At 36.6% G+C, this 72,089-nt stretch overlaps 2 protein-coding genes across 2 annotated transcripts in view; both read left to right on the top strand.

The window, feature by feature from the left end:
- Positions 1-25,753: 25,753 nt before the first annotated feature.
- Positions 25,754-57,920, top strand: LOC149944394 (venom allergen 5-like). Its single transcript, XM_090175672.1, has 6 exons — positions 25,754-25,828; positions 26,292-26,552; positions 28,266-28,341; positions 50,496-50,668; positions 52,722-52,834; positions 57,769-57,920. Exons 2-6 carry the CDS (start codon positions 26,292-26,294, stop codon positions 57,824-57,826), a joined length of 681 nt encoding a protein of 226 aa, XP_090031798.1. The 5' UTR covers positions 25,754-25,828; the 3' UTR covers positions 57,827-57,920.
- Positions 57,921-71,109: 13,189 nt separating this feature from the next.
- Positions 71,110-72,089, top strand: part of LOC149944393 (protein obstructor-E-like) — a 10,447-nt gene continuing 9,467 nt past the window's right edge. The window contains exon 1 of the mRNA XM_090175539.1: positions 71,110-71,335. Coding sequence (XP_090031665.1) covers positions 71,287-71,335 — 49 coding nt within the window. The 5' untranslated portion in view covers positions 71,110-71,286. The remainder of the gene's footprint in view (positions 71,336-72,089) is intronic.

Below are 72,089 nucleotides of genomic sequence, written 5' to 3'. Positions count from 1 at the left end.
TCTCCTAAAATGGTTCCTAAGCTTATTGGTGGCGGAAATTTCGAGAGAGGCTAACTAACTAGGCTGAGAGCGATTCGCTGCTGTGGCGGTCGCTATGAAGCTCTGCTTTTCTTCTTGGACAAGAGATTTCGCTAAGGACAGTGATAGACCGAGAAAGTTGGTAAAGCCTACAGGGTAGGGTAGTTCAAAAACCAATTCTCAGAGCAGCCAGGGCTCCCTCTATTTTTTTTTACAATTTTGAACATATTAATTGTATGAAAATGTCAGCTTCCTGGGTGTAAGGTAAGAGGTTGCTCAACGAACCTTAAGCTTTCGCCAGAGTTATAATTTTGCAAATTAACTAATATATATATATAAATTTGTTTTTATATATATGTTTAAAAATGTTTGATATTTTATTTAAAACAGTTCAAATATCAAAAAGAGGAGTGGACACAGACGCCCAGACAGTGTTTAAAACTATGCTTTTACATTTTTCTTTTCTCCATTTCCACCGAGTCCTATAACACTGTTTATTTAAGAATCGATAGTATGGAGCCAGCAAAACGACTGTCTTAGGATTAAATAATTAGGAGGGAGTGTTAGACTTTTCGCTTTTAGTTTTGGTTTTATCATATTTATTATTATTATTATAATTTTAAGTTCACTGTTTGCTACAAAAGATAAATTATATCAACTCGACAAACAAACATTATCTTCCTAATTGTTGTTAGGGAGCTAATGCCCCTGGCACAATTAAACAAGTTGGCAAGCCAAAATATACCTCTCCTCGGAAGAATGGTCCCTAGTGGTATTAATTTCTCGACACGACCCCCAAAGATATCTCCGCAATTCAGAGTTATTTACGAAAAACGTATTCTCGGTTCAAACCCTGCCCGGTATAAAATTTTAATTTTAATTTAAATAATTGAGTCGAAACAATCGAGTTCAATTTATTCAGAATATTATAAATTAAGTAGTTACAACAGCGAGTTAGACTTACTAAAACAATGCACAACTGAATTTAACCCTTTTTACAGTACATGTTTATCAGTTGAATATAATACTAAGCAAATTTTAATGAAAGAAATATCTACAGATGGTATTTGTATTTTTCTCGCTTACGAAATACTTGCCGCATCTTTAACGCTCATTTTATTTCAACACTCGTACATGTAGACTTCCAGTTGACGTTGTGACACATACCGCATGAAAAAGACCAATGCCGTCCAATTTCCAATATCATATAATGACTCGCACACCCAGGAAATCATTGACTGCGTTAGAAATCGTAGATATCCAAATATCCACACCAAATATATTTACAAGAAGCAAAAACCTTACCATCAACAAAGCACAGAGAGCCACTTGACTAACCGCCAGCTCTTAAAGCAATAAACTTTAAATTATCAACTTTGAATTAACACAACTATATATAGGTCGTTAATAATACCCGTAAATAAATAACAAAAAGTAACAAAGTGGACCACCCACAGGGTCTACCCTTTAACCCTCTTATCTCGGCTGACTGCGCTAAAACAAGATTTAACCTTTAAAATTTCATTCGTAAGAAAACCAGATTAGGCCTTCATAAAGTCATTAATAAAAAAAGACTTTATTACCTATTATGCTTACGATGCGTGTCTTAATTTCAGTGAACCTAAGCAGCTATCGGTGGTTCTGTGGTAGAGCGCTCGACTGCCAAGCCGAATGGCCTGGGTTTGAATCCTGGGTGGCGCATTTGTTTTTAATCAATAGAGAAACGCTAAATTAGAATTTCTTCGATGCAAAAATTTCAATTTCAATTCTATTTCAATTAAACCAAAATTTCGTAATATTAAATAAGCTTCCGATAAAGCTGAAGGTCTAATTTTCAATAAAGCGTAACAAGTGTCGGTGGTTCTGTGGTAGAACGTCCGCCTGTCAAGCAGGAGGTCTCGGGTTCAAATCCCGCCCGATGCGATCGCAAATTGATACTAAGACGAATACCGTGTACAACTGGTGGAAACCCTGCCATTGGACGTTGAGAGGTAGCATTACACTCCGCACTCGGTCCGTCCCAAAGTCATTAAGAAGAAGTTGGAGAGAAAACGCCCATACAAACACAACAGACTCAACATGCACAACCATCAGAACACAAACTCAACACTCACAACCTACGCATAAACATTACAAAAACGTAACACACCAACCGTCACCACGGTGAGCGAAAAAACACCATCCAAAACAAACCGCAAATGAATCCGTTAACGCTCACCGTCACACGGTGGTTTTGCCAACCCTTCGAAAAACTGCGAACGCAGAGGTCTCGAGAAACTGCGTACGCAGTGATTACACTTTGCCCCGAAAATGCGAACGCGTTCGCAGGCCTGACAGACCCACAGACCCACAGACCCACAGACAGACACGGTGATTGTATAACCCCTCCTAGGAGACTTTGTCCCCTCGGAGAGGTAAAAAGTGCCACAACGATTCCATTACGATTTAAATGAGTGAGTGAGTGTGAGAAGTGCGGCTGGTAACGAGGTAGTCTTAATTTGGAACGAAGCAGCTGTGTCAATCAGACTTTTAAAACATTGCGTTGTTAAGCTTTTAAAAAATACATACTAAATGGTTTTTGTTAAAGAAAAATAAAAGCCGTGCTTCTGAGACGCAAAGAGAACGTGCACGACTATACCAACTGAGCCTCGATAATCTTTTCGATATTTCCCGTTCTGATGCGACGAGTTTTATGAAAATACCAGAAGGTCGCCATTTCTTATTGGACCAGAAAAGAAAAGGGGAAAAGTTTTTAAGTGTCGTGTACAAGGATTTGGCCAACACAAAGGAGAGGGCTTTTTAGCGTCGAAAAGCAGATGAAGGTCATCAAAAACAAATTGTTAATTTCGGGGCTTCAACTTCTAAATGTGAAACATCACATAACAAATTGTTGCTTCCAATAACTTTAGATTATGATAGCACGAGGTCCGATGAAGACTTAATACGCGAGTTTTCCATGAAAAATTCTAAGCCAGGCCTCAAGGAAGGTGAAAGGCAAAGCACATTAATTAAGCCAAATATATTCACGCCTCATGTCACGGTTGGTCACCAGTGGATTCGACTTGAAAAAGATAACGATTAATGGTACCAATTGCAGCCGCTCTGGGTCATGATCCAGCCACCTTGCCTCGTTCAAGAAACACCATTCAACAAGAGCTTACGAAGGCTAGAAAAGATTCTGCCGATTTTCCATAAAGTACATTCAGTGGCATAACTAGGAACTCCGGGCCCCCCCCCCCCCCGAAACAAACGACTCGGAGCCCTTTTAAATACCACCGATTTTAATCATAAACGTTTGGGGGCCCGCCACTGAGTACATTTACTCCACAGTGTCCTTTATTCACTCACTAGGACGGTAAAATTTTACCAGAATTACATCGCTCTGGGAAATTTGATAAGTTCATTATCTGGTGATGGACATGAAAGCTAACGGTTGGTTAAGGGCAAAACTCCGCCAATCCCGTTTATAATTTATTAAAAGAATGGAGTATGGTATAAAATATCACACTGTTATAAATAAAGATTTTATTGTAGACCTCTAAAGTGGTTAAAACGTTTTCTAATATTTAAAACCATTCAGGGTATTGCCAAAGAACATATTAAAACCTTCTTCTCTCCAAATTCAGTCCTTTTGTGGAGTGTTTAAGTACTTATTTTACACTTTTTAATCCATTATGTATTTCCAATTTGTTTTAATTATTCAATTCGAATCAATATAATAAGCATAAACATGGTCACATTAAGCTGGTTTTCGCTAGGGAGCAATAGCCGAATGAGTGTTTCTGAAGATGCGGAACATAGGTGGGTCATAAAAGTATTTTGGTACTTTATCTACAGGCTGTTTTAGAGAATCTGCCACAAATTTACAGTTATGTTCTTTGAGTAACAAGGAGTGAAATTAAACGTTTTCTTAAATTGAACCGTATCCGAGTAATTGGCAGTCAAACGTCGGCCTCCAAACCGTCGAAAAATGCGCTAATCTGCAGTTTCTATTATTCCTTGGACCTAATTGTTTCCTATTACTAAGAATTTGGTTTTTCATCGAAAAAGATAAGAAAACGATCACTAGTATCAAAAGTTCGTTACTAATTGAAAGAAGTACTCTACGTGTAGAAATTAACAATAACAAGGTGTTTCATAAAGACCACGTCAATTGAATGAAAGTTACTTATTAAATTTAGTTTTTTTTTCTTCAAATACCTTAAGTACAAAATTTACTGAATTACAAAATATGTACAAAATGATCACCTGGGGCACCCGCAAATCATTCTTGAACCCGTTCGAAGATTCGAGGCGTGTTACGAATTCGCGACCGAAAACTATGGTCGCGCTCCCTAACGGCGGTGGACAGAACTACTCGTCGGAGATCACATCTAATGCACTGTTGAAGCTAGCAAGTTAGAAACTTAAGCAGACGCTTATACGGTTTGGCACCATTGCGTCATCTTGAACCGTTTCTGTCACGAATAGTTACATAGCGATCAATAATGCGTTGTCGTAGGTCGTCAATTTTTGGGGACTGTAGTCTTGTGTACCAATTTTTCAAGATGTCCCAGAGTTAAAAATTGAGTATTAGTAGAGATTCGTGTTCATTGAGTAACAAGAAGTAAAAACATCTAATGAGATAATTGAAAACTGGCAAAAGCTTATTTAGCCCATTGAATTAGGAATAATACTGCTAGAATTACAATTACGATTACGGTTGTCATGGTCACGCGGGACCTGTTCTGTACGAAATTCATCTTTATAATTAGGCGGTAGAACCATCTATATTTCGTAAAGTTATATGGTTAAAAATTAATAATTATTAGCTAACTCACCGTAACTTGTTAAAAAGGATCGTGTTGACAGAATAAAATTATTTTTAAACAACTTCAAAGGTTTGTTTGTTACGAGTAATCATATATTTCAATTTCGCATCAGATTTGCGAAAAAAATTCAATTGCAATATAGTTGCCACTACTAGAGACAGATGCCGCCACGGTAGAACGATAAAGTGGATAAAGTCTCCTTATTGAACGAAATTGGTCCCGTGCCAGCCAGATTTAGTTGTACCTCTATTTATTCCCAACTCAATGATTTAGCGTTCGCCTCTAGAAGGATGCTATCGTTACGATTTAAAATAATGACAAGGTGATATAAATTACCTAGAGACACAGGTAATGGTTGTTTTATGGTTTATCAGAGGTTACATGTACCTAACAACATTATATTGTAACATTGATCATTGTATTTCCAAAAATTGTTAGAAATGGCCGGATTGGCGTTTAGGCAAGCTTGAACGCGCCTCCGGAAAGATTCTCAAACACGACGAAAGATTTCTGGCGTGTTTCGGATTGTGACGCCGGTGTCAATTATGCGTTGACCTAGGTCTTCAACCCAAAGATAGAAATCGCATGGGTTCAAATCAGTAGATCTGGCTGGCCATGCAACAGGTCCTCCTCGACCTATCCACCTCTGAGGATACTCGGCATCAAGATGAGCTCTAACCCGAAGGCTGAAATGAGGGATGCTCGGTCGTGCATAAACCACATTCGTTGTCTTACTGCTAACGGTACGTCTTCAAGTAGCTCTGGTAAAGTGTCTTGTAGATAGCTAAGTATGACTCACCAGTTATTCTTGGTGGTAGAAAATAAGGCAGAATTAAACGGTCACCAACAATTCCGCAGCAGACTTTGAGACTAAATTGCACTTGATGTGTCTAAAGGTAGTCGCGTTTAATTTTCTTGCTGCGAAACATGACGATTAAATAAATTGAAGATTCCGTCAGAAACTAGGAGCGTTTTTAACCAATTGACGTCGTTAGTCTGCTCCTGAAACCATTGAAAAATTGGACTCGTCTTGGACAATAGGCCTCATTTAAAGATTGAACCTTTTGTAAATGAAATGGGTGCTACTCGGAACAACTCCTTCTGCGTAGAGTTTGCAAGTTCTCTCCCCACTGGTTTAAGGGGTTTTCCCTCGAGATCTTCGGTTTCCCCTTCGACAAAAACTTGTTGAGGTTAACGGTAATAGTTAGTGTAGGGAGCTGTTGGCTCGATCTCGTGGCATGCAGGGCTTGCCACCACCCTCCTGCGCATTGTAACCCGGCCACCTCAATTAAAGGCTTCAAAAGTCGCGCGATGACTTAGGCCTAAGGTGGTGCCTTGGGTATTAGCCTAGCTGATTATTATTATTATCATTATTATTATTATTATATAAGAATAATTCTTCAGTGCCCCTATTTCGGTACGCATAGTTGGACGCCTTAATCAAAATTCAATATCATTAATTTCTTTAATCAACCTTAACTGCTGTAATTTCTTCGCATTGGGTTATTGTAAAGAAAATGTTCAATAAGTAAATAACGTAGAATTGAAATACTAACCTCGAAATTGTTCCACATCATTTTTTTCTTCGTTTAAGGGAATTAAATGTTTATTCAAAAGGACTAAATGTAAGAACGTGATTTTTATGCCTTTACTTCAAGGACTGGAAAAGGTTAAGTCTTGGACGACCTCTCTTTCTTTTTTCACCAATTGTAACGTCCTTTGCTGCTGGTTGAACGGTGTATTTTTGATGTCTATGCAGTGCTTACACGAGTGGTTTTTTTTTAGAAAAAGGGACAGGAGCAGGTAGCATTAATCCAATTAGCAGACCGGACAACAACTTTCCACGTGCATTCTTGCCATTTAAGATACGAGTCAAAATGTTTCCAACACAAATTCTTCAACAACCTCTCGTAAGTAATAGTGTCAGCCTTTGCTAGTTTCCTCGCAATTGCGTCTGGTTGTACATAGTAGTGAACGGTATCTCCCTACACTAACTATAACCGTTAACCTCAACTAGTTTTTATGGAAGGGGAAACCGAAGATGTCGGGGGAAAACACCTTAAACATCTATGGTACCTATCAGTTAAACTTGTTGGCCTTGCTCTTTTTTTTCCTGATCAAATGACATATGATAATAAAGCAACAATTGTGAAAGGAATGGCAAAATAATTTTAAGGGCAATCCAGCTATAATCAAGAATGAAGTCGTGAACCTAAGATGTTAAGCAAGCCACCGAGCAACAAAATTTCTTCAGCTGTTGAATAAAGAAGATTAATTCATATCACTGCCACCTAGGAAATGGAAAGAACATGAAAACTATGTTATAGGCAAAGACCGGGTGAAAATCTGCTAGTTGTAAACGACACCGCTGAACGAGGTGTGCAACTCTTTCATGATTTCAACAAGGTTATAAAATTTGATGAATAGGAGAAACAGTTTATGCTGCAAATTGTTGAAGCCAACCGAAAAGACGTTCCAACCGAACCAAGTAAAATATCTGTTATGAAATCTGTTGCTAAAATTGTATAAAAAGTTAAAAATGTTATAACATATTCAACGTACAAATAAAGTTTTTAGTATTACTATACAAAATACTGCTGTATTTCATAATGTTCAAAAGCGTGTAATGGAATATTTCACTTTTTTTAAATATACAAATATGTAAAGGCCAATGAGAAAATCCTTCCGGTTAAACTAAAAACCTAAAACTTAGCAAGAATACTCTTAAAAGCAAGTGTAAAAAAATTGGGAGTGCCCTGCTTCGTACTGAATTTTTTCTCCGTGTGCCTGTGAACCTCCTTACTACCGGGGCTTATCTACAGGGGATTTTGGAGGGCAGAAAAAAGATTTATAAACGTTTTCAAATGTTTCAACCAGCGAAAACTTGCCTGTTTTCCTTTAACTTTACTTCCCGCCGCGCAAATATCCTGGTGGTAGGCTAACCGCAGCACACGTTGGCCTACCACCAGGATATTTGCGCGGCGGGAAGTAAACTTAAAGGAAAACAGGCAGAACAAATCCTAGGCCTTTAAGGGTGACGCTGTCAGCGTTTTACGATTTACAATTTCGCCAAAAATATCAGCTACGTTCACTAACTTGTGATTTTCATGAAACTAAACGTTTTAATTTTTTAAATCACTATTTTATGTCGCCAACTCATTTTTTTGATTGGCGCCATCGGTATTGTGAAGTTACAATAATTTTGTTTATTTCCTTGAACAATTCCTCCGATTGACGAGAGATCTTGGAATGTTACATTATTTGAACAATTTTCACCTGATGCATATGTTGAGGGGAATAGCAGTGTCTGTGTTTTCGTATGATCGAAAGTTGCACTCGGAGATCATTTCGATGTAGTTCTTTTTCCTGCTCACAAAATTGATGGCATTGTCACTTTTAGGTCGCCCCTGTCAAATCAAATACTATTATTCTGAGTTATCATTTGCAATTGTTTTTACTGGGTAGTGGGTTCGCCTTTTTTCATTTTAGAGGCTTTTTGTCTGTTTCATTCTTTCATTTGAGTGTATTTAACTGTTTCTGTTCTATGAAAGTGCTAAGTGGGTGTGAGAATTGTAAGTGGGTTTGGCAGTGTCAATCTTTCTTAGCAGGTGACCATGACATATGGGTAGGGTTTGATAAATTTCAACTACATCTCTACATAGAGCAAGTGTTGTGGCGTTTGACATTTGGTCAAACTGCTTAACTGTCCTATCTCTTTAAATCAATGGTATCTGTGGCTGCAATCGTTTTTCCGACTTGAAGTTTGTTTAGCATTTTATAGATTCTGACGTCCTGACCCACGTTTGTGTAGCTTTAATCGTATAACCCCGCGAGTCTTCGATTTAATACTCGACTTGGATTGATAATTTAAAAATTACAACGAAGATTTGAAATATTTGTAGGCCATTTTTGATAATCAAATCGACCTTTCAAAGTTTGAAATACTTGAACCGGAACAAAAATTGAACTGGTCATCATTAATGCATTCGAAGCGAATACTCGATTCTAAAATCCAAATCATGAACAATCGACTTGAATCGGCGACTTTATCACGTAGACGGTCGAGTAGGGTAGATGGTGAAGGTTTTTTCATATAGGCGCAAATCTTGCTACTACTTAATATACTAAATAATCTGGAATATTAGCACGTTGTTGGAGCTCAACTTAAAAGATTGTGGGATTAACTTTCAAAGGCAGGGCCATAGCCTTGGGAGGAGAGGAGCTTCATCCCCCTCCGTTTCAAGGGATGGGAAATTGCTCTTTCTATAATATCATATAGTCGAAACATGTAGAAAAGTGGTATTTTTGTTGTTCAAGTCTTTAATATAAATTGACTCACCTAATTTTGCACGCGGACTCTTAAATTAATAAAATATCAAGCGCTCTTATCTGGAAAACTAACATAAACAAGTGACCTCCTATATGTAATAGAATCTCCTTTTGTAGAAATATTTAAGAATCCCATGTTTATTACTCTAATTGAACCTTACAATTCATCCGATATACAATGCAACACCCTGTTTCGAAAACATTCATGAACTGTGGTTAACACCTGAAATGACGAGTTGCCAATTTATGACCGTAAAGCCACAAAACCAAACCCTTTTGGGTGTGGGTTCGCTAAAATTTATTACATAGACAACTTACAATTCTTTCCAAAATCTGTTATTTAAAAAAACACCCACATGTCTAGTTGTCGGCCTCCCATCGTGGAGAATAGTATTTAGAAATAGCTTTTTTATTGAAACAATCCTAAGAGAGAGTAGTCTTTAATTTGACCGGCACCCAAGTTCGTTAGTTCGGTTCGTTTTGTTCGTATCCAGGTGAATCATTCTCGATTCTAAAGTTCCAGGTAGATATTCGTTTTGAATTTTTCGAATGGTTAATTATTCAATTTGGATTTGTTTCTACTTTCGATTCGATAATCGATTTGATATCCGAATTCTTCGAATAGGGCCGATTCACAGTGTTCCAGAGACCCCGAATTTTGGAATAGATTCCACGAAAGATAAGGTAAAGATATTTTTCGTATTATGGCTCAATACACTAAATGATTTATTAGTATGTTAAAACGGAAGCACCGCGACCCCCGGGGGGGGGGCGGAACTAGCTTTCGTGAAGGAATATCGAAAAACTAATTAGTCGATTTGGACATTTACAGTTTCTTGACCTCTGCACAGATGAAATAATAGTGAAAAACCCATTTTCGGCTATGTTCAAAAGGGTATTTCTCAAAAACACGCAAGTATCATTTGGAACTTTTACTAAAAAATGTATTTTAATTTAATTTACTAAATTTGGTTGATCTACGCGCAAATTCTCAAAGGTTAATTTAAAATTTTAGAAGAATTAGCGAAAAATTGCCCAAAACATCACTATTTTGCCTTGAAAAGGAAACTGAAAGCTTTAATGAGTAATTTGGGTTATACTAAATGACAGAACTTTATTATTTTTAACATCTTTCTTATAGAATCAAATTTTAATTTCATATACTGTTGCAAAAGTTTATTTTCTGATACTATTATTTTTCTAGTTCCGAAAGAACTTCTAATCTCAGATTATTTAATATGGAGATATTTTCGTGTTTTCTCTGTCGTTTGAAAGGGCATTATTCTAGTCAAAAACGAGATAAAATTTATAGAAATAATTTAACATATTATTTTTAAAATTTAAATCCATTGGTGATTTATTTTTACATAACAACACGGAACCGACGACCACCATAAAAAAATATCTGTTATAAACTTTTTTCTCACTAACTTTACCTTGGAATTTTTCCCACCAAATAGGGCTTTTTACCTCTCCGAGGGAACTATGTTCCTTAGGAGAGGTTTTACAATCACAGTGTGTGTGTATTAGTGCGTGTAGTTTCTGTGTTATGGCGTATATTGGGGTTTTTGTGTTTCTACTCTCCGTCTGCTTCTAGTTAATGATTTTTGGGACGGACCGAGGATTACGTTAAACGTCTTAGCATCTAAATGGCATGGTTTACACCTAATGTTCTCAGTATACGTCTTATTATCAATTTGCAAAAGCTACTGGGTTTTGACTTTTGGGACGGACCGAGCGCTAAGGGTTACGTTAAACGTCTTAGCATCCAAATGGCAGAATTTCCAAGAAATGTTCTTAGTATACGTCTTATTATCAAATTGCAAAAGCTACTAGTTATTGACGTTTGGGAAGGACCGAGGATTACGTTAAACGTCTTAGCATCCAAATGGCAGGGTTTCCACAAAATGTTCACGGTATACGTCTTATTATCAAATTGCGAAAGCGTCAAGTGGGTTTTGAACCTGGGACCTCCTGTTTGAAAAGCGAGTCTTCTACCACAGAACCACCGACAAATATTACGCATTATTGAAAATTATAAATTCAGCTTAAGCGGACGCGTATATTAATAGTGAAAAGAGTTTTACATTTCGGTTATTTAAATATAACGGGAATTCGTGTTCAATTTAGATTATTTCGTAGAGGATTTCAAATATTGCCACTTGTCTATTAAATAAGAACAAATATGGCAACCGAGATTTGAACTCGGGCCTTTCTGTTTGTCAAGTTAGTGCTCTACCACCAATATTACAACGATATTCAGAGTAACTATTTTGGGCATAGTCCGTCTTCCTTTACGTTTTCATGAACTTATTAGTGTCAATTTATTCTACAATAAATTAACGTTAAGAAAGTTATAAAAATCAATTGATTCTGTAAGATTTTTATTATATATAGATTAAATTAAAATTATCTGATTTTAATTTAAAATGCGGTTGTGGCCACAAATAGAACCCGAGAGAAGGCTTAAAGAAACCGCCTATTATGTCGTGTGATTAAAATTTTATAGCCGAAATTTTAATTTTTTGCGGGTATTTTTGACAATGATTTTATTTTTTTAAATTTGCGCGTAGATCAACACATTTAAATAAATGGAATCAAAATATGGGGTAGTGTTCTTGATATTGTTGATAACAGTTCCAGATGACAATTGCTCGTTTTTGAGAAATACCTTTCTGAACATGGCCGAAACCAGTTTTTCCACTCTTATTTCGTCGGTGCAGAGAGTTTGATAACTGAAAAAACTGAAAATGTCCACATCGACTAATCTGATGGTGTACTATCCATTTCCGTCGGCGGATTTTTTATAGTCCTTCACGGAAGATAGTTCCACCCCCAGGGGTCGCAGTGCTCCCGTTCTTATATTATAGTAAACCGTAAAGTGTACTGAATCATAATATTTAAAAAATATTTCTATATTATCTTTCTTGTAATATATTCCCAAATTTGGGGTCTGTGGACCACTGTGCGATTCGGGCAATTATGCGAGGGATTTTCGCATTTTAGCCCCGGTACTCATATGCACAAAAACCGGCAATTGCTTAAAATATAGCTCTTATAATTATGATTCTTAAATTATAATTATTAATTTAAACGCAATATTTCAAAAATATAATATCGTACTCACATTTATGTTGCAATACTCTTTCGCTTTGTTACACATTAAATAATCGAATAAACTGAAATTGAAATAACATTGCTCGTAACCTTTCATAATAAAAAAGGAATTTCATAATAAAATAAATAAATTAACGACAACTAATATCATACTAATTATAATGCCCAGACTAAAAACTATTAGATGGAGTTTTAAACGACCAAATATTATTTTAAATTAAGACCTTATAATATCAATGTTATTAATAAATTTAAATATTGATCGTGATTGTCACCTTTCATTTTTATGCTAAAAATTAGGATTATTATTAATAAATTCCGTGAAATTTTTATTGAACGTTGATTGATTAAAGCAATTACAAAACCATGATAAGAAGATTTACGTCTTCCATTGCTCCATCAAAAATAAAATAATAACCAGGCATAACCTTAGACCCAAGTCAGTTAGCAACTTTAAAATTCCTTCAATTCAGATGGTCAGGTTTATTTCCATTATAGAACATAATTATTTTAAATTTTTTCAACTAATCCATACTTTGATGTTTTTATGATAGCTTTGAAATAAGTTACGTTTAACACACGCCTCTTTGGTTTGGTGACTTACAATTCGTTATAGCAAACTGTAATTCCAGGAACCTGCGGTGTTTCTTCCAAAGTAACATCAGCGTCAACCGAAGTATTGTACGAAAAATAGTGCTCCATAAATTTAATTAAATTGTACGTACAAGTGACGCTACAAATTAGGAAAACTATTATTCTCAGTTTACCGTTAACTTGGCTGAATTTCAAACGGCTCCATTTTCCAGACATTTTATCAGTTTAAGAGTGGTCCTTGTTACGCTATGTAGTCTAACTGAACACCTGGCAAAAACAACCCTCACTAAACGTTTTTTTAACCTTTCAATGTAAATATGTGTTTTACATTTGTCTTCGGCTAATGCATTCTATTTTCAAAAGATCTTCCGTGTCGAGGCATTAGGTTACACTTTTATTGCATCGATTTCGCTTGTCATATTGGAGAGCCTCTATTCAAAAATATGAAGCCTTATCCTTTGAATTATTGAATATACTTCCTACAGTATGCGGTTTTCGTTGAAAGGTTTTAAAAAATGTATACTGTTTCCCGGTAAAATAGACTAACAATCTATATCGATTTCCGACATTGTACCTTTCGAACTAAAACAAAACAGGAGGAAATAAAAATAAAGACATGTTTTTGTAGAAATATCTAGCTTGAAGATTGTTTTGGTTTCTCTTTCATAGTTGTTGGTTATCTTCTTAAGATAAGAATTGCTATTATTGAATATTATTTGCTTCATATTTATGTATCATATGTTAATAACACTAAGCTTAAAACGAAAGTATTTTTGTATACTTGAAACATACCTACGGGAGTTCGAGCTGATATTCCAAAAAAGGTTTCAAATTAAATTAGTACGGAGCCAAATGTATATCACATAATGATATTCGAAACTAATACATAAAGAAATTAGGTTTACATATAAGTAAAAATAATAATAATATTAATCAGCTAGGCTATTACCCAGGGCTCAACCTTAGGCCCAAGTCATCTAGCGACTTTTATTGCATTTAAAGGGGCTCCAAAGTTCTGTGGCAAAAAAAAAAGAAATTGAACATGCTTTTCATTCCCCCCAACCCGTCACTCGGCCTTGGCAGAGGCGGGCAGAGTCAACCGTAAATTTCGCACTTTACTGACTTTACACACATTTTGCCACCGAACTTTGGAGCCCCTTTAAATCAGGTGTACCGTTTTATTGCATAGGACGGTGGTGGCGAGCCGTTCATGCCACGCGAGCCAACAGCTGCCGCTCTCTACACTTGGTATTACCGTTATTTCTACGTATAGGATTTTTTAAATGCTTAAGTTAACGGTAATAGTAAATGTAGGGAGCTGTTGTCTCGCGTGGCATGAAGGTCTTGCCATCACCCTTCTACGCAATTAAACTCGTCCACCAAAATTATTGGCATTAAATGTCGCTAGATGACTTGGGCCTTGGTTCCTTGGGTATTAGCCTAGCTGATTATTATTCTTATTTTATTTACTCTACAAAACATGTTAATGAAAACCCAAAATTAATTTAATTGAATGTTTATTTATTGAGATAGTGACAACTGCTGTGTGATAACTTAATTTTTAGTTTCCTGGAAACTGTTTTATTGCTAATAGGGTCACCCTTGGCAGACAGGATACTACCAAGGCCCCAGACTGAATGCGACACGACACTAACTTCCTTAAGGTGTATAGGTATCGTGCCGAGAGCGGAATGGTACCTGGGAATAATAATAATAATAAGTAAAATTACGGTATGAAGGTAACTTTGGAGAGTTTCCATGGGCCTGGTATATGTCCTTAGGCAATACAGGCCTTTTGAATTCTACAGAGCATAGGACAGAAAATATCAATACCCTCCTATAGGAAAATAGGGAAAGCGCGATCCGGACCCGATAATTTTAGGGATTTAAAGAGTTAATAATTGGTGACAACATCCTTGGACACCAACCAATCCTCTGTCTTTACGCTGAGAGGGACTGTAACAGAGTCAGCCGTATCATTGACCCATGTGTGCTAGAGTATCCTTTCGAGAACTAGAAAAACTGGCATCCTTCAACATTATAGTATCTAGAGTCGCCTTATCCATAAGGCAGACTAGGCAAAGTGGTTAGGGCCTACGAAAATATTTGGAGACTATATAACAATTTTTATCCCCTGACCGTTCTATTAGATCTGAGTAGGCCTACCAGTTGCCAATTGTTACTATTATTTTACTACTACTGTGAATCTACTATAACTGACCGATCGGAGTACGCTACTATTCGAATTTTTGGGTAGGGATAAAATAGGGAAATATATTTTGCCATACCAAAAGACCAATTTTTATTATTACTAAAATATAACTTGAAATACTTCTGCGACATAGAAATGGTTAAAACATGCACACTCTTAAATGGAAATCTATTAAAAACTACTTAAAAACCTCCTTAGCTAAATCCCATTTAGATGCCATTTTCACCTAACCTAATGTGTGTGCCATCTGCCATGATATTAAATCTTCGGTTTAAAATTATTACTTATCACAAGTCTTTTCACTATGATACGTTGTGGTCGCTGGGTCTAACTCATATAGAAGAGTATATAATTTAATGATGCGGTAGCTTCAACATACGTTGATGTAAATAATATCAGAAATTTATAAGATACGTCTACGAGAAAAGCCACAAGTTACAAGTATCCAACTCTATTAGCTTGAATGTTTGATATATATACCTAAGTCACATTCAGAACGGAACAATAATGCCCCCAGCAGCACAAAAACGTTGGTCCTACGTCGATGGCATCACAGGGGCCTGACTAGTGGGCAAAAAGCCGGCCCGCTGGGGTCGAATGTCACCTGAGCCCGACTCATCAGAAATACGTTGATCCGACTTAACTTACTGTGTCGTGGACCGACGTTCCGGCGACGGTTGCATTGGATATTGGGCCAACGTTACGGTTTACTTTCATATAACAGCCAACGTCAGTACGTAACGAATTCCATCTATCAGCGAAATAACATATATACATATAAATGTCGGCCCGACAACTGCCAACGTCGGTACGTCACGAACCCCACCTATCAGCCCAATAAAATTTATAGATATAAATGTGTCGGCCCGACATCAGCCAACGTCGGTACGTCTCGAACCCCAACTGTCAGCCCCCCAACACATAAATATAAAATGAGTCGGTCCGACGAATGCCCACGTTGGTACGTAACAAACCCCAACTGTCAGACCAATAACATATATAGATTTAAATGTCGGTCCAACGGTGTTAAAAGTCGAACCAACGCTACATTTCCTCCTGAAATTTTAGTAGGTGTGTATGTTTTAAAGAAATGTTTAATTCACTTTAATATCATTTTCAAAAAGTGTTCACAAAATAGCTTTATTTGTTTTTGCACAAAACTATATAGGAACTCAATCATCATATTAAACGAGTGTTTCTAACAATTAATTAAGATACAGAATACTGACTAATCGTTTTTAGTGAAATTTTTCCGCCAATAACCAAATACGCTATATCTGTACATTTTGTATTCATCGCTATTATTTATTTGAAAAAGAACGGAAAACAAATCAATGCCGTTTAAATTCGTTACATTTTATGGTTCACAAACAATTTAGTTATACCAAATATTTTAATTATGAATCCCCGTCTTGTTTTTAAGGTACAAAATAATTTTAGTTAAGAACAAATATAAACGAATGTTAATTATCATACAAGTTTGAAACTATACGTAATTGACATGAATCAAATGAAAGTCACTAACACACGACTTACACAATGAGTTCAGGTACTTAAAATTTTATATATATGCCTATGTGTGCAATATAGAAGTAACCAAAAGGCAGCGCTGCTAGCACTAAAATTGAGAAAAAAACATAATTATCAAACATCGCACGTGTTCCTTTACACTTGTAGATCTATGCTATGTAGACATTAACATTGAATTATTAAGTTTAGTTTTCTTCATTGTCTGGGATTCCATGAGTTTTAAGATGCGAATTTAGGTACCTTCCAATGCGACCACCATCACGATCTTTCGCGTATTTAAAATTTTAAACCACGACTTCATTACAGTTTCTACTTCAGCTTCTTTTACCAGCTGAAGATTGGTTGAGAGCCTAACAGCTTCTGGAAATAACTCATTATTTAAGCGATTAGTTTAACCACAACCGAAACTTAATGGTTTCTGTATTTAATATTTTCTGATCGTTTTCGTACCATCATTATTTCTAAATCATACGTTTTTGGCAGTAATATTAAACTTAAACTCCCTTTTCTTTCTATGGTGAATTAGCCATTTAGATTACCATAGAGCCTCTAGTGGCCAATGCGAGAAGCTCGCATAGCTACTGGATTTACGTCATCTAACACACTAAGCCTCTGCTAGACTGGGAGTAGACGACCTTAGCAGACGGAAATCCAGTAGCTAAGCAAACTTCTCGCAGTGGCCGCTAGAAGGCTCTATCGTAACCTAGGTTTTCACTAGTTCTAGGTAAAGCGAAAGTGGGACTAACTTTATTATTTAAAAAAAGCTGCTACTTTAGGGCCTTGAAGCAGCGGTTTTTTTTTAAATAATAATTTATAATTAACAATGGCTCCAAGTTTTAATATTTATGGCACTAACTTTCTTGTTTTAGAAAAAGCGCCGATAAAATGACTCCTCTCCAAACGCAACTAAAGGGCCACTTCCCCTATTTACTTCTGATAATACCCTATATTTAAAGTCCAAAGTCTGAAGAAATTAAAAAAATGATATTTTATTTTACCCTTGGAAACGTAACAGTTTTTAAATATGCTTATTTCCAACACTGTTTGGCGATAGTTTTCGACTATTTCTTTTGATACGCTTTTTTCATATAACTACCCTATTCAATTACTTCCTGTCGTCTGCTTATAGATATAGGACTTTAAATTAATTGTGTCCTATTGGTTTTATCCCCAAATTGACTTCTTATATTTTCCTATATTTCACTGAGATATGTTATATATTTCCTATTAAGGATTTTAAAACATTCTGTAGTCACCATCCTAATTTTGAAGTTAACAATTTCCTCAATTTCTATAAATACAGGTTTTATTAGGTGCAGGTGCTAGAATTTGTCTAAGAATTGCTTGATTATGGATAGTGGATATCATAAATATTTGTTATATTCAATATGGCAACGCTGCACTAATTTGAAGATTACGCCACCCAAAGTCATTGAAGATACCGAGGCCCAAAACCTAAAGTTTTAGCTAAGTCATATAAGATAAGCTAGCAAATCAAACGATCTTACCTTTTATATAGCTATTACATACATGTAGTAATTCTAAATATTAACAACTTAGCATTTAATAATATTTTATATCATTAGAGTATTCAATTCAACGTTATTACCTGCTCATAAAGTTTACACATGCATCCAATTTGTCGTACCGACGTAGTCTAGATTATCTTTAGTTCATTTGCAGTGCTGCCGACTTATAAAGAGTTTACCAGCCAACTATTGTATAAGAATAGCCCAAAAAGACTGAACAATTTTAATAAAAATAAATCGTGACATTTAAAAACATTTAAAAATTTGCATGATTATTATTTTTGATCAAATATGTGCGTAAAATCCTTAGATATAGTACATTTTCGCACATTTATTGCTAATAAAATCGAAATGATTATTTCTTCAGCCCAGTTTTAAAAAAAAATCCCGACGCTGCCGCGACGACTTCCCAACGCAACTATTTTCCCTGGTTAAGCCCCTCGTCATATCTTTCAGGTTTAAATATTTTAATCTGACTTCTAAGGCAATTCAATGTATTTTACGTGTAATTTAAATGCATATTTGAGAAATATATGATTTATCAATGTGCGAGTTGGCCCAAAGTAGGTGTGACTCATTTTTGTTTTTAAATATGACCACGTACCAACTATCACAGATGCACACAAAAATGATCAATAGCAGACCGGAAATGGCCATTTGTACAAATCTCCCGACACAGTAGATGTTCGTAAGTTTATAACCAAAAAAATCCGAACGTATATTTTTCGCACAACTGTAAAACATGAATACGACATAGGCGCGACGACGTCCCAACGATACCATGTCAAAACCCAATAATTTTCACTGGTTTTGCCCCTCGTCAAATCTTTCAGGTTTATATATTTTAAATCTGACTTCTAAGGTAATTCAATGGTCTTAGATTTTACGTGTAATTTAAATGCATATTTGATAAACATATGATTTATCAATGTGCGAGTTGGCCCAAAGTAGGTGTGACTCATTTTTGTTTTTAAATATGACCACGTACCAACTATCACAGATGCACACAAAAATGATCAATAGCAGACCGGAAATGGCCATTTGTACAAATCTCCCGACACAGTAGATGTTCGGAAGTTTATAAACAATAAAATCCGAACGTATATTTTTCGCGCAATTGTAAAACATGAATACGACGTAGGCGCGACGACGTCCCAACGAGACCATGTCAAAACCCAATAATTTTCACTGGTTTTGCCCCTCGTCAAATCTTTCAGATTTATATATTTTAAATCTGACTTCTAAGGTAATTCAATGTATTTTACGTGTTATTTAAATGCATATTTGAGAAATATATGATTTATCAATGTGCGAGTTGGCCCAAAGTAGGTGTGACTCATTTTTGTTTTTAAAAATGACCACGTACCAACTATCACAGATTCACAAATAAATGACCAAAAGCCAACTAAAAATTTACCATTTGCAATGGTCGCATTTAGGTCGGCTGTCGACCGAGATCATTAACCGACTTTCCAACCATTTCCCTACCAAACACCGACTAGACTGTGCTGCTGGGGGCGGGGCTCAATAAGTCGTCATAGTTACTTTTTAAATAAATAGATATGGAAATCGTTTTTTTTAAAATTATTACATTTTCCAATTATTTTTAACTCTGCGAGGGGACTATGTCCTCTAGGAGGGGATTTACAATCACCGTGTCTCTCTGTCTGTCTGTGTGTCGGTGTGCTGCGAACGCGTTACTGGGGCAAAGTCAAAAACCGTGTTGGCAGTTTAAAGGGAGGCAAAACCCCCGTGTGACGGTGAGCGTTAACGGATGATTTAGCGGTTAGGTTGGGTGCGGCTGTTTTTTTCGTTAACGCTCAATTCATTTTTATTGGAAAGTTTGTTTTTTTGTACTTTCTATGTGTAGTGTGGGAATGTTGAGTTTGGGTTATGACGATTGTGGGTGATGAGCTTGTTGTGTATGCGTTTAGTAAGTATGAGTGTTTTCTCTCCAACTTCTTCTTAATGACTTTTGGGACGGACCGAGTGCTGAGGGTTACGATAAACATATCAACGTCCAAATGGCATTGGGCGGGAATTGAACCCGAGCCCTCCGGCATGATTGGCGAGTGTTCTACCACAGAACCACCGATACAGGTGACGGTTCAAAGAAAATTATAAGCTCAGCTTAAGCGAAGAGTATATTAATAGTTTTTAAAGTCTAAATTTTTTACGTATGAAAATTTAAAGGTCAAATCTTGTTTTAGCGCAGTCATCAGAAAAGATGGTTAAAGGGGAGAACCCGTTAGTTTTTTATAATTTATTTCGTTTTTTCAGTCGTATATATTTATATATTGTGTGTTAAGCGTATTAGTTTTCAAGCGTAATAGTTCATTTATGAAGAAAATATCGAGTTGTATACATCATGCTCTTACACTTATGTTGGTCTGGTTTTTAACTGGGTCGTCATTACTTCGTAATTTATTTTAGACGTTTTTTCGACTGATTAAGATGTTTAATGCAGTTCATCAATTGGGTTCTTTTGTTTTATTTATAAAGAGCCCTAACTATTCCTTCTACGGTCATTTATTGATATACGAGCTGTCGTTTAGTTAAGTGGTGTTCTGTGCTTTGTGAATGGTAAGTTTTTCGCTTCTTGTTAATACATTTTTATTGGTGTGGATATATGAACATCTACGATACCTTATGTAGTCATTGATTTCCTGGGTGCGCGAGTCATTATATGATATTGGAAATTGAACGGTATTGGTCTTTTTGATGCGGTATGTGTCACAACGTCAACAGGAAGTCTACGAGTCGTCGACTACCAGATGTCGAATATAGATATTCTACGGTATCTTCATCGAGGGCGAGTGTTGAAATAAAATGATCAAGTATTTCGTAAGCGAGAAAAATACAAATACCATTTGTAGATATTTCTTTCATTAAAAATTGCTTCGTATTATATTTAACTGATAAACTTGTTCTGTAAATAGGGTTAAATTCAATTGTGCATTGTTTTAGTACGTCTAACTTGCTGTTGTAACTACTTAATTTGTATTATTCTGAATAAATTAAACTCGGTTGTTTCATCTCAATTATTTTAATTAAAATTTTATACCGGGTGGGATTGAACCGGTATCACGTTTTAGTAAATAGCTCGATAAATTAATACCACTAGGGAAAATTCTTCCGAGGAGAGGTATATTTTGGCTTTCCAACTTGTATTCAATTTAAATTACACATCCACGGTTTTTTGCAGGAAATTTGTGTAAAATGAAAAATTAATACGGTCTCCAGCAAATGAAGGTACACCTATGATTTTTATGTCATAGATAAAGCATATTTTATTAACTAAATAATCACAAGCATAAAAAGTTTCAAAATGGCGCCCCCCTTTATAGAATTAATAAAATTCTATTGAACGAAGATTCAAAATTATCACTGGTTGAAGGAACAATTGGTCATTAAAGATAGGAGTGTTTTGGCAACCCCCTACGTGATAGCCGGCTGAATATAAAGCCCCATAACCCGGATCGGTACGGCTCTGTGAAAATGAAGCTACTGTGATGGTACAGAATGGATTGAATACTCTGAGAGCAACGATGGGAAAATCTAGATATTCCGCAAATTAACTGATCCATATACAATAGAGTGCCGTAAGGATTACATCCGCAAGACTAGTATTAATGCTTTAAAAGGAAACTCGATATTCAGCAAAAATGATGGATAAAAAGGCGGCAAACTGTATGTCGTATCAAATTCCAGTAACTGCGAAGGAGAGCGGCGGTCGCGTTTTTAGTAAAGGAAACCTCTTAATAGACGGTAAAATAAATTCCAACGGCTTCCCAGCCTCGGAAGGGTTTTTGAATTTGGGGGTAGGAAAAAAGGGGAAACGTTTCGTGACAGCATGGCTGCCAGCCTCCCCACTTCGCGACTTTGATTGTCACTGAAGTCATTTCAATCGTTTTTCTCGTCTATTACGATTGATCTCAATTAATAATTTGTATTTTAATTTAAAGAATTCAAGTTATAGGTAAATTTACAGTTAAACAACCATTTGGTCTAGCTTTTATTCCCGAAATATAATGGTCAGTTTACTTAGATGGCGCCACGTGCTCTACGAAGAATTATGATTTAGATATTTGTTACTCGGCGACAGTTAAAAATTGGTCTCTGCGCATGCTCCAATACCAACCAATCCGGTGTTCCCTCCCTGGCTAGTGTCCAGTTTTTAAGTGGCAATGACGGTTTAAAATTCCACCCCATTTATTTTACCGTCTATTGTAAAACGCGTTTCAGGTACAACGCTCAAACGGCGACTGCGCTAAAACAATGGCTCATATCGAAATTTTCCATAGTAGCGTTTTTGTAGAAAATAGCCGGGTTCTAAATTTCGTAATTGGATTTTCCCATCGTTTCTCTCAATTTCCCGCCATAAAAAATTCTTATCACTGCCAATGATGGGGACTTTTGACACTATATATATTTTGACCAGGAATCCATACCTGTACGTGGAATGCTTAACGCGGCAGATTTTCACCTCGATGTGGCTGACGTTTTTTTTTGACATCATTATATTAACTTAACAAACAGGGGAGCGCGTTTAGTCAATTTTTTATCTCGTAGGCGTGGCCAAAGCCGTCAGACTTATCTTACCATACGCGATACGGCAGTGTAAGCATTCCAAGTAGAGGTATGGTTCCTGTTATGACTAAATGAAGCTACCAGCAAAAATTCATTCTTTGTTTTTCTCATTTATGAAACATGTACCAATTCTAAATAACATTATCTTTGTGAAAGATATTATTTTGGTGAAAATTGTACAGTTAAATATACCTCTTAATACGTAATATACCTAAATAAAGAACATAGAACGACTGTTGTACAATAAACTTTAAAACTTTATTAAAAAGCTATGCTACGGCCGTTTCGGCGCTAAAACTGGCGTCGTCGTCAGGCAAAACTAATCTAGATACAATTTTTGGCCGAGAGTTATTGAGAGAAAACAGAGTAAACACGGTTCGAGTGTAGGCACAAGAATAACAACAATACATTTTATACAAAAGCAATATTCCCCTGGTTAAGTAACTGTACATAGTGCATAGCAATCTCTTGGGCGGGGCCATCAATGTTGTTAATAAGTCGATTAGCAATTTTTAATTTCACAATTTCTATAGACTCTCTAATGTTCAATTTTATTGGGTTGTTTTCTTTGGAGATTAGTTTTGCATTATTGGTGTCTATAGTGTGTGAAACCCCCCGAACATGTTCAACAATGGCTTTGGGCTTTTTTAATCTAAGATCCGATATTGTATTCCTTTAATCTGGCTGATAGGCAACGTTTAGTTTGGCCTACGTAGCCCATTGAGCAACTGCATGATAGTAAGTAGATTCCTTTTCTACTGTGTCTTTTCTAGTTGCCAAATAATTTCCGATCTTGTTAATGGGTTTGAAAATCGGTTTTACGTGATTATTTTTTTTTTTACACAGGTGGCCTATTTTTTCTGTGAGTTTGCTATAGGGTAATATTATGAAGTTGTTCTTCTTATCAAACGGTTTGAGCTTGGTGTGGTTCAAGGTTTCGGCTTTATTTTGTACAAAATAAATGATCTTATTGATGAAATTTAAATCAAAACCCCTATTAAGTGCTACCATTCTAATGAAATTAATTTCGTGGTTATATTCCATTTTTTCGCTACAAATGTTAAACGCTCTTTCGACGTATGAGAGAAACGCAGATTTTTTCTGAGAGAAGGGATGTGTGGATTTGTAGTGTGGTGGTGCTACAATCGCAAAAGGTTTTCTAAAGACGGTCGTGGTAAACGATGTGTCATTCTTCTGAATTAGAGTATCTAAGAATGGAATTTTACCCCCTAACTCCACTTCTACTGTGAATTTTATATTAAGGTTTTGTAAGTTTAAGTAGTCGAGGAATACATTTAAATCGCTTACACTATGTTTCCATTTAGCTAGAACATCGTCCACATATCGCCTCCAGAAAACCACCTCAAACGGAGAATTATTTAGGGCTTTAGTTTCTAGGTTATTCATAAATAACTCACAAAGAAAAGGGGAGAGGCTCGAACCCATTGCTAGGCCCTGGTTCTGCGTATAGAATATTCCCTTCACTTGAAAAAACGTTTTCGACACCACTAGATTAGTTAACATTAAAATTTCATCTATCTCGAGTTCATTGATTCTTTCCTCCCTCAGTCTTAATTTGAACACTTCCAGTGCTTGGTCAACCGGAACTGACGTAAAGAGCGAAACTACATCAAACGATACTAATGTATCGTTGCAATTTATACCCGATTTCTTTAGATCTTGTATAAGTTCTTTAGAATTTTTTACAGTATATTTATGTTTATTTACTAAATATCCGAAGCGTTTGACGATGTATTTTGCTATGCGTTCCGATGAAGAGTTGATGTTCGGGACAATCGGTCTAAAATTTAGTACTTCTTTGTGTATTTTTGGCGATAGGTAGAATCTGGGGGCTATATACTTGGAGGGTATTAGCACTTCCTGTTCTTTGTTGTTTAGGTGTAGGCAACTTTTCACCGTACTCTTAACTTTGTTGTGAAAACTATTTATAGGGTTGCTCTTTAGCTTGCTATACGTATCGTCATTTAGAGTTTCGTCAACCGCTTCATAATATTACCCTATAGCAAACTCACAGAAAAAATAGGCCACCTGTGTAAAAAAAAAATAATAATCACGTAAAACCGATTTTCAAACCCATTAACAAGATCGGAAATTATTTGGCAACTAGAAAAGACACAGTAGAAAAGGCTGACCAGAGTGGAATCTACTTTCTATCATGCAGTTGCTCAATGGGCTACGTAGGCCAAACTAAACGTTGCCTATCAGCCAGATTAAAGGAACACAATGCGGATCGTAGATTAAAAAGGCCCAAAGCCATGGTTGAACATGTTCGGGGGGTTTCACACACTATAGACACCAATAATGCAAAACTAATCTCCAAAGAAAACAACCCAATAAAATTGAACATTAGAGAGTCTATAGAAATTGTGAAATTAAAAATTGCTAATCAACTTATTAACAACATTGATGGCCCCGCCCAGGAGATTGCTATGCACTATGTACATTTACTTAACCAGGGGAATATTGCTTTTGTATAAAATGTAATGTTGTTATTCTTGTGTCTACACTCGAACCGTGTTTACTCTGTTTTCTCTAAATAACTCTTGGCCAAAAATTGTATATAGATTAGTTTTGCCTGACGACGACGCCAGTTTTAGCGCCGAAACGGCCGTAGCATAGCTTTTTAATAAAGTTTTAAACTTTATTGTACAACAGTGGTTCTCTGTTCTTTATTTAGTTATAACATGTACAAGTTAGTCCTAAAAACATATTCAGCTTAATATACCTCTTAAATCTAACTATACACACATCTATCGATGACATCTTTATTGAAGGCTGAATATCTTAAAACCTTTTGTTTAATTAGCATCACATTGCAAAGTCATATTTTTTTGGGAAATGGTTCCATACTGTATTTCTTTAGCACGATTTTTTTAAACATTATGAAATTTGATCTTTAATAGTAGAAATAAACGTGATTTATGTGAATTTTTATCATTTCTCACAAACAACAGTTTCAAAGTGCAATTGTAAATTTACAGTCAAGGAAAGAATACAAGTTCCTAAACACGGGATTCCAAATTATTTTATACGTGTCTTATTACGGAATATTGTCGACATCCAACTCCGAAATTAACGTAAGTTATCTGTATAATTGGAATTTATATTTCAAACGTTAACCGTTCAAAATTAGAAATTCAAAATATGATCCAATGTATTGGTTGCCCATTTTCTTTCTTGTTGCGATTATTAAAGTGTTTTGTTTTACGCCATGTTTATTAATTCCTTGTATATCATTTAAATTTATGATCGTGGAAAGTGTCTATCCACATGAAATTGGTAAATTTACGGTATATAAATTCTCTAAAATGGCTCAAATTTGCCATATCTGATAAATTTACGTAAACCAGTTCTTAATTACCGACATATCTTTAAAAACTTTAGAGCCGTGGTCACGCGATAGAGTGAAATCAGTTTTCATATCAAAGTGCTCTCAATTTGATTGGTCAAACTGGCATCCCAAACGTCTTAGGCTCGGTTTTATTGTCGTGTGTGACCGTGGCTTTATAATAATAACGATAAATGTAACGAATATTTCAGATGTTCAAAGAAGAACAACCTCTCCGGCTTTCTTCAACGCTTCACTATATATTTAGTATTTTAATAATATTGTTAATTAGTAACTGCGCTAAAAGCGCCCAATGTAAAAATAAATTTAAGCTTGAACAGATGAGCGAATTGACGGAAGTCGAAATAGATGAAATTGTTAATAAGCACAACAGTTTTCGCAAAAAAATTGCTGGTGGAAAGGTGAAGGGCAAGGATGGAATGCTGAAGATATCCACTCATATGGAAACAATAGTTAGTATCTAGTATTGGCTAGTACTTGCGATAATAAAATGAATTTATAATTATAACCAATTATAAACAATTTTAAACCAATTTTATAAATTCCCAGTTAAAAGAGCCAACCTTTTGCAAAGATTTTTTGGCGTATTCATTCTGACTAATTTTAGTTATTTTTTTAAGTGTCAGGTCGATTTTTCATGTGTAGCTATGGTAACCTACGTTAAGAGAGTATTTTCAGAATAAAGTACTATTATAAATGAACAGCTCAGGCATTTAAGATTTTGTTATTTAACTGTAAACAATGGCTTGATTAAACACTTCACCGATAAATCAGTGAGGTTTCGCACTAATATTTAACAAATTAAATAGCTATGTTACCTCTGGTACAAAATAAATCTGAAAACACCTTCTTTCCATTTCTCTTAACAGTGGCGTATGAATGGAGGAGGGGTACGATGCACCATTCTTGAAATTGGAAAGGAGCGCCAAATTGTTTTAGAAGGGGTGCAAAACGCCTATTGATTAGGGGGCCCCCAAATTTAGCATTCAAGCTGTACCCCACTTAATCCTAAACGTTCCTTCCCCGCCTGTCTCTTAAAAGGAGAAAACACACGCTGAGGGATTAATATAATGGCCTTTTTTGTGATAATCTTTTGCTATACTAGGGACCGTCATTTCTGACAGGAGAGCACCATTGTTTCTTGCTTTCCAGAGGGGAATAGAGTAGGACTTCCGATGGTAGACAACGAATATGTTTTGTCACTAAAATACCTCATCTTAATGGGGTGGAAGAGTGGTTAGCACTTTCGCTGTGTAGGAAGAGCAGCTTGTGGATGAAAACTCAGAAGAACTCCTTCCTTTTTGAGTTTGAAAGTTATCTCTTCACTGGTTAAAGAGGTTTTCCCCCGATTTCCTCGGTTTTCCCATTCTACAAAAACTTGCTGTGGTTAACGGAAATAGTGAATGTATGGAGCTGTTGGTTCGCGTGTCATGAAGGTCTTTCCATCACACTTGTACGCATTGTAACTCAGCCACCTAACTTAAGGGCCTAAGGGGGTGCCTTGTGTATTAGCGTAACTAATTATAATTAGCCGTTAATGTGAAACATCAGTAGGGGTCTTTATTTATACTACTTTGTCTAAAAATTTGAATGCATGCGCCTTTTTCGCGGTCGTTCCTTCGAGCTTAGTGAGAGATAATTCGTTCAACGACGATTTTGCTAATTAACTCACTGCGTAAACTTGCAGAAAACTCCACAGTTTATTAGAGTCCAGATTCAGCTGAGTTTAAATTTGAAATTAAATTATTGGCCCCCTCAAAACTACTCCTATTTTCATTAAAAAATTATAAATAATAAAAGGGAGAACAATTTCGTGTTCTGTTTGATCTTACGACGTTAGTAATAAATCTTTTGCATTTTCACAGCTATGATTGCTGATACATAAACTAGACAAATCTTCAAATAGGGTAATGGCAGTTTGTGGCTTAAGCCATCACTTTGATCTTGGTTTACAATTTTTAATCTATAAGAAAAGCATTTGTAAATTTCTACGAGGCATATATATAGTATCAAGTCACTATGACCGGCATATGCCAAAGCTATTGAGATCTTTGATTCCGTATAATGTTTAAAAATGTAGAAGACAAAGCGCCTTGATTCACAATAAGAAAGATATTAAAAAAATTAAACTGTCCATTTTATTATGTCTCATTTCTTTTCCACAGAAATGGAACGACGAATTGGCCAGGTCCGCTCAAAATTTTGCCAATCGATGCATCTACATGAAAAAAGAAACAAATGGTAAGGATTATTTCATTTAAAGTTTAGGATTGCCCTTTCAAGGAATGTTTAAAGTATTCGTAATAAACTTAATGCTCAAACTCTTTATACTAAAACGAAACAATAAAATGTGTTTGGATGTTTTTGGAAAGCAAATGTTTAATACAGAACTTTGAGCAATGCTGGGGCAACGGCCCCAAAGCGGGCTCCTAAATTTCCTATAAAATTGTAAGCTGGTTTTGGTGAGGGGCTGATCACTATCCGAAATCGGTGTACATGCCTGTAGCTTTGACTGTACTAAATTTATTACGGAAATAATTACAGACTTTGCACTATTCACTGTATTCGGTGTACAGAATTTAAGGAAGTGATTAGCCCCTCGGGTATTGGTTAAGTGCGCCAAAATTTGGCAGTGTTCAACGAGAGATAAAATATGATGTAACGAAATGCCAATTTTGGTATTCATTTTTAAATACGAGTAGTAGGTTCGATAAAAGATAAATGTTAAGTTAAATCTCTAATATTTTCATCTTCTTACACTTTTTTAAGCTTTTTCCGATAACTTTTATTTATCTAGACCTTAAAATTTATTTATTTTTCTGTAAAACATCGCATAGAATTTACTACAGTAAAAACATCGTCGTGGATTACCATTTCTTAAACTTGGTCTATCAAGTTTAAGATAAATAATACAAACCTATATGTTAGACACCGTAATAGACTTAATATAAATAGCATCTTATCCCGCCAGAGTTCATAGCTCATTGTGGCGCCATCTATTGGCGATAGCATGTACTACATAAAAATTATTTATTAAAATATTTTAAAATGATATAATTAAATCTAAAACTGAATGACATGACATTTAAAATTAATTTAATAATCGGTCTGTTTTATATAGTTTACAGATGTCATTGCGGTTGACATTTGGATGACCCTTACGTATTAACCTTTGGGTTGTCTGCTGCGATTGATTCCAAATACAACTGACACGATATTTTTGTAAAATTGGGTTGCTTTCAAGTTTCAACCAAAAAATATTATTTTTCTTATGTCTTAACTTTGTATTGAAACTTAGTAATAAACTATGTAGATAGAATACACGCGGCCACATCTATCTCGTTTCTACTGAGCGCAAATGTGGGCGCTGCAATCGGAAAAATCCTTTTCCCCATTTCACCACCATTTTCCCGTGGTTAATACTCTTCTCACACGGGAGTGTCCATACTTAAGTTAGGAAGAAATTGGCATTTATATTACGTCTATGGCGGTGTTTAACTTAAAAGGTTTTATTATTTTATCATGGTTAAAGCTGATAGCACCTTAGAATAAGAAATAAGGGACGGTACAGTTATAAGGGAGCTAAGTAAGCTAAGCAACTCCACCGCTAAGGTGGCGGCTTTCAGTAACAAGTTTACTGAAACCAATCTTAGGGATAAAGCTTCAAAATAAGAAATTTTATGTCAACTCCTTATTACAGGGTTCCTTTAATTAAATATAGTAATCTAACGAATAATAAACCTGCTATTACAAAAGCTTTACATATATCTCTTAACTCTGTATGTAGGGATCACGTGACACAGAGTGGGTGTATTTCACAATTTTTACTCGAGAGGTTGATGATAATAATAAGAGAGGCTAATACCCAAGACCCCACCTTAGACCGAAGTCATCGAGAGACGTTTAATGCATTTAATCATAGCCGTCTGTATTATAGAAGGCCAGGAAATCTCGGTAGCTAAAAATATATTTCCTGACATCACGCTAGGTGGTACTTATTAGAGAAGAAAACCTTTGTTGACGTCATTTATTTTTTCCTCCACACTCCACAGTGAGCATCTGCTAAGTAGGCGCTTAGGCTTAGGTGTGCAATTTTTATAAACATTAATTACTATAACAGATGTAAGTTCCATTTGTAATAACTATTTTCATGAAATCATATTTATATATTTCTTATTGGAGATTAATCCAAGATATTTTCTTAATTTGTTTTGTAAACAGATAAATGCTAAGTTAAGTCTTCGTCCTCAATGGTTTTTCCTCCCACATCCAGCCTGTCGCGTGATTCTTCTTATTTCAATAGGATAACAAATTTCGTTATAAATAATTGCACGTCCAAAAGAAGAAATAAACCAGTTGGCAAGCCAAAATATACCTCTCCTCGGAAGAGTTTCTAATTTTCAGTGAAGCGTAACATGTGGTAGGAAGGCTTGGGTTCGAATCCCACCCGATACTAACGCAAATTTAAAAAAAACAAGTTGGCAAGCCAAAATATACCTCTCCTCGGAAGAATTGTCCCTAGTGGTATTAATTTCTCGAGATAACCCTTAAAGATATATCTCCGCAATTTAGAGTTATTTGTTAAAAATATTAACCCATTTCTATCCCGCCCGGTATAAAATTTTAATTATAATTAATTGAGACGAAACGACCAATTTTAATTTATTCAGAATATCATAAGTTAAGTAGTTACAACAGTAAGTTAGACGTACTATAACAATGCACAATTGAATTAAACCCTTTTACAGAACAAGTTTATCAGTTAAATATAATATGAAGCAAATTTTAATGAAAGAAATATCTACAGAGGCTTTTTGGAATTACTCGCTTACGAAATACTTGCCGCATCTTTAACGCTCATTTTATTTCAACACTCGCCCTTGATGAAGATACCGTAGATATCTGGTAGTGGACGACTCGTTCACTTCCTGTTGACGTTGTGACGCATACCACATGAAAAAGACCAATGCCGTCCAATTTCCAATATCATATAATGACTCGCACACCCAAGAAATCATTGACTGCGTTAGAAATCGTAGATATCCAAATATCCACACCAAATGTATTTACAAGAAGCAAAAACCTTACCATCAACAAAGCACAGAGAGCCACTTGACAAACCGCCAGCTCTTAAAGCAATTAACGTTAAATTATCTCCTTTGAATTAACAGAACTATATATAGGTCGTTAAGAAAGTGGACCACCCACAGGGTCTACCCTTTAACCCTCTAATCTCGGCTGACTGCGCTAAAACAAGATTTAACCTTTAAAAAATACCAGATTAGGCCTTCATAAATTCATTAATAAAAAAAGACTTTATTACCTATTATGCTTACGATGCCTGTCTTAATTTCAGTGAATCTAAGCAGCTATCGGTGGTTCTGTGGTAGAGCGCTCGACTGCCAAGCCGAATGGTCTGGGTTCGAAACCTGGGTGGCGCATTTGTTTTTAATCAATAGAGAAACGCTAAATTAGAATTTCTTCGATGCAATAATTTCAATTTCAATTCTATTTCAATTAAACCAAAATTTCCTACTCTATTAAATACGCTTCCGATAAAGCTGAAGGTCTAATTTTCAATAAGGCGTAACAAGTGTCGGTGGTTCTGTGGTAGAACGTCCGCCTGTCAATCAGGAGGTCTCGGGTTCAAATCCCGCCCGATGCGATCGCAAATTGATACTAAGACGAATACCGTGTACAACTGGTGGAAACCCTGCCATTGGACGTTGAGAGGTAGCATTACACTCAGCACTCGGTCCGTCCCAAAGTCATTAAGAAGAAGTTGGAGAGAAAACGCCCATATAAACACAACAGACTCAACATGCACAACCATCAGAACACAAACACAACAAATTCAACACTCACAACCTACGCATAAACATTACAAAAACGTAATACACCAAACCGTCACGACGGTGAGCGAAAAAACACCATCCAAACCAAACCGCAAATGCATCCGTTAACGCTCACCGTCACACGGTGGTTTTGCCAACCCTTTGAGAAACTGCGTACCGAAAATGCGAACGCGTTCGCAGTCCTGACAGACAGACAGACCCACCCACAGACCCACCTACAGACCCACCCACAGACCCACCCACAGACCCACCCACAGACCCACCCACAGACCCACCCACAGACCCACCCACAGACCCACCCACAGACCCACCCACAGACCCACCCACAGACCCACCCACAGACCCACCCACAGACCCACCCACAGACCCACCCACAGACCCACAGACAGACACGGTCGTTGTATAACCCCTCCTAGGGGACTTTGTCCCCTCGGAGAGGTAAAAAGTTATACTACACCCAAAGACTAAATGAGGGCAGTTTTGGAAAAAGCTTTTCCCTAATTCCAAGAAACTGCGAATCCAGCGATTTCAAGTAACTGCGTACGCAGTGATTACACTTTGCCCCGAAAATGCGTACGCGATCGCCGCGCGGACAGACCCACACACCGAAAAGGTGATTGTTAAACTTATAACCAGCATCGGGGGTTCTGTGGTAGAACGCCCGCCTGTCAAGAAGGAGGGCTCGAGTTCGAAACCCCCCCGATGCGATTGCAAATTCATATTAAGACTTATACCGTGACCATTTGGTAAAAACCCACCCTTTTGGACGTTGAGAAATTGAACGTAACCCTCAGCACTCGATCCGTCACAATCGTCAAAAATGCGTCACGTACAATCACAAATCGCAAAAGAGAATTATACTACACCCAATGACAACAAAAAGCAGGCGTTTTTGGAAAAACCTTTTCCCTAATTATAAGAAACTGCGTACGCAGCAATTACACTTTGCCCCGAAATTGCGTAGCCCAGACAGACCCACAGACACACACCCCACCCACAAACACGGTGATTGTTAAACATAGTACCCTCGGAGGGGTTAAAAGGTATTCAAGAAAAAATTAAGCAAGATGACATAGTTATCACCGCCAAAAATGGGCCGAAGCCGAGGGGCTGAAGCTATGACCTGTGATTTGAAAGAAGATTCTCGGATTGTGACCTTTTTTCATGGTATTTAAATTTAATATTTTAACGCTAGGTGGTAGACGAATACTAACAATGAACAATTTGTAAAGCATACTCTTAATGGAAATTGGTTAGGTTGGAATAGGTTTATTTGTCACTGAGATATTAGGTCATGGAAATTGACAAGTTAGTAGTAGGTGGCCTTAGCCTTTTCACAACTAATTTAAAAATAAACCTATCTAATTGTAAGGTTTGTATGACTGCTAAAAATGAATGTTTTTTAAACTAACTTTTTTTATTGCTAATAAATTTTGTTAGAAAAAACAATTTCCGAAAGTGTTACAAAAGTTACAAATTTGCCAGTCTTATACTAAATGAGGTTCAATAATTCCACCATCCGCTGCTATACACGTTCGTGCGCGATCAGCATATTTTGAAATGAACCACGGACCATAGCTGGAGCAACGAGTTAGAACGCTGCAATAATTCTCAATCTCAAGCAAATCTTCTTCGCTAGCGATTGGCGACTTATAAACTTCCTCCGTGAAGAATCCTCACAGAAAAAAATCCGGCGGTGTCAAATCTTGGGACCTAGGTAGCCATCGTACTGGACCGTTCCTTCCAACTCAATGGCAAGAGAACTCGGTGTTAAGGAATTGTACCACACCTCTTTGCTGGTGAGGAGGCGCTGGTGAGGATGTCGATCAAAGGTACATGTTCCAACGCTTCTCATTCTGTAGGAAGGCCAAGTAGTTCTCCCCATTAAGCCGATTCGGTAGAAAAAATGGTCTAATAACGTGATCTCCTAGTTGACCAGCCCAGACGTTGAGGCGAAATTGGACCTGATTGCAGTGAGAAAATCCCCAGTGTGGATTTTCATCGCTCCACATGTGGTTGTTCTGTCTGTTAAACGGGCCGTCTCACGAAAATGAGCACTCATCGAGGAGCGAAAGGTGGGGTGGCGGAGTGGTTAGCACTTTCGCCTCGCAGCAAGAGGAGCCAGTTTCGATCCCAGCTTGTGGCACTGGGTGAACACTCGGAACAACTCCTTCTGCGTAGAGTTTGCAAGTTCTCTCCCCACTGGTTTAAGGGGTTTTCCCCCGAGATCTTCGGTTTCCCCTTCCACAAAAACTTGTTGAGGTTAACGGTAATAGTTAGTGTAGGGAGCTGTTGGCTCGAACGCGTGGCATGCAGGGCTTGCCACCACCCTCCTACGCATTGTAATCCGGCCACCTGAATTAAAAGGCTTTAAAAGTCGCTCGATGACTTAGGCCTAAGGTGGTGCCTTGGGTATTAGCCTAGCTGATTAAAATCATTTGTATCAGCCATGTTACTGAACTAGTTACAAAAGTTCAATCTAAGTCGCCTATCACTATCGCGAACAGAGCCGTACCTAGACCAAATGGTGTCCTGGGCAAAACATCAAAATGGCGCCCTCATAACCTTAGGTAGAAATATTATATGAAAAACTAATACTCAGAGAAAAATATTTATTTTAAAATAACATTTACTTTTACATACTCATACATAAGATATTTATTTATTTTTATTTTTCTGGCCTTTATTGCCGCAAACTTGTCGATAACCATATCGAAATTAAGTTTTTTTATAACATTTCGTATTCTTTACATAAAATTGAGAGATTTGTAAAAAATTCGAATGGCAATTGTTATATTTGGATATACATTTGTCAGCGAGTGTTCCAATTAGTGCTCGGAATTACGAACAAGATGAATATAGATAAACCGTATAAATTTCGATAATTTGTTTATTGGATAAGCATCCATGAGTAAAGTGCACCTTTAACTTTGGATTATCAAACAAATGAATAACGGATAAACGCTTTATTCATTGTCGAAACAAATATTATCCAATTTATTCGTTTAGATAAGAGCTCATGACATGTTATTAATTGATAAAATGACTACGGGGGGTTATGCACAGATACGTTTTTACGTATAAAGAACGTGGCATGTTTAAATAATTTTTTCTATCCAAAAAAATTCCAAGCAACAAAATAACTTATCTATCAGATAAGTCTATTTTATTATTCATTCATATTTTTTATCTATTGAACATACAGTTTTGTACCTTTTTTAAGTTACTATCTATTAAATAATGTTTATTTCATGGTTATTTATGGATATTGCAAGATTATCCACGGATAAAGAACAAAGGTCTCTCATTCTTCCTTTTTTCGATTCAAGTTGCCATTTGCAAAATTTTCCCGCCAGATTTGGCTACTTTTAAAAGTATGATGCGAAAAATACATTGTAGGTCCTTGGATAAGAGATGTAATTTTGGGGTATGGGGAATTGTAACTTTTGAAATTTAATTGTTATTAAACTTTTTTAATAAGTTAATTCCGAGGGTCATGGTGTGAGTTTTATAACTCATATGAAGCGAAGATTTACTACCCCTACTTAAAAACGTATCCTGGTCCATGACCCGTCGTCTCACCCGCACTCGTCTATTATATGGTTAATGGTAGAGCAAGGAACAGAACACGTTTTGACGTTGGGGAAATGAGTCTTAAAAATGACTTCTTATGGGTAGGATATATTTAATCCACTGACTTTCGGAATCGTTTTCTTCGTCAAAATCCAGCGTAGGGCCCATGGTTCGCCAACTTACTAGGGTTGCCGCGGTTCGGTTCCGGTTCTTAAAGGAACCGTAACCGAACCGATCAAGACAAATTGGAACCGAAACCGAACTGAAAAATAGTAGGAACCGAACGGAACCGAAACAAAAATTAGGGAGATACTATAAATTACTGCATTTTATTTCAGTTAATACTTAAATGTTATAAACAGACGTCATTCTCTATAAAAACCGATAGTTTGTTCAAAACGAAATTAAGTGATTTCTAAATGTACAACGGTTTTTCCTTCAAATTGAGACAATGAACATAATAGTCCTTGTTTATTTATTCTTTTTCGCGGCTTTTTCAAAAGCAATAGAATTGGGAAAAAAATTGTTCTTTCGGGTGGTTCGGTTTTCATTTCTTGGAACTGGAACCGAACTGGGCATTTCAGTTCGGTCCCGGTTCTTTCGATTCTAAACGGCAACCCTACAACTTTCCAAAGACCAATTTTAAATAGTTTTTTCCCGTGAGATCGCCATATACGCTTTTAGTATATTTTTGAGGCAAAAATTTTGAAATGCGAGATGGTTATTTGAAAGGTCGAAAAAGTAATATGTGATATGTCAATTACCAAAAACGTTCGTGTCCCAATTTTCACTTAAGCGAGTGGGATCAAACGATTTTGTGACGTAGTTGAAGTGAGTCTCCACTTCATGGGGGGCACGAATATTTCCAACCACTCATTTTTAGAATTTACCTATATTTTCAAGATAGATATAGCAATTTGTTTAAGATGGCCAGATTGGATACCCCTTGCTCCTGTGTTATCGGGTGCAACCAAGATCTGAGATTGCAGGATTCAACCCGCTATAAAATTAGGAAGTACGGTCGTAAGTTTATAATATTCTTCAATAAGTATGTCTTTCAGGGAAATATTTTACTGAGAGCTATTAACGGATTGACGTCATCACGGTAAGAAAATCGCCCCTAGCGAGACGTTGTTAAAGGCTATGTGAGACACGAAAACCAGCGGACGCAAAACGGCGCCAAATCCGGTTATGTGTTCACTTTTGTGACTAAGATATGTCATACTTATGTAAACATAATATGAACTTATGGTACTACTTAGGACCTATGGCTTTAGCGTTTTTTCATAATGACTAGAAGAAAATTGGTCGAGGGAAATAAAAAGAAGGGACTTGCTATATCAACTTACAGTACGTACGACGAAAAGTAACCAAATCACGGTAATCTCGAGGACTTGTGATGTATGCCACGCCTGATAAACGTCAGCTCCCTAGACTTTCTAATATCGTTGAAATTAGCAATTATTTTTTATTCTCAGTTACTTAAAACTGTTGAAACCACTTAAGAAAACCCCGTCCACTTTAAGGGACGGCAACAACGCAGTACGCGGCTTTAACATCTTTATTCTTGTTTCTAAATTATTATTTACAACTAGCCATTTGGTTTCACAAATTTTACTTATTCCACCAGGACTTAAGGCACATACATGCTGAAATTGTTTCTGGTTTCATGGAGCATCTCTTCTGAGAAACTAAATTAGTTCCCCCCGAAAATATTCTCTCCGAGGCAACTGATGACCCTTGAATGGATAGGTAGTCCCTTGCCATTTTACTGACCGAGGGGTATTTGCTTTCATTGGTCTGTAATAAAACGAAATTTTACGAAATAACAAAATTAACAATCATTGTTTGTCAAAAACCCCTACATGCATAAAATTAATTCCCCGCCACTGATGAATATAAATATTCCAAAATTGAAAAATGTCGTAATAACCTAACATTGCCGTACCTTCCACCATTCAAATTTGTCCGTTTCAAGAGGAAGCAGGTCATTTTTCAAGTACTTCAATAGCTCCGCCCCCCTCAATAATTTTCTAGATCTTTTTGGGTAAACGCAACGCGTGTCGTCAATTTTATCGGAATCAGACGGGTAATTACTTGTCGAATGACTGGAATCTTCTCTTTTATCGTAATATTCCATGCAAATATTTAAAATCGTAGATTTTACTATTTTGAGTTCGTTTTTGCTGTAGTGCTCTTGAAAGAAATCCATTTTCAATGTAGGATCTAAAACTGTACAGGATATTTCTTCACTTCAGAGGGGAACGAAAATTTCACCCCCTGACTAAAAAATTATTACCGACAGATATCCAGTTTTCTTCTGTATTCGACAACTCTTGGTATTCTTCTATTTTACGTTTGGCTAATACGCAGGCTTCTTTCAGAGGACCATCGCTACTTTGAATTACCGAATATAACTTTAGCAGAAGCCAATGAAAAATTGGTATTATTAGCGAAATGGTTGGGTACATTACGGAAGAAACCTTCCTGGATGCAATATCAAAATTCTTGAAAAGGAAAAACAAATTTATTGTTTTACTATTTGCATTAAACATAACCCGTCATTTCACTCGTATTTTATCACCTATAATAGTGCCACCAAAAGCTCAAGGTTTTTCTATTCACTAGTCGTCATCTGGTATTTATCCAAATCTTTGTCTGATTCCAATAAGGATTGTAACGCCTATAGTACGAAAAACAAAAACATAAAAACTTGGAATATTGATTAGTACACTTCGGTGCCCAAAACCAACCTAACAAATCATTCTTGTTAAATAAGTTTAACGTCTTTGACCCAAAGCCGTATTAGAAAAGAGTTAAACCTAGCGTGGGCTTGAGCACCAAACCAAAAGAGTATTACAAAGAGGTTGAGAGAAGATATGTGCGCAGACGTTTTGTTCGGATGGGTCCAGCTTACTTTATTCCCCTAACCGCCCCGCCTTTTATCCGAGACTATTGGCGCCACTTAAAATAATTAGAGTGCCCCATAGTTTTGGTAGCTAAATACAGGCCTGTGGGTCAGGTCTAACGAAACACGACTACTATATTTAATTCGTGTTTTTAACTTGCCTAACAAGAAAATTTGCTCGCCTAAACGTAAACGAATCAGGGGTGTGCAAACCACGGGGGCAGCGGGGGAATCTTGCCCCCATTTACATTTCCAAGAGCAGTATGACATTTAAATAAAAAATATTTGAGCTAAATTTTTTAATCATTTTGTTTTAGGCATATTGTTTTTGCCCCCGCTCTAGTAAAAACGTTGGCACGCCCCTGAGACGAACGCTCGTAATGTAACTGCTGCTAATACAGAATTCAATATATGGTGTTGTGAACTTGTGACTGAAGAGCTGCAAAGAAAAACTAAACGAAGACCATTACCCGATATTTAAGCGTGATCCCTCTGTTGTAGCCCAGATTCGTATGTTATATACTATACAAACTATCGTTCTACTTACCGGCTTTAATTGTAGGGCTCTTTCTAGCATCAGATACGTAGAATTCCAGCGGGTCTTCACATCTATATTACACTAACTTCGCCCAACTCAAAAGATTTAATTAAAAGCCGTAAAGCTTCTTCTTTTAAATTTGATAAGCGAATGTTTACAACCGCTGCTCTTATCTGCAAATAGTCCTGTTACCATTAAGGACTTAATAAAAATACCCTAGTTACCACAACAGCCATCTTGCCACTTACAACCTGGCCACTCGTTAAAAGGTCTTATATCGTAGGAGGGTGGTGGAAAGCCCTTCATTCCAGACCAGCTAAACGTCATCTCCCTTCACTATTACAAGACTAGATTATTATTACTATTATTATTATTATTATTAGTACAGTTCAGTTAACCCCAGCAAATTTTATGGGAAAGGGAAACCGAAAATCTCGGAGAAAAACCATTAATTTGTAGGGTCGAATGTGGATCGTCAGAAATGCAAGAGGTTATATTACCTTTAAGTTAAACCTAAAAATATGATCTACTAAATGTATCCTGGTCGAGAAAACCCCCAAAGGCTACAATACGAGTAGCGTCCACTCATACGGATTAACTAGATTTATTCATATTTACTTTTTCCAAACTTCTATTTGATGCCCTAGCAACATAGATTTCTTACCGTTCAAGCAGAAGTAAATGAACTGGAGTTATCGAAGAGATTGAACTTTAAAAGAGGCATTTTTCCAAGTGCGAAATCGGAGTGCTGAGATTAAACGTCGAGCCGTTCATCGGTGTCATCCTCCAACCGCTCTTTGGTGAGGCGATTCCTAGGCGGAAACGTCTCTACGCGCGGCATTTGACTGAGAGTTAGCTTTGATGGGTGCAAAGAAGTCTGAGACGCGGCTGTCTCGTGGGGAGGTTTCGTCGCTGCCAAACCGTATTAACCCCGGTTTTACTATTAGCTAGTAGATAAGACAATTTATCGCTTTCGGTAGGCCCAGTGAAAATTTAAAACCGTGAAAGAGAGGGACGTATAGGGAAAATTCCTCTAAATTTTAAAGTTAAAGCTATACGATAACTAATTTTCATTTGCTTTTGGTTCAAGGGCATTACGTTTTCAAGTCTCCTTTCCCGTCATTTCTTTTTCGCAATTTAAATTATCATAATTTAGACCACTAACATTGTAACTTCCGGTTGTTGGTATCTTTAAAGCTGGCAATTGGCTTACACCCTCGCGCATTAGTGGTGTTTATTTATTTTACCTTAGTTACTGTACTACCAATTGAGTCGTTCTCGGAGTACAAAAGCTCCGAATCTTCAGGTCCGTATTCTTCTTCACAATTACGCTTTGCTTTGGTTTTAAGGTGGTCCAGAATTGCAATGACAGAAATATGTAAGACATGAGCAAAACAACGAACTCTATTTGCTGCTCGAAACCTAAATCCTAGCGCAGCGCTTCTTTTTTCGAGCTCCTTGGTAAATGTCTCATTATTTGAGGTAATGTCCATCGTAATAGCTAAAACCTGCCAAAGTTATAACGGTCGCGATTGTTAGCATTGGAATTTAAAAAAAAAAACATTCTACCTACGAATTTAGATGGTGAACGCGGCATACCTTGCTTACTGGTCTTTCATTAAGCAATTCCAAAAACCTGTCACAAATGTTCACAACAGTATGTCTTGACGGAAAATGTACAAATCCAAGTAGAATACTTTTTAAGACCCAGTGTTCAGAAATCCAATGGGCAGTTATACCCAGAAATGGAATTCGATTTGGTGACGTCCAACAATCCAACGTAAAAGAGATTTCGCTTGAAATACTCTGTTAAGAAAAAATATATAGCCCAAAACCTTTCCTTAGGATAATTCTATCTTACCTTGCGAAATTCGGAAATATTCTTTGCTTCAAGTGCGTGTAATTTAATTAACTCTGTTTTTATAGTCTTAGCACTTAGAGTTAGACTGTCAGCAACCATGGTAAAAGATCTCGGAACGTCGGCTCTTCAGCTACGTCAAATGGTTTGTCTTTCCGAATAATCCATTTATACAAATTCATTTTGCGCCATCCACTTCAAGGGTACCAGGCTATAATTGTTACACCGATTTAAATGTAATCAAAAGGTTGTTGCCCGGTGGCGGTGCGGAGTTGAAAGTGGAGAAAGTTTCGATTAAGCTGCTAAACTTGTAATAAGGTGGGGTGGCGGAGTGGTTAGCACTTTCGCCTCGCAGCAAGAGGAGCCGGGTTCGATCCCAACTTTGTGGCACTGGCTGAAAACTTTGAACAACTCCTTCCGCGTTGAGTTTGCAAGTTCTCTCCCCATTGGTTTAAGGGGTTTTCCCCCGAGCTCTTCGGTTTCCCCTTCCATAAAAACTTGTTGAGATTAACAACAGTAGTAAGTGTAGGGAGCTGTTGGCTAGCGGGGCTTGCTACCACCCTCCTACGCATTGTAACCCGGCCACCTGAATTAAAGGCTTTAAAAGTCGCTCGATGACTTAGGCCTAAGGTGGTGCCTTGGGTATTAGCCTAGCTGATTATTATTGTAGGCCGTGGCATGAATACAAATATGAGTCCCCTACGCGGGACTTCGCTAAGCTCTCCTTTCATTGTCTTAGTTCTTTAAAAAATTACTTAAAATATTCAAACGAAAACGGCAGTGCCCCCTAAAAGCAAAATCCCAGTCCCTGAGTTTGGTGTACCGTAGCTACGCCACTGCATGTAAGCAATCGCGAAGTCAGCTTTCCTAAGTGATTAAATCATAATACAATTCTCTCCTACGCCACTTATCTAGAAAATACTTACTTCTGTTGATTTAGGATCATTGAAGTGTTCCGGGTGCTTCTTTCGAATATGATATTTTAAATTCCCAGTGCTAAAGCCGGATTTTGTTCCCTCGCTATATGACGTAGTTAAAATAAAGGTTTAGCTTTTCTCAATATATTACCACTTAGGAAAGTCTCATCAAAAGTTAATTATATTTATCACTCTTCTTATTGAAGAAATTTATTTACAACGCTCGAGTCTCGTCTCGAGGGAGATTATAATGGGCCTAAGCCCACACGTGACCACCAACACTTTGGAAACATACACAGTGACCCTTCACAGTTTAAAACGTTTTGTGTGTATATATTCTTTGGGGTTTATTCGTGAGCCGTGGGCTTTGAGCGAGAATGCCATTTTAAGCAGGCCTCTAGTAGATGCCCTACATGTATGGTCACAGTCTTTATTGAATATCTTTAAAAATCTAACAAGCTTCGCTGATGATGTTTTCCCTATTCCTATAGTACAAAGTGTACGGTTTAGCCTATGCCCAAAATGTGAACCACGGGGTCCATAATAATAAAGTAACTGCGTAGCTGCTACTATATAGACACTTGTAAAATACTACCGAGGGGCTAACCACTCTCTGAAAATCTGTATACCGATTACATAAATATGAAAATGAGTACGGCCTTTGGTAGTGCAAAATCTGTACTCAATTATGCCGGGGTGGCTGAAGGGCCGGGCAACTGCCCGGGGCGCCGGTTTGAGAGGGGCGCCGAAATTGAGTTAAGCGCCTTTTTGGTTTACCAAGAATTGGATTTGTTTATAAAAATTTTAATGAACGCATAACATAATTTAAAAAATATTTAGCTAATAAGAAATACAAATCGTTTTCCCAACCAAAATGTCCACCATCATCGATGAACGTTTTTTCGCTACTATTTTCTTTACAATAGTAAATAAACCATAAAATAGTTCTGACGGATAAAGCATTTTCCTGGTATTTTCATTATAAACCAGGGTATTTAATATGAAGAAGAAAAAGTGGTTGGGCGATACTACAAGAATAGAAGGAAGCCCAAAGTAATACATTTCTTGAGTTCGGGTTTGCTCAACAAAGGGTTAAAAACCCATCATGTCGAGACAGGGAAGCATTACTCGTACAGGTCCAAGAACGAGAAAAGTACCTTCGGGAATTACACGCGACTCGGAATGTCCTTCAGGTGTTCCAGAAGGGAATTCCACTCCTGGACGGAGGAGGGGAGAAACGAATGTTTCCGAACGGCAAGTCGGAAACCCGGGAGGACCATGGAGGCTACACGATTTCCTCGGGGGAGGCGATGCCAACCCAAAATGACCATCGAAAGTGTAGAAATGGCAGCAGAAGCACGATGCACGACACTGTTGATAATGACAAGCCTCTTCAGACGGCGGCGCGCAGTCAGGGTGTTCCACTTATAGTTATGAAGAAACCTCGTCATGGAGGTACTCCACGCGAAGTGGAGGGCTCGGCGCTGGATTTTTATTACTGCGTGGACTCCACCCGTTGTCGAAGGAGACCAAACAGCTGAGCAATATTCCAGGATCGGGAATACATAGGTTTTGACACCGAGTGACCTCGTGGCAAAAGAGCAGTGGGAAAGGTGACGTCGAATGAACCCAAGCGCTCTCGCAGCCTGTTTGACGACCCGGGTGATGTGCGTAGTCCACTCGAGGGTATCAGTGAGGGTCACCCCAAGATACTTTTGGGATGTGACCAAACGGAGGTCGACATCTTGAAGAGTATATTTAGCATCATGCGCTAGCTGGCCCACCCTGAAAAGGGAAAGGACAGAGCATTTGGCTGTGTTAAGTGGGAGAAGCCACTGGTCACTCCACTTGCTAATAGTATCTAGGTCAGATTGTAGAGTGTTACTGTCCTGAGACGAGAAGGTCGTCCTGGAGAGGGCTACATCATCCGCAAAGACATACATCTTAGAGACGACGTTGTCTTCAATGTCATTGATGTAGATTATGAAGAAGAGAGGTCCCATGACCGAGCCATGTGGGACCCCAGACGATGCTGGGGGCCAATTGGAAGTGGCACCGGGCAGAACAATCCGAAACTCCCTATTTTCAAGGTAAGCAGAGAGCCAGTTTAGCATGCGACCCCGGACCCCATAAGAGTGGAGCTTGCCTTGTGGGGGACCGAATCAAATGCTTTGCGGAAGTCAAGGACACGGCCAGCCTGCTCAAGCATAGGAGCTGGGTTTCGGTGCTGAAGCCACTCCTGAAGCCATGCTGGAACGGGTTCATCAGATTGTGCTGGATGAAATGCGTAGAAATGGCAGACACACAGACATGCTCATCGGCTTTCAGAATAATTGGGCCGTACTCAGTAGTATCGGATTTATCTCCACCCTTAGGTATCGGCGTGACGTTAGCGAGACTCCAATCACACGGAATAGCATTGGCTAATGCATCGCCGAACTGGCGCAATACAATTGACTGGATGCCGTCAGGGCCAGGGCCTTTATTCGGTTTGACTTTGGTCAACAGCTGGTGTATTCCTTTGACTGAGAAGATGAGGTGCAAGAGGCGCCAAGAGCGGAACTACGGCTACAACATACGCCGGAAAAGTACACCGGAATACCTTCCGTTGTACACCAGGAGATTGGCTTTGTCTACTGCTGTGGTGAACGTCGTTCCAGAGCTGGAGAGATCGGGAACTCCCGCTGACTTTGCCTTCTTGGAGACTAGCTGATAGAACTTTTTCCTGTGGGTGGTGATATCCGACGCTACTTTGTCAACATGACTGAAGGCTTGTACATTGGCAGCCGAAGGGTACTTCCGGGAGCGGTTGTACCTACGCTTTGTGATGCGTATCAGACGTCTGAGGGAAGAGCCTACCCACGGGAAATTATGCCTGGAGGATAGATGCTATGTGGGAACATGGTCCGTCACCACTTGCCTGACGGCCGAGGTGAAAACGCTCCGCGTCTCTTCAATAGAAGAGGCATTGAGGAGGTGGATATCAGAGAACGAGCATGCCATGGACGCGAAGTCGACGTTGTTGAAGTCAGGAATCGATCTAGGAGGATTCCTGGGTAGGGGGTGGACCCCACGAATATTGAGCAGGAGAAAATCATAGTCACTGATGCCCGGAAGATGGGAGACAGTTTCAAGAATGTTGTCATCGGAAACCAGAACCAGGTCAAGGATGTTGGCAGTTGAACCCCTGGTGCCCTCAGCGACACGCTGGCTGAGGTGAGAGGCCAGGAGAGGATGAAGAAAGCTCGTTGCCACTGACGAGGAACTTGTCTGCATAACCCAGTCAATACTGGGAAAGGTAAAGTTGCCGGTGATGATGAGATCGGCAAGACATTGCAGTAGGGAATTAAGTCTCTTGGTGAACGTGAAGGTGGCCATCGGTGGCCGATAAATGTATCAGAGACGAAGACATGAGGAGCCGATGGTCACCCGGTGTAGGCCTTAAAAAATCCCGCAAAATAGTGTTTTGATTTAGTTGTTAAAGCAATTAATGTAAGGAATAAAATAATTAAGTTTACTAAGAACAACCCTTGAGTTAAAAATTAAAATATTCATTATTTTTATCTTTAACTCGGGGGTTCTTTGTAAACTTAATTCTTTTATTTAACATATATTAACCATGATACTATTCAGTATGGACATTATAATTAATGTACTTAAGTTATACTAGTCTTGCCACCTTACGTAGTGTTTCAAGCTCCAAGTAAAACGACCATGTACCATAAAAAAGTTATTAAATATGTTTACACAAAGTATTTAAAAAGTGATCAAAGGGATTATTTATTGTTATGAAAACGGTAAATTTATAACATCGACATGGTAAGGTTTTTTACGGGGGGGGGGTAGTTTAATTTAGTTTCAAAATAAGAGGGGCGCCAAAAATCCCCGTTGCCCGGGTGAAAAAAAATTCTTGAGCCGGCCCTGCAATTATGTAATCATTTTAGTACAGTCAAAGCTACAGGCTTGTACACCAATTACGGGTAGTGATCAGCCCCTCAAATACTACCTATGTGATTATTTACTTTTGTGTATACAGAGGCAAAAGATTTCGTCTGATTTTACACGAGGCACGAAAAAGTTTATCTGGCAATCTTCTAACCTAGTTGTTTGGCTATAATTAGTGAATTTAAGATTCAAATCCTACTCATTTCACGGTTTTATACAAACCATTGTAAATAGTGAATTAACTATATCTCTTTGATTATGGGAAAAGATCAGATAGGGCTGGATATATTTTAAGAAATGGGACCATTTGACTCCAAATTGATAAGTAAACAGCGAAAGAGCTATATGTTAATCCATATGGATGGCGTAGCGAAGGGAGGGGGGCAGACGAATCCGTCCCGGGCATCACTCCCTAGCGGGCACTAAAAACTGTTTGATAACCTTTTTCTCAACGAACAAAGTTGAATTTTAGCAATTTTGAACGCAAAGAGGGCGCCATTTAAGCTATTTGTCCCGGACGACAGAAACATTCGCTACGCCACTGGATTGATGCATCAGCTTCTATTTAATAACGACCAAATATTTTAAGCAAGGTTAATACAATTTTTCCCCACCGTAATGTCTATGGTAATTTTACAGCTTTGCGCCCGATATAAGCGGCCCGAAATAGCGCCCAAGCCGTAGTCTTGATCCTATCCATTCTCTTGCTATGCCCGTCCTATAAGGTTCCGGCCCGCGATGAACACAGCCCGCGGGCCTAGTACCGTATACCGGGACACGTCCAATTATGTTGGTAAGGAACCTGTCCGCACCCACTGTTTCCCTCTCTGATCGTGAAGGCATCATTCCTTATGGTAAAACTGGAAGACCTTAGCCGATACCTGCGCGCGTACTATCAACCCGCACTAACTATTATTCTGAAACTAATTTCGGAAAATCATGAATAACCAGCGAGTTGAGACCTGAGCGTTTATGTTGCGAGTGCAAAACGTCAGCGTATAAAATTATATTAAATTTCGCACAGGTACAGTGACAGCGTTTCCAAACACTTTCGTCGGCTGATTGTTAAATGCGAGTTCTGGCGGTGAAGATAAAAATTGCGAAAGTGAAACTAAGCACGTTTCCTTTTGTGGCGATTTGACCCAAATTAAAATTTTGAAGGAATTAAGGGTTCAAAAAGAGGTTGTATTTCAGTGGTCGTAGCAATGATTAGATGGGCCCGTGGCAAATATTTCTTTTGGGCCCATATACATAGGCACGACGTCTTCTCCCGATAGATCCGAGGCCCTCGATATTTTTTGCCCAGGCCCCCCTATTGCTACGCCACTGTTTTATTTAATAACCATCTTTGAGAGTTCAACATGGATATCGACCATTGTAAATGGTCGTCCTTGTACGAAGCACTTTAACAAGTCCATGGTCTTAGTACAGAGCGATGTATACCTATCTCATAAGAAATATATAATTTTGCTTTTACTTACTCCGCGCAGTAGAGTCATTGCGCCACTTTGTATTTTGAGTTACCGTCTTCGGAAGATCTAAGCGACACTTTAAAATGTTTCCACGCGTCACTTGGTAGTCTAGAAGTGCCTGCCATGCTTCCGTTTGCGAAATGAAACCAAACCGAAAACCGTCTGTTTTGGAGTTGAGTTTATAAGTGAATTCTACCAAACTACGTGACCTCCCGCGTAATAAATAATCGGATAAAACAAATGGACTAACCAATTCCATATTTATTTGAAAAAACTAAGTACACATTACGAAAATGAATTAGATAAAGTTTTTTTTGTTTTTAACTGAAAGGATATGTCTACTTTATTTATTGGATAATTTATCCAACGAGCAATAGATTTTTTAAGATAGACCTCCTAATTAGATAAGCTTAGTCGATGTTAATTTAGATTTATCCATGGATAATGGAATTGTGAACATACTCGACACTTTATTTATATTATTTTAACGTTTTATAGATAAGAGGGGTCAGAGGTGAAACGTATAAAATTACACGTTTCGATATAGTTTTCCTGTTATCTGAATTGGTAGATAATAAGAAGGTCTATTTTCATCAAAATGGATAAGGCCAGGAATATTAAAATAGACCATATCTAATGGATAAAAATTACACGAATTCCAAGCACTAGTTCCAATATGGTATTTAATAAATCTAAAGAATTTGCGCTTTCAAGATTGTCCATTAAAGAACTAAATTGATATATAAAACTTTCAATTTCTGCTGATATTTCTATTAGATCTATGTCACCTGGATATTTTTAGCCTAATTTGACTGCTCGTTTTTTTAAATCTTCAACTGGAAACGTACAGTCCCGATCCAAAGTTTCTGGCCGTTTTCTCTCGGCAGCCATTTTGTTTCTATTTTAGGTAGAGAGCCGAATGAGGACTTCTATGAAAGAAAACCCGCATGAAAATAATATAGGTGAAAACTAATGCCCTACCACAAATAGGGCGCGAGCAAAGCCGGAAAAGCCAAACCCCTCCAAAATGACGTCATGAAAAAAAAAAATATATCGTGCCTAAAAATGTTCGAAGCGTCATAATATTTGGAAACCAAATCTGGTTTCATTTTTCCAATCGGATTTGTGGTTGTAAAGTTATTGAAGAAATAGTAATGACGGAAAACATTAAAATTAACCGTAATTTAATTTTTAAGTGAAACAAAGCAAGCGTGAAAGTAGTATTTAAAATAATATCGCTCGAGATATTTTTTGCTTCACGATATTTTATGAAAACTATAGGAGTTAACAGTCCAGTTTTCTTTTAATCAAAAGGTTTAATAGCGTAGAGTAGCATATATTAATATGAAAGAGCTCTACTTGGTCGTTATGGAGATGTGACGCGAAATTACGTAACCAACTTGTAGGTTTTATCGGTTTTTCCCTTATGAATAATTAACAAATAATAATTACCTAATTATTAATTAATTTATGAATAATTAATTAGTTAATTTCACAATTTTTGCATTATTCAAGTTTTAATTTCATCAATTTTCGTCAGATTCAGTAATACTTAAATATTTCTACAGTTAATTTATTATTATGTAGTTAATTTCACATTCAAGCTTTGATTTTATCATTGTCTTTGTTTTTAAGCTAGTTTAGTTATAAAACCATTTTAAATGTTGAAACTGGCGCCATCTTTGAAAGTTATACGAGCCTTAGTATAGTCTAGCATTTCGATAAGTCTTTTTTGAGTTTCGTGAGTTCTACTGTATCCCAAAAATATCTTTTGTAAAACCATTTTCGGCGAATTGACGGCAGTGTATCCGCCGGACTAAGGAAAGCAAAATTCGTATTTGGACAATTATAATACAGATATATTTATGTTTCATTATTTTCGAGTTTTAGTGAAATATTTTCAATTTAATTTTAATTTTTTTTAATTTTTCAATATCTAATTTAAATAAAAATCTTCAATTTTTGCGCCCTGGGTCGCTGCCCCGCTCGCCCTACCCAAGGGACGGTGCTGATCGCGAAGTGCTTGGTGAAGCGTGGCACGGTATGAATGAAAGTTACGGTGCTCATGGACAGTTCAGACAATACGTTGACCAGTCTAAATCGGAGCATGCTAATCTTATAGTAACTCGAGGGTATGCGACAAAGTAGGCGATGACTGTGTCTTCCGTATTAATGTAATGATGTCCCCATTTTGTGGAATCTGGGATCCACCTGGCCATCATCTTTAAATTTAAGAATCTAAAAGTTATTTAGATTTAGCAGAGCGTATTGTGATAACATTTGTCAAACCCCTACTTGTAAATTTTTTCCAAAGATGCAACAGATAGCAAAGAGAAAGGTAAGAACTATAAGCAGAAGCCTTTATCTAGAAAATATCTGAAACTTTTAATTAATACTTGTGATATGTGAGTTAATAAATAAAAAAGAATTGTTCCTATTTTTAAGATACAAAGTTCCTGTTAGTAAAAGGACTTAAAGTTTTAAAAGATTAGCTAAAACTATATGTAAGTCGTAATATATTTCAAAACTGTTAAAACAAATCTTTAGTTCTTTAAAAATGGAATGCTTTGATTTAAATATGTTCAAACGAAAAACATTTTGGTTTTCTTATTTAAGTTAAACCAAACTAGAAACATGATAGATTAAAATATTATTCTTTAGTAGGTTTTAAATAGCTAATTAACCAGTTCAAAAACTTATAGGAGAAGAAAATAAAACTGCAATATTTTGAATAGCGCGTTAGTTACTACTCCAATAAGCACCATCTAGCGGCAGAAGCTTATTAAATTGCTTCACGCCATCCCCTCCGAAAATTCCATTTCCTGGCCTTCTCTAATACAGCTGGGTATGCTTTAATTTTGGTGGCCAGGTTATACCACGTAGGAGTGTGGTGAGAAGCCCTTCATGCCACGCGAGCCAACATCTCCCTAAACTTTGTAGAAAGTAATACATGTTAGTAAATATTTTAAACATATTTAGAAAGGCTTATTATTTTTAGACTAAAGTGACTTTTATCAAAAAAACATTACCTTAGGTTAAGTAAACAAAACGTTTACACTCTGGTCTGCTTTAGATTTATGTGGACTTGAACAAATGTTTGAAAAATCCCATTATCTTACGTCGCAATTGGCGTGCAGAACAAGAGGTTTTCTAGCAGACGATGTCTCATTATTCTTTTAGCGGTCCCAAAAACTGAATTTATTAAATTGGTAGTTTTTATAACGCTTTTTAAAAAAGCACAACCGTAGTCTATTTAAATGACCTCTAGTCACGCCACTAGTGGCGAATGTTTCCTTACTTATTTTTTAATTCCTTTTTTGTAACGTCAGTGTCTTCTGGAACCGTTGGTCAAAACTTGTACATGGTTTTAACAAAGAAACCTTTGAAATTTTGTAATATGTGGGAGATGACGTTGGACTTTTGGATTTCCCAGGCGGAACACTTCTCCGAAAAATCGATCAGTCCATTTCAGTTCAATCCTCGGTGTGCCGAATTTACTCAAGTAAGTTTCATAAGAATTCAGCTCTTTGATATTGGTAAAAAAAATTGTCGTAACAATCCGAATTTGTAGGGAGTCCACGCGTGGCGCTGGTGTGCTTAAGCCAGGCCCGTACAAGGGGGCGTCAGGGGATGCTCAGCGCCCCCAAATGAGTACTTGAGCATCCCCAATCCGACCGACCCCAAAAAAATCGATTGCTCAATTACCGAAAGATATGATCTAAAATATTTGTATATTAATCAAAAAGGAAAATTACTTTTACAAGCGAGCTAGTATCAGTAGATATTTGAAACCATTTTACTATAGTTTTTGAAAATATCTTTCATGCGTATCACTGCACCAGAAGAACTTTTCAATTGTAGAAATATTGAACCAGCTTATCAAAAATGTTTTGACGGATATTTTAGGGCTACAACTGGATACACGAAAAAGAGAAAAGTGATTAGACTCAAGGCATTGGCACCACCAAATAGAATTTGAGCGCTCCCGAGTTTTGGCGGCTGTGTACGGGCCTGGCTTAAACATTTAACATCAAGGTATAATTTGAACAGATTCTGTCACATTTCCAAACGCTACTTTTGCTGCATTTTAGTAACTTTCAGGTCCCGTTAACCTATTTGTGGTTTTATTAACTCTGACCCTCGTTGCATTTCTTTCTTAATGAAATACCAAACAGAAGATGAACGCGTAGAACAAACTAAACTGTTTAGTTTTTATATCATTTTCGATTGGATTGGAGTTTTGAGCCGCTTGGCAATTTCTTAATACAATTTCATTTTATTGACTGCTGAAATCCAAATTTTATAAATAATTGACATTATGCTTGGTTTGTAGAGTTTTAATTCGGGTTCAGTAATACCCAAGGCACCACCATGGGCCTAAGTCAACTAGCTACTTGTAAAAACAAAAAGTTACTTAGCTGTTGAATAAAAAATTATTTTCGATTGATTTGGAGAAAAAGAAGCAGGTTCAGGAAATAAAGTGATTAAATTAGATTTAAAACAAACAAGAACCGAAATCCGTCTCTTGATACTTACCCAAGCCTTGACCGTGTCATGTGATGTTTAATACCAAGATGACAGTTACCAACCACTACTAAAGCTTTGCGATACCTAGCAAATAACGTTACGCACAACATGAATTACTTTGGTTCCATTGCATAACAAATAGAGGATAATGGAAATATGGGTGAACACGTGGTGGGTAAGTTGAAGTGACCGACAGATTATTTTCTTAGACCAGAGTCAAGAAATACTTAACATCAACAAATCATTGCAAACAAAGAAAATTTAATGGCAGTTCTCACTTGCCAAAAACTACCGTTTTGATAATTGGAGCTTTCAGGGGTCAGTTAAGAAACAAAGCCTTATATACAATCATGGTTGGAAGTTAAGTATATTAAAAATTATCAAAATTGGGGGCGTTAAAAGAGCAAAAACAGTATGTGCATATCTTGGCCTAAGACGTTATACGTGATAGTCATTAGCCTATACTCGAATTCACCAATACCTGTTATCACTGTTAAAACTGGCTACTGTTAAAATTTTAAGCCCTTTTAAATAATGATTATTTTTGGAATACTATGCTATATTATTATTTTTGTATTATATCAAGAACGTATTTATATATTTATATACTTAGGGAGTATACAAATGTTGAAACGATGAGCGGGAACCATGAGATAAACGTCACCGGCGTTGGCTTCAATCACGTCGAAAGACGTAAGCGGTAGTGAACCAATGCGATACCTGAATTGATTGTCAAAGAATAAATAAATTTATTCATGTATATTTTCAAATTTGTTTGAAAATACAATTTAAATATAGCAGAGCTATTTAAAAATAAATTCAAAACAAATACTAATGATTGAACAGAAAATTATAGATTTTTCATTGGCAAAATTGAGTACCATGTGGCTGGGTATAATTTCTTTCTTTCCCTTTCCATACTTTTGATTTCAATTGCGAAAATCGTTTCTTTAAAAACTATTGCTATCCAACTGGATAAAACTAATATCTGAAAAACGCTGATTGTGATTTCAATGGTTTTGGCACAGATGGTATGGGGAGCCACTTCAGAAATTGGATGTGGCTGGTCATTTTCAGACACGGGATATCCCGATGATTTGTTGCGATATCAGTTTCTCGCAGTGTGCTATTACTTTCCAAGGTAGGAAATAGTTTTGACTACTTAGAGATAATAAAAAAAATATACGATTTGTATCGTGTTTTCAAAACTACTTCACGGTCTGCTTTAATGCACCTCCTCTTCAAAGTCAATAAAATTAGTCCTTTATTTCATTGGTTACTTAATAATTGCACTCTTTATATTTTCTTAAAAAAAGGAGCTAAAAAGTAAACTTCATCCCCAAGGACATCGCACTTCTTCTATGGGATTTGGTTTTCAACAGATTTTTTCAAATTTAAACATGTTGTTAAGTTTGATCAAAGTAGGAAAATTGTCCATAGCCATTTTTACCTAGCTCCTATAGTTGGTCCAGTATCAGCGGTCGAAAGTGGACAAAACTTAATATAGTCTATTTGTTGAAAGAAGTCACGGCCAGAGTTGGACATAAGGCACTAGTCACGGCATTTGAAAACTAAAATAAATGCTCTGACTAATAAAATTAATCGAAATAATGGGGCTTACTAGTCAATTTGACTTTTACTAGTGAAAAATGTACCAAATATTCATAAATAATGGCGAATACGGCGTATCATAAATTCATCATCCATCAATCCCATTTTATATGAAAAAAAATCACATCATGTAGCTCAAGTGATAATAAACTCTTATTTTAATTCTGACGGGTAAAGCAAAATATTGGCTGTCCTTATTGTTTGTATACCCCTATTTTTACCCCCACTAGTCAGTGACTACTAAAATAAATTAAGGTAGGAGGCTTACTAGTCAGGCTGACTACTAAAAAAAATTATTATGTTCAACCCTGGTCACGGACCATCGGTTAGCGTTGTACGTTCGCGCGTCGCTAGTCCGGGCTCACTATCAATAGAGTTTTCTTGCCAAGATTTTTACACCTCTACTTCATTATTTCTTTTCTCGTAACTTATTATTCGATGAATTTTCGTACATGTAATTATTTACTATTCAATATTATATGAGCAATAATAAAATAAAACATAACATAAAAGAAATACTTAAGAAATCAAAATATATATATATGAATAACCGTTTCGTTGAATCCCACATTCAACACTCGCTGATAGGAAAGAAACAGCCACACCACAACAGATCAAACACTTATTAATCGATTTAAGTCACACAGTCGGCTAAAGTCACGATCACATGACAGTTAAAACTCAATATTTAATTATTTATTTACTGAGTTCGCTCATCGTGCGATCAGAACGAAACCAAATCCGACGCTCTGTTTTGGAAAGCAGCACGAATCTTGGCATTAAAACTCTATTGATAGTAAGCCCGGATTAGGGACACGCGAACGTACAACGCTAACCGATTGGCCGTGTTTTCTTTCATCAAATAGACTATACTAACAAGGAGACTACCCGAGGTGTAACACACCGATTTTGATAAAACTCGGATGTTTGGTAGACCCGAGGGGTCCGACACTCGTCTACAATGCGTACGAAATTTTAAAATCTTTAAATCTTTCGTCCAGATTTGAAGATTTTATGTGTGATTTGCAAATTTCAATGAGATTTAATAGGGATTTGAAAAATTGGATGAGATTTGATAGGAATTTGGAAATTTTAAGGAGATTTGATAAGGATTTGGAAATTTTCATGAGATTTGATAGGGATTTTAAAATTTTCATGAGATTTGATAGGGATTTGGAAATTTTCATGAGATTTGATCGTGATCGTCATTTTAATATTTGATTAATTTGACTGTCTTTCGAAAATCTATAGCTCTTTCGAGCTCGGTTCACATTTCTCTCATTATCTCATATCGACCGTTTTCGTCCAAGTCTAGTGTTAACGCGACTCAAGTCGTGTTCACACTAGAGACTTTGAGAACCGTTTTCGATCGTTTTGATAAATCAAAATTAATTTTGAAAAGTATAATTTCATTTTTCAACGATCACCCTATCGAAATGGCTCAAAAAAATCAAGTTGACCATTCCAAAACAGTCGAAAACGGTTCTCAAAGGCTAGTGTGAACCGCGTTAATTATCTTCAAACGGTTTCAACGTAACACCGTCCTTCCAAAGTAGTCAAAAACGTTTCGAAATCGATTCCAACGTGTTACCAAAGCTTATGAGGAACGCAATTTTTATATAATTTTAAAGCAACGAAGCCAGAGTATTTCTTTAAGGGATATCTAAGCTTTTGAATTTCCAAAGCTGTGTTAAGAGACCAATTTTATTGAATTTACTTAACTAATCAATCTAAAAGTGTGTATTACGCGGTTTATTATGACTAAAGGGTAGTACATCAACATTTCGATATTACCAACATGTCCGGGATTTTACCGCTCGGATTTTACCGTAATATTCAGGTAGTATTTTTTTGATAGACAAAGAGTGTAACAGTAACAGTACTTTTAAATTTGTAAATTCGATGAAATATCTTTAATTCTGGACCGAGCGAGAAACAACAAGACGTACGACGGTCAGAATACACACACTCCTTCTAATGTGTTAAGTTTGTTTGAACTATTCACAGCAATCTGCAACACCGGTTTCACAACTAATATATATCCACGGTCACACAGAATTGTATTTACACTTATTTGTTATTTCTAGTTATACTTTGAAAACATCGAAGATTCCTTCGATCAGTGTCACTCTTATTTTTTACTTCTGATCACACTTATTTGTTACTACTAGTCAGCCGTTGAGTGTCACACTTATTTCTTCGGGTTATACGACAAAGACTAGTTCGATCAGTTTCATACTTATTTATTACTTGTGATCACTCTTATTTGTTACGTTGAGTGTCACACATATTACTTCTGGTCATACGCCGAAAACTAGGTCGATCAGTGTCATACTTAATTGTTACTTCTGGTCATACGCTGAAAGCGCGGCGCACTCTGAACGACCTTGAAAAACGCTAGAGGGAAACGGACGCGTAGACCTCGATAAACACGCGGATTTACAATGTTGGAAATTTCGGGGGTCCATATACGCTTAACAAAAAACCTTACTTAGAATTAAAATTAAGGAACGTATTTGCAACTCTAAGTTATATGTAAACAACAGATATTCAAAAATATAGCTTTCATAGAAATCGGACTTAAATTAAGGAACTGTATGTAGATTTTTAGGCCAAAATATAAAACCACGAAAATTGGCGTCCCGTAAATTACCCTGAAAACTATACTTCAATTTAATATTTACTGATATAACTGAAGTTGTAGGTCCGCTGAATCCTAACCTATACAATAATTTTTTTTAACGTTATCGGACCTAATTTTAAATAAAATATCTACAACATAAAGTGAAACCACCGAAAATAGTAAATTGGGCAAATGCCCAACTTCTAGGGCTCCGATTTGAAAACTTTATGAAAGACTATCAATGGTGATGTATGTACATTCGAACGAGATATCATTGCCTCTTCTAGCCCTAACCGTTGAAGAGATAAGCGCGACACGGCGGCATCGGCTACACTGTACGTGAGGGTAATACACACAAATCCTTATGATTGTGTGTTAAAACGAGCGAACAGCTGAGACAAAAACCAAAAGGGCCAAAATTCAAGGTCGATGCATAGGTGGGTGAAGTAGAACTACGATTTATACCAAAACAATGCTAGACTAAGTTGAGCGCTCGAAGTTGATGGTAGAAATCCCATTTGTTTTACAAATATGTAGTACATTAGGCAAACCCTATGGTAGATCCGAAGGCCGACCCCATTGACCCATCCTCGGACCCACCCTGTAAAGCCGAGCTCGTAAATTGCCTCGGATATCTTAGCGAGGGCGAAGAGAATTTCGCTGCGATTTTTGAAAATTTGTAAATTTGGAAGATTTCGTAAATTTCCCATAGAAATTTATGAATTTTCTCAAGATTTGCTAAAATTCCAATTCAAATTTACAAATTTTTGCAAGATTTCATAAAAATTTGCGGAAAACCATCAAATTTCATAAGATTTATTAAATTTGAGAAATTTGTCGGAATCGATAAAAATTTTAAAATTTGCCAAAACATTTGAGAAATTTGAGAAATTTGAAAAGATTTTCTAAAATGTAATAAGAAATTTTAAATTTGGAAATTTTCAAATCACTGGCGTGTACGAAATTTGATAGTGTCGGACCCCTCGGGTAGACCTTCATGTAACTTGAAAAACCCTGAAGGGAAATGTCTCCATAGGCAAACGTTTTGCCATGGCAACCAAAAATGTTTTTAACAACACAAAATGGAAATTTTCCTACTGAATATGACATGGGAATCTGACCAATTTCGAACTTTTTCATTATTTTTATATTTTCTATTTTTAGCATTTTCAAAAAAATTATTTTTTTACAGGGGGTGCCCTTAAAATTTATCAGATTCCCATGTTATTTTCAATGTGAAAATTTCCATTTTGTGATGTCAAAAACGGTTGCCTATGGAGACATTTCCCTTCAGGGTTTTTCAAGTTACATGAAGGTCTACCAAACCCCCGAGTTTGATCAAAATCGGTCTGTTACACCTCGGATAGTCTCCTTGTAAGTTTTGTCCACTTTTGACCGCTGATAGTGGACCAACTATAGGAGCTTGAGAAAAATGGCACGGGACAATTTTGCTCCTTTGGTCAAGCTTAACAACATGTTTCAAATCTCATAGAAGATGTTCGATGTCTTTCGATTTAATAGAACCGTTTTCACTTTTCAACGCCATATTTGTTTTGTTGGTCTTAGCTCGATAAAGTTGAAACCTTTCCGTTGCATAGACAATTGGCTCCATATACGATAAGAACCTAGTGGACAGAATTGTCGAGTAATTTTTTTATATAGGCACTTATCCTTTTGAGAATGACGTTATTTATACGTCAATTCACAGTAAATTAAAAAGAAATATTTCGAGGAAACAGTAAACACAGGTTTTTGCTCGCTAGAGGCGCTTGTACCATTTTCCTCCCTACATATCGTTCTAGTTGTAAAGTATGACACTGACAATATTATGTTTATTTCAGGGGAAATATTGAAGTATCAATGTATCCAGTTAAAAAGTCAGAAAATGAAATGGAATAAGAAATTTCGTAACCGCCACCCTTTGGAAGTACTTGTAAACTAATTTTTCATCATCTGAATAAAAGTGTTATATCTGTTATTATTTGATCAAGAATTTTTGCGTCTTACTATAGGATAGATATATATATATGATGTCTCCTGTGGTAAGAAGTTTGGGAAACGTTATGGGCATTGGCTACTTCTTATGCAGTGCCGAATTAAGCAACTGAAGGCCCTGTGCTTTGGAGGCCCCAAATTGTAGGGCTGTCGGGTGGAGACCAAGGCGCAGTGAGGCCCTTCCTCTACATTGTGTTTCAGAGAAGTCTGGCACACAGTTACAGGCGTGTTATTTGGGTAACAACGAGTGAAAAAGGTCCTATGAAACGTTTCTCTAAATTGGACCGTATCCAAGTATTTGGCCCAATTGTTTCCTTTTATAAAGCATTGGCTTCTTATATTTTTCGATAAATAACAAAACTAGTATCAAAAGTGCGTCATTAAAATGAAAGAAGTAAGCTACGTGTAGATATACGTTTTAACAATAACAAGGTATTTCTAAGTGACTACGCTAATTAAAAAATGTAATTATCCAATTTCGATTTTTATTCTTCTAAGGCCATAAGTAAGAACAAATTTAACACCTTGTGAGGCATTTAGAAACGTTTCTAGCTCATCTCCGTGTTTGTTTTTCTTCTGAATAATAGTACACTGAATTTATTTGGCTTACGTAATTAAAGGTGTCAACAAATAGTCACCCACAAAAAATGTTTTTAGTCTACAACACATTTTCTAATTGTTTTTTGGACGGATACGAGGCTCGAATTTGCAATAAATGGAGGGGCCTCAATAATTAAAATCACATTTCGTATCTTAAACCTGCTAAGCTATAGAGTATTTTACGAATGCAGAATATGCCGATTTGCAACTTATGTGTGGACTCGCTCAGGGAAATGCGGTGAAAACGGGTTGCTTGTATCACGAGCAGTTTCTTTTAAGACAACTGCCAAATCAACAATCGTTCACGGCGGTTGACAAACGCTTAAGGGAAACAGGAAAAATGCAAATCCAGGGAACGGCCACTGCAGAAGGAGCCGTTCCAGAAGACGTGGAGGAACAAGTACTTACTTACTTAAAGTATGATCCCACGACAAGTACGAGGCAAGTTGGGCGTCAATTTCAAGTTGACTATGTACTTGTCTGGCGTATACTTCGAGGACACCAGTAACACCCATGCCATTTACAAAAGGTTCAATCTTTAAATGAAACCGATTATCGTGGACGAGTCGAATTTTGTCAGTGGTTTCAGGAGCAGACTAACGAAGTCAATTGGTTAAGTACGCTCCTAGTTTCTGACAAGGCTAATTTTTCCAGTGACGGAATCTTTACATTATCGTCATAAGTGACAGCTAGAAAATTCGCAAGCGACTAATGTTTGGTCACATCAAGTGCAGTTTAGTCTCAATGTCTGGTGCGGAATTGTTGGCAACCATTTAATTGGATCATATTTTCTACCACTTAGACTAACTGGTGAGTCGTAATGAACCTTTCTACGAGACACTTTACCAGAGCTCCTTGAAGACAACGAATGTGGTTTATGCACGACGGAGCACTCTCATTTTAGCCTTCGGGTTAGATTTCATCTTGATGCCGGGTTTCCTCAGAGGTGGATAGGTCGAGGCGGAACTGTTGCATGGCCAGCCAGATCTCCCGATGTAATTTCTATCTTTGGGGCCATATCAAGTACTTGGTATACAAGAATGAAGTTCGAGACGTTGAAGACCTACGTCAAAGCGTAATTGATGCCTGCGACACAATCCCAAACACGTCTGAAAACTTTCATCGTGTTTGAGAATCTTTCCGAAGACGCGTTCAAGCTTGCCTACACGCCAATAGGGGACATTTCAAACAACGTTTGTAAATACTATGATCAATGTAATGTTGTTAACCTCTGATAATCCATTAAACAAAGAAATTAATGTTTTACTGTGTCTCTGGTAATTTAAATCACCTTGTCATTATTTTAAATCGTAACGATAGCCTACTTTTAGATGCGAACACTAAATAAGCTTTTTCCAGTAGAAATTTGCATTAACTTATTATTGTTTAAATTAGAAAAAGCTGGAGTAAGGGGTTTAGCATGAAAATGGTTTGAAAATTATTTATCAACGGCAAGGTGATATCATTTGCCGATGATACTACTCTGTTATTTATAGCCAAGACTTGGCAGGACGCATTTTCGATAGCTCAAAATGGTATAACACAGGTATATGAAATGCTTAATGATAATCTTTTAACTTCAAATATAGAAAAAACGAAATATTTGTGCTTTTCGAGTCGAGACATTCCTTTCACAGATTTGCACATAGTTAACATAATTCTGTAAACTTGTATAAATTGCTCTTCTAAATGTTTGAAACTTGAAAGAGTACCTGAAATTAAATATTTAGGTATAATAATTGATGACAAACTAAAATGGGACCACCATATAAATAACCTGGCTCAAAAGTTAACGATATGTTTACCAAAATTTTACGAATTACGAAACTTCTCATCGATTAAATGTCTAAAGAATGTACATTTCGCGTTGGTATTTTCAGTCTTGTCTTATGGAATTATAGGGTGGGGGGGAACATTTAGTACTTATATTGAAATACTACAAAGAAACATTTTTAGAGTATGTCTAAAACGAGATAATCTTCAATCGAATATGGATTTATATCGAGATTTTTAAGTGTTTAACGTAAGACAAATATATACAAACATAATTTTGGTTCATACCTTTAAAATAGGAAGTACTATTGTTCCTCAAGATATAATACTAGAAACATAACTAATTTAAAATTGATTTGTGAAAAATGCTGAAGAGTCTCGTTCAAAATCACGTACTTTATATAGATTCCAAAATATATAAAGAAATTGATATAAACCAAAAAAATTTACAATCGGAAAATCTTTTGTAAACCTGATAAATGTGTGGTTGACTAACATTATTTGTTATTGTTTGTTTTTTCTGTGATTAAAGTAAAATTTAAACGATAAAAGTCAATAGTTCCCAGCCACGCACAAGCAATTTCGCTCATGTGACCAATGGGAAGATGCAAAAGCATCAATAAATTTTTAAAAATAAGACGTTTTTACTCCTTGTTACTCAAAGAACACGAATTTCTACCCATACCCAACTTTTAGTTCTGGGCACATTTTGAAACACTGGTACACAAGACTGAAGTCCGCAACATAGACGACCTACGACAACGCATTTTTGATCGCTGTAAAACTATTCGCGACTGAAACGGGTATAGATGGCGCAATGGTGCCGAACCGTATAAATAGCCTAATTACGTCAAGCGTCTACTTAAGTTTTTAACTTGTTAGCTTCCACGGTGCATTAAATTTTATCTCCGACGAGTAGCTCCGCCCGCCGCCGTTAGAGAGCGCAACCATAGTTTTCAGTTGCGAATTCGTAACACGCCTCGAATCTTCGAGCGGGTTCAAGATTAATTTGCGTGTACCCCCAGGTGATAATTTTTTTTGCAATTCAGTTAAATTTGTACTTATTGTATTTGAAGAAAAAAACGAATATCAATAAGTAACTTTCTATCAATTGACGTGGTCACTATGAAACACCTTGTTATTGTTAATTTCTACACGTAAAATACGTCTTTCATATAATACCGAACTTTTGATACTAGTGGTCGTTTTCTTATCTTTTAAGATAATAAACCGAATTCTTATTGAAAGTAAACAATTGGCTCCAAGGAATAATAGTAACTACACATATGCGATTTTTGACCGGCAAATACTCGGATACGGTTCAATTTAGGTAAACGTTTCCCCCAGAACCTTCTTCAATCCTTGTTACCCAAAGAACACGCCTGTAAATTTCTGTCATACTTCCCTGAAACAACCTGTATATTATGAGGTCCTGTGCACCTAGTACATATTAAAATCTGGCGCTGTTGGTGTCATCTTAATAAAAGAAGTAAACAGTGTATTTTATAAGCTTTAAAATAGTACAATTTGTAGGGTTTGATAATAATCAGCTAAGCTAATTTCCAAGGCACCATCCTAGGCCCAAGTCATCGAGCGACCAATGTGGTGTATTTAAAATTTATTAACCCAACTCCCAAAAAACAAAGCAATATCTAGTTATTGCTACCTCCACTGAGGTACAGGTACCTTAAAAAAAAATATATAATTTCATCACCCAAATTATATTTATAATTAAAGAAACCGACGTTCAGTTTCTTTAATGATATGCACTTACATGTACTAAAATATTGTTAGGGAAATTAAAGGGGACCAAGAGGTAAAATAATTTAGTTAAAATTTTATTTCAGCTACAGAAAATGAATTGTTTTATGCGAAATTAATAAATTAGATCAAGCAGATGCCTGGAAACTTTGTTAAAATATTGTCCGCTTCCCCAATCTCCTTCAGCAGTTCCTAATGTCCGCCGCTTGGAGGAAATATGAATAACTTCCATTAGTAACTTTGTAAGCCAACATTTCCAATAAAGTTCTCACAGTGTGACGTAGGCCAACGTCACCAATGCTAAAACCTATTGATAACTAATTTAAACCCAACATAGCGGCCATGGCCAAAGCTATGGACTGTTAACTCTCTTTTGGTTTAATTATCGCTATGAAAAATATCTCTTAACTTTAACAATTTCTTGCTTTAAAAAAAAACTAGCTTACATAAAAAAATATCCCAGAATTAAATATCAAATGTCACTTCGAAGTGGTCAGTGTCATCTATTTAAATTGCATTGTTAAAACGATGTAATTTCAGTGGTGTAGCTAGAGGGGGGAGGGGGCGTCCCCTCAGCGGCATTTTCTAGGGGCGGAATTTTTCATTGACGAAAACAATTAAGTGGTTTTAGTAATTGTTAACGTTTAAAATGAATGCCAATTCTTAGTATTGTACTAAAAATGTGTTACAATTTTTAGTTTATTTATTTAGGGTGAGAGCTCATAATTCGGGACACTTTTTACAATCAGGCATTTTTTTAAACACGTGATTTTGATGATCGAGTATAAATGTTTCTTGGTGTAATAATGCTTAAATTTCGTTTGCAAAACATTTCAATTTAAAATCAGAGCCCAATTAACAAATCATGTAGAGGTTCCTAATTCGGGAAACAGCGGATGGAATTTTATATAGTAATTTCATTTGCACCAGAGGGTCCTCCCTGTACAAAATTATGAAATTTGGACCTTGTCTTGCCTATGTGAAACAAGGGAAAAAACGGTCATTCAAAGTGAAAATTGGTTCAAATTAACAAAACTGGCCAGTTTGAACCGGGAGTGGTCAAGATGTTCCAAAATGATCAGTTTGAGGTGGGAGAGGTCAAGATGGTAAAAAAAGGTCATTTTGGGGTAAGAGTGGTCAAAATGGGCAAAAATGGTCAGTTTGGGGTAAGAGTGGTCAAAATGGGCAAAAACGGTCAGTTTGGGTTGCGAGTGCTCAAAATGGTAAAAAATAGTCATGTGAGCCTTTTTAAATTTCGTTTACTTCTCAAAGACGAGTTTTTTTTACGTTAAGCATTTTATTTTCCAGGTTTATGTTGAATATTTATTTCTATACGCTTTTTACAAAAAGTGTCCCGAATTAGGAGCTCACACCCTATATACTTTACATTGCGTTTTGGCTCTTTTGAAAATTAGAAGGGGTTGATTCATGATCCGCCTTGGGCGTTAAAGGATCTAGGTATGCCACTACGTAACGTATCTTTGGTTAGTAGTTTAGTCGGTTTCCCTCTAAATATTCCCCCGATCTATCAGAAACCAGATATTTCAGCTTAGGTATTTTACACGCTAGGGGGCTCTGTGCTGATAAAAATCTTGATTGTCCCGTTGTAAATATCGTTAATTGTCATACCTATTGTTATTGCGTTACTTATGGTACTACACAGTTGAAATTGTAGTACGCCTCGAAACCAGCTTGAAAATATCGACATGCATGACGCACGATAATACTGTCTGGAACCTCTGCTTTACACTGGAGTTACAAAATTTTCAAACATACCAAACCCCCCAAAACGATTTTAGCCACGCTATCTCCCACACATTGGCAACACTGCTTACGTTAATTGGTTTTTTTCACGAGCAGTGTTTCGAGATTATGAGATTTCTATGGCTGCTCTAGTTCGATTTATTAACTTTTTTCTTGTTCAAAATTATGTATTCTTTTTATATTAAAGGATTACATTGGTTAAAATATAGCATCCTTGGTATGGTAGTACTGCAAGAGTCAACTAGTAGTCCGTGGCGTTAGCTTCAGCTTTGGTAAAAAATATTTCACTTCCGGTTACCAGTACCAAATTTTGCATAGTAAATAAATACCCCCTAAGGTTCCAAAAACCGCCAGGAGACAATCTCTCACTGTTTGCTGACCCCTACCTTCGTATTTTTAAATGCTCGTATCTCATTTACATGTTATCCGAAGTTAGTGCATCGAATATCAATTTGAAGGAAATAATATACTCTACAACATCGCTATGCATATTTTCGATAGGACTAACGGTAATTGCTATATACCGACCCAAAATTCTGATGACGTCATCAGGGGCTCAGCCACCACTGAGAGATTGTCTCCCGACGTTTTTTGGAACCTTAGGGGGTATTTATGCACTGTGCAAAATTTGGTACTGGTAACCGGAAGTTAAATATTTTTCGACAAACGCCACGGACTATAGAGTTACGTTTCCTCAAGGTTTCCTAAAAGATTGCGAAATTTCAAAAATAGAAAAGACTGCAGCCATAACTATTAAGTTGAGCACGAAAAATATAAAACTTCCGACACTATACACGAAAAAGGGTTCAAAATGTTTTTCCATTTAAGTAAAGAAACTTTATTTTCACTGTTAATTTAACGGTACAATTTAGTTTCAGTGTAATTTTAAATTTCAGAATACCGTTAAGAAGCGTAACATTAATTTGACCGTTAATTTAATGGTAAAAAATTAAAGTTTAATTTTATCAAAATATTAAATGTCAGATTACCGTTAAATAGCATAACATAATCTGACTGTGAATTTATCGGTAAGAAAATTCCAGTTTAATTTTACTGTAATTTTAAATGTCACATTACCGTTAAGTAGCCCATAACATTAATTTGGCCGTTAATTTTACGGTAAAAATACAAGATTCATTTTACCGTAATTTAAAGTGTCAGATCACCGTTAAGTAGCATTTAACATTAATTTCACCACAAATTTAACGGTAAAAATTGCAAGTTTAATTTCACCGTAATTATAAGTGTCAGATTACTGTTAAATGGCATATCAAAGATTTTACCGTTAATTTAACAGTGCAAAAATCCAACTTTTATTTTACCGTAATTTTAAACATCAGATTCCTGTAAAATAGCGCGACATTAATTTGACCATTAAATTAACGGTAAAGAAACCCAAGTTCCATTTCACCGTAATGGTCAATGTCAGATTACTGTTAAATAGCACAACATTAATTTGACCGTTTATTTAACGGAACAATTTGAAACAATTGTATAACTGTAAATTTAACTGTGCAATAACCGTTCGGTTACGGTAATTTCTTAGAGGGATAAAGTTGATACGAGAAGAACCTAGTGGACAGAATGGTCGAATTAAAAGGGCAGAAATGAATTGAATCAATTTCCCACGCACTGGTCTTAATAATAACGTGGCCAACGGATTGATCAATGGAATTTGTTGTATATAAAAAACTAAGATATATTTCTTATCTACATCTGATAAGATATTAGATAATGCATATGTGGGGGCGTGTCTTAACGACAGAATGAAGGGCGCACCTTACTGATTCCAGACACTCGATCTCGGAGGTTGGATAATGTAACTTCATTCCCAAAATACATAACAGAATTGATATAAATCATCTAGAAATCTCGTGACAAGTTTATTTGTATCCATCGCTAAGCACTGTACCCGATACAGGCTTTAGTCTTTTCAGCAGGCAGACTTGCAACATAGATTTGAATATCGACAGAGCTTAAACATTCCACGAGAAAGCAAAGCACATTAAATTACACATCGTACCGCATTTTTTACGTAATACTAATAACGTATTTAGTTATACTTAGGAATTATGACAATGTTGAAACAGTTTTTAGCGTTACTTGCAATCATATTCATGCTCTAAAAGCAAGCTTAAAAAAAAAACAGCCAAGTACCTCATTGGTTTCCTATGACACGTCTTTCCTTCCGCTCCTATTCGTGTCCGCGAATTGTCTTAATGTAGAATCCCCAAATGAAATTCAATAATGTGAGGTGGCACTGGGTGGAAACTTGGAAAAACTACTCCTACGTTGAGTAAGCAAGTTATCTCCCCTTATGTAAGAGGGGTTTTCCCCACACTTCTACGTGTTTCCCTTTCAATAAAAACTCGCAGAGATTAACGGTAGTAGTAAATATTGGGTGCCGTTGGCTCAAAGAATACAAAAGTAAATATTGTGGAGAGAGTCTCGCACTGCCCCATTCTTGTAGCTTTCACAGTATTTGCTATGCTTTTAAACGCATTGGAGAACATTTGAATCAGCGAGCCAATAGGATTGCTAGAAATTCGCACTTTTTTCTAAAAAAAATAGGGCTCCTCTAGAAACTTCTGGGTAGGTATTTGAAGCGAGTAATTTTCTTCGCGGCGTCCCCTTCGTTCGAGGGGTCGGTCATTTGGCAAAATCCCGTACAAAATTTGGAAAAAAATCCACAAATCCAAAATCCAAGAATTTTGCTTCCATAGACTTTGTATGACAAATCCACAATAAAAAATCCTCGATTTTTAAAAAATCCAAAATCCCGTACACAAAACAGGCAAATGTCCGACCCCTCGCCTTCGTTGCTCCGGTAATCGTGTGCCGGCTGTATTGTGTAGATTCATTTCATTGTTTAAAGTACGTTTAATTTTTTAGCTTATTATAAATAATAATATGCAGCGAAAAGGTACCACAAATTGATTTAAAATCTTCATCCAATTCAAAAAATCATCATTATAGTTATCAAATAATAATTCTACAATTAAGCCTAGTAAGAACCGTGGCACAGTTGGTTGTCGTATTAATGTTAAGTTATCCAATCATCGGACTTTGTTTAATTTTATTAAAACCTGAAATATATTTGCAGTAGAAATGAATAACTGGTTGATAAACTGTATAATATTATGTTTTAACTTCTTACATATTTAGTATTGCCTGAAAAAATAGCCCCGAAAGAACGGAACTTTTTCTTCTGAGGCGAAGTACAAAGTTTCAATAAAAATGCCTGTAAATAAGTCGTTGCACTAAACGACCCAAGTCCACGACTTTCTCCCCAATATTTACTTTTGTTTAAAGGCATTAAAAGTCGCTCGATGACTTGAGCCGAAGGTGGTGCTTTGGAATGATTATAATTTTTATTTTTAAGTTCAAGGTAATGCATAACAATCTTTCATTTCCCCGTTTTGTTCTCTTTCTGTATTATTCACTGCATTTATCATCATGAACTAGCCGTCTCATTATTAGGCTTGTAAGTGCCCGTGTTTACCGGCCTCCAGAATCATGGTCGCTGTTGCTCTAATTTATTTCAAGAACGACTGACGACCCGGTTTAATGGAAATTAAATCCTCCCTTTTAAATATTTTTCCTCCGTATTGGGCGGCAAAAAACGAAAAACGTCAATGGGAATAAGGACCATTATTTATATTATTCGTCTTCAGGAAATAGTAATCTAGATATTCAAAAACGAACTAAAATCTTAAAATAAGAAAGGGCAATCTGGACCTCGTTTTGGAAATATTTATCAATTATTATAATTATTATAACAAAAACGTTGACAATATATTTTTATAATCCAATAGAAAAATCCAATAGAAAATATCAAACATTACTACAACTCTAAAACCAAAGGAAAGTAAACTATTAACTTCGTTTCAAATTATTAAGCACACGATGAACAAGGGTTGTAATTAATATAGCATTAAGCGTGGAGTGCTACTTACACAAAAGAGTATATAAAAATATTTTTATCGGATATTATTAAATGTTTTGACAACTAAATAATAATTAGTTGTTTTATATACTAGCGCTTGCCGTTTATAACAGAAAAAACAGCAACGTGTGGTAAACTTTACGCATTTTTGAAGTAAAACGTCCACCACGGTTTCATATTGTTAATTTTAATATAACCGTCATTTTAAAAACAGTATGATTATAAATTTTTACAGTCGCTACTGTTTTCTTCAAAATACAGCAGAAAGCTGTAAATTTTACGACAAACTGCTGTTAACCCACTTCAACTGCACCTTGTTGTAAATTATAAACCGTATTTGCCGTTTTTTCAACAGTAAGTTTTGAGTGTGTATTGGAATCTACAGTTTTCAACTTAGGTCGACCACATTTGGTTTACTATCTCATGGTACCCTGACTGTGGTTTTCGACGGTTACAGTCCTCAAAACAACTTTAATTAATTGAATTAATTTAAAAATTAGGTATATCCGCTATAGACGCTTGCTTAAACTCTATTTATGTCTTATTCAATTTGTTAAAAACATCCACGCGCGTCTTGATAATTCAGCGTAAATGGGCTCGAGCGATTTCGCGCGTGCTCCCTGAAATAAAATAATGCACGAGCCTTTTACGCTAAAATATTAAAGAGCACGTGGAACATTTTAACAAGTTGAACAGGACATGAATTAAAATTCTACGAGTTGCCCTTTTTATAAAGATCTAACTTCCAAACTGAATTGAACTCTACATATCCCATGACGACAGCGATACATTAAAACAAGTTCGGCCAGCGTAACGACTTTATAGAAGGCTTATCCTCTTTAATATATAAAGATGAGTGTTTGTATATATTTATATATTCAAGATACACTTTAGTCTTAGCCAAAATACCGAGTTTCTTAATTATTTAGGCATACACACGAAAAAAAGCTTAAATTATGACAATTTTTTTTGAAAAGCCTTCTACTAGACACTAGGCCATATAATACAAGTTGGCAAGCCAAAATATACCTCTCCTCGGAAGAGTTTTTAATTTTCAGTTATGCGTAACTGTATCCGTGGTTCTGCGGTAGAACGCTCACCTGTCGTGCCAGAGGACTCGGGTTCGAATCCCGGCCGATTAAAAAATTATACTACACCCAATGACCAAAAGAGGGCGCTTTTGGAAAAACCTTTTCCCTGATTCCAAGAAACAGGGTACGCATTGATTACCCTTTGCCCCGAAAATCGCAGGCCTGACAGACATACCCACAGACAGACACGGTGGTTGTATAATCCCTCCTAGGGTACAAAGTCCCCTCGGAGAGGTAAAAATGCAAATTATTATGTAGTCAACGTATAATTGGTTAATATTGTCGATAACAAGTTGGTTATATTGGGGACGGTGCTATATGCGTGTGTAGGAGTGTTGGCACTGGTGCAATTTCTGAGTTATTCGTATGTAAGTATATATCTTTGGAAAATACTGGGCACCCCAGCTAATATAATACGAATAACACATTGTATATACACGAAATGTATAATAACTGGACCATAAATGGAATATTTTATAGAAAGGCTAACCATGGTAACGAAATCTCGAGATCGAGCGGCGCGTGCTAAACTATAGATTGTTAAAACCACTGCAAAATCTATAACGTTGGGTACGTTCAATGACGCAAATCTGGGAAAAATCGGATTTTATTTGATGTTTTCTTGATGAGCGCTTGTCGTTATAGCGACGTAGGAAGTTACTGAACGGTGTTATTTCTAGACAGTTTTTAAAGATGGTGGCTATAAATGTTACGTGCCAAAAAATCAGAGGATGTGAAAATTTTATTTTCAATATTTAATGAGTTGGTAAAGGACGAAATTGTTGACGAAAATATTATTTATTATTAAAAAAGGGAAAACGGCTATTGCAGTAGCTGAGGCATTCCAATTAAATGATAGGCCTTTGACCAAACCAGCAGAATTGTGGATTAAAACTACAGTTGTATAATTTTAACTCCTCCGCCAGCTAAATGGTAAACACCGACGCGTTTGACGTCAAGACACCAAAAAAACCTTCTCTCCGAGATGGTTTTTATGATAAGCATCGTATGCCCACCGTGACTTCAAATTAGCCTTTCTATAAAGTCATTACGCTTGCCGAACTTGTTTTAATGTATCGCTTTCGTCACGAGATACGTAGCAGTTCAGTTCAGTTTTTAAGGTTAGATCTTTAAAAAAGGGCGACTCGTTGAATTTTAATTCGTATCATGTTCAACTTGTTAAAATGTTTCACGCGCTTTTTAATATTTTAGCGTAAAAGGCTCGCGCATTTTTAATTTTTATTTCAGGGACACGCGCGAAATCGCTCGAGCCCATTTACGCTAAAATATCAAGACGCACGTGGAACAAGTTGAATAAGACCTTAAATTAATAGAGTTTATGCTAGCGTCTGTTCGCTATCATAGTGAAACGTCACTTCTACATCACGAGTGACGCGCCTGATAAATCTAAACAAGAAGGCCCATGTTACTTTAAAGAAAGGCCTATTGGAAACGCCAAAAAACGTACAGTAACCAAATCGATGTTTTTGATGAGCGTTACTGAACGTACCGATTATCTTCTGTTTCTCCATGTCTAAAGTGCATGACGCGTATTTCGTCATTTAGTTGGATGTGACTTAATTTACGTCATATCTAGTAAACAAAACTTAAGGGGAATGACGATCTGCTTTGCATCATGGTCGAATTTTCCCCTGGGATGGAAGGGGGGGGGGAGGAAAAACGTCACCATCGTGTACTTCAATCGCACCGAAAGATTTAGGGTACCAATGAGTCACCAGGCTGATTGGTTTTATTAAGGGGAAAGTGTTTTCTATTCGATTGTGAAGGGTTTATCCCGAAGTAAAAACACGTTATTGGTTTCATTATCTGTGATTTTGTTACGTATGAGAATTAATACACACCAAATTTAAAGAAATAACGCGTACGATAATAGTATTTGACATAAATTACGCCGACCTAGGCTTATCGCCATTTAAAATAGGTCTATCCGACACGCCCAAATAGTTTCGTTTCTGTTTTTTCGATGTCCTTGTTGACGTGGAAAATATAATTTAGATATTTTTCGATTACTGGTAAGAATATACCGTCTATAAAAGTGTAAAAAAAATCTATCTCACGTTTTTTCTTTTACTCTAATGTTGACAATGCTCTCGAAAAATACTGAACCAGAAATGAGAAGACTTCTTATATTTGAGAACACGAGGGGGGTGATAACCGTGTCCCCCCCGGCGCGCTCATTACCAAAAAATGGGAAAAGAAAGCGGTTACGCACCAACAGAGAGAATCGCCCCTTACAAAAAGATTAGATTCTGAGCGGGGTGGGCCACAGACGAAAGACGAGCCGACGAGTGAGGAACTTCGAAACATTCAAATATTGTCTCCGAAGAAAGCAGGACGCTGCAACTCCGCTCCGTTCGCGCAAACTTAATTTCTCAATTTAACGTTATTGAAATATTATCGAATTCACGATGAGGGCCACAATGGCGTTTTTGCTAGTTGGAGCCACCTTAACAGTGTGTAAGTATTAATATAATTATTCATGTAATTTACCAGTTTATGATAATTAAATTAATTTATTAGCTGATATAATAATTCATATTTATTTAATAAAAAGTGGTATTTATTTAATATTTGAAAAATTCTTTAATTGCGTGGGGGATTTATATGATAGACCTAGTAATAATTTAATAATACTTAATATTATGATACTTTATATATTTGGCCGTGTGTGAGTATTAATATAATATTTAATAACTAGCCGAGTGCGATAATTATTAATTAATTAATAATGAAGTGTGCGTGTTTTAATATTTATTCCTTAACTAATTTAGCCGTGTGGATATAAATATATTTGTCTATAGATTATTTAAAATTTTAATTAAAAAATTTAATATAAAATGAAATTAAAGTTTTTATGATTTATTATTTTAAGGTGTTTTATGAGAAAAGATATTATAAAAAATTAACCGGTTGATACTTTGATCTGTTTCTTAATCGTTACAAATTTTACACTTCAATTTCCTTGAAATCTGGAATAATTTTAGTAATTTTTAAATATTTTAATGTGTCAGCTTTATTTTAAACATTTTATCAGAAGATTTAAATAATGGGCGTTCTTATAGTTTAAAATAATACGTCGACACGGAAATTCCTACCTTTTCAAAACTCAATAAGGGTAATTAAAATTACGAAACAAATTTATAGTGCAATGCGAAATACTTTATTTCCTTTTTCTACTATCCGTTTAAGACTTGGGTGTTCGTCCATGTTA

Source organism: Leiobunum rupestre, chromosome 5 (assembly GCF_980474605.1).
Source record: "Leiobunum rupestre chromosome 5, qqLeiRupe1.1.hap1, whole genome shotgun sequence".
NCBI lineage: Eukaryota > Metazoa > Arthropoda > Arachnida > Opiliones > Sclerosomatidae > Leiobunum > Leiobunum rupestre.
The sequence above is the reverse complement of the archived record's forward strand: the minus strand, read 5'-3'. Positions and strand labels throughout refer to the sequence as shown.

What these genes read in the sequence shown, in the direction of transcription:
- LOC149944394 (XM_090175672.1), top strand. Translation starts at nt 26,292, where the DNA reads ATGTTCAAAGAAGAACAACCTCTCCGGCTTTCTTCAACGCTTCACTAT. An exon ending in CCACTCATATGGAAACAATA is followed by an intron (nt 26,553 to 28,265) that starts GTTAGTATCTAG and finishes TCTTTTCCACAG; the next exon opens with AAATGGAACGACGAATTGGC. An exon ending in GGTGTGCCGAATTTACTCAA is followed by an intron (nt 50,669 to 52,721) that starts GTAAGTTTCATA and finishes GTTTTGGCACAG; the next exon opens with ATGGTATGGGGAGCCACTTC.